We start from the raw sequence: 72,089 nt of genomic DNA, 5'->3' as shown, positions 1-72,089 counted from the left end.
AGCGCAATGATATTAAAGTTATCAGGCAATTTGACAGAACTTGTTTTCTAGGTGTAGATTATAAGTTATAACCTACACCTGCCAGCCAATCAGAATGGAGTATTCACACAGACCGTGGTGTAAGGGCCAGTAAGGGCCTGATAGGTAATGATTAATAATTTAGTTAAAACAGTTAAAAATTGATAATTTCATTATAGTTCATAAGGTGTACATTCGACTAAAATTCATAATTTAGCAATGTGTAGATACATGATAAAGTATTTTCTATGTTTTGTATTTTAGGTCGTGATGTAACTTTAATTTTGTGACTGTGGTTTGATGTAAGGAGAAGTTAAGTTTCACTTTCAGTTTGAGTCTGAAATCTGGAAGCAACTACAGTCTTTTGACCGGGCGTTGGACTTGTAATTTACTTTAATCTTTTAAAGTAAACCTTTAAAAGCCAAGGAAAGTTGTCATGTCTCATCGCTCGCGTCCAAAATAGTGTTTTTATGGACTGACTCAAAAGGTGGTACAAATAAGAGTGAACAGAGTGCCACTACACGTGGTATAATAATGATTGTCTCATGATAGTTATAAATAATTAATAAAGATGAAATTAATTATCAAAATGAATGAATCAAGACGAGGCACCACCTGACTCATCAGGAAATAATAACTAAACAGCAAAATCAGTCTGAAAGTAGCTGTTATTCTATACTTCCAGCCTCGTGCCAGGGGGGGCGCTATAGAGTAACAGTGAAGGAGTCTGAGCTCAGGCCTTTGCAACCAGCAAATGTAACAAATATGTATAAAATAAACACATAACACTTCTTTCATTCAAATCAATCAGAATGTATTTACACAAGTGTTAAAAGATGGTGAAACAACACTTGGGAAACGTTCTGATGCTAAACTACACATAAACTACAACTAACTAAACATTAAACACAAACTTCAGATTATATACGTGTGTGTGTGTGTGTGTGTGTGTGTGTGTGTGTGTGTGTGTGTGTGTGTGTGTGTGTGTGTGTGTGTGTGTGTGTGTGTGTGTGTGTGTGTGTGTGTGTGTGTGTGTGTGTGTGTGTGTGTGTGTGTCCGTCATCTCTGCTCCCGTCGTCCTGGTGCTGATGATGAAGATGAGGAAGAGGAAGAGGTCAGGGTCAGAGGGCGTCTCCATGGAAACACAGGAGAGTCCCGGAGCAGACACCTGAATCCTGAAGACACGGTTCCAGAGGTTGTGAGCATCAGATCTGGACTGAAAGACTGCTAAGCTTCCGAATGCCAAAGTAAGAGCCACGTTGGTTTAACTTCCATCCCACCAGCCACAGTTTACTGGCTCAAATTATTGATAGCCAGTAAACAGATATTGAGTGGACAAAAGTTTGGTCGTTACCACAAAGATTTTTTCTAACAAATAAAGTCAAAGAGATCTCTTTTATATTGATACACAGATTCTACCCTGCAAAACAATATTTATCAAAATTTTAGAATGATATAGATGTTAATTGTTCTTCTTGCCAAAGGCAGCCTGAGACAGAGGCTGCGTCCGAAATCACATACTTCCACCCTAATGAGTATGCAAAATGAGTATGCGAGATTTTTTAGTGCGTCCGAAACATTACAACGTACTCAGTAGTATGTACTATCCATACTCAATAGTATGTACTATATCCATACTCATTCTGGAGAATTTTTTTAGTGTGGATTGATGGACTACTAGCCGAACAGAAACTTCCCACAATGCAATACAGCGGTGTTTGGTTGCTAAGTGATACGTATATATGTCATAAATATAATATTAAGTATAATAATATTATTATATAATATTAATATTATAATATTCGTATTTAATAATATTATATAATGTCATCTTGTTTCCGCCAGAATAAACGGGAAAGAGCGGAGCTGCTACTGCTGCTGTGACAGGTTACCATGGTAACAACTCCCCCCCCTCCCTACGGCAGGAAGTGTCGTGTGTGCTCTTGATAGTACGTCCAAATTAATGCACACTACAGATATTTATTCAAAAGTGTGCTGAATTTAAGTATACTTTTTAGTATACACTGTTTAGTATGGCATTTCGGACGCACCGATATTCTCACTTATTCTGGTCGTGTGAATTCACTTATAAATTCTGGAGTATATTATTGCTGATTCTGTCTTTTCTGATTTTCATCTTTATTATAAGAATGTTATTTTTGGTTATCATAATTTTCAATAACACAGATAAGGACGCTTTCTTTTTTATAAATCTGTCTTTATTTTTAGTAAAGTTTCACATAGATTAGTGCAAATTCATCCACAGAAAGCCTGAACTCTTTATACTCAAAAAAGAACTTGAACAATATATGAGGACGATCTGCTCATCAAAAAACACAAAGGCACAAAAGAACCATCGGCATCTGTAAATCGCTGAATTTGTTAACATGAAACTTACTCTCGCACATTATGCTGTTTTTATTTTTATTTATCTTTTTAATTTACATTAAACTGTCTTGTCCTTTATATATATTCATTTGTTTATTTATTTTCAATTTGGTGCTGGAATCTCTGTATTTTTATGTTGCCTTCGATCTTAATTTTTCATTGTATTTCAAGATTTAAATAAAGAAAAGTATGAGTTCTGTGAGAAAGAGCCTGGTTCGTACGGGATTTTGGTCCCGTGTGAGCCGAAACTTATTTTGAGAGCTTGCGGACGGGGGGGCGAATAGGCCTCCCCCCCCCCCCCCCCTCTGCAAGGTGCTGAGGGAAAGGTATAAAGACGCGGTAGCCGGAAGTTCGGATTTAGAGTCTGCCGTGGGTCAGTGCAGGACGCCCGGCGCGTTTTTTTTCCTTGGCTTACTCTATCCGGACTGTCCCCGGCTCTACAGTCCAGTGTCGAGGTAAGAGTATGAGGCCTTAAAAAACCCTTTCTAGTTGTGTGTGAGGAATATTGCTCTGCCATTTGCTGGGGATAACTTGACACTTTATCCTAGCAAACGAGTAATTTTGTGGGCTCTGCCATTTGCGGGGGATAACTCGACAAATTATCCTAGAAAACTGGTGGTTTTGTGTGTACTGCTATTTGCGGGGGATAACTTGGCAAATTATCCTAGCAAACTGGTAGTTTTGTGGATGTCTTCTATGTAAATGCTTGCTTTTTGCTAATAGATGTATTCATATCTTATAGCAAAGGCGAGGTGTGTGTGTGATTCATTTTGGTACAGCCGACCACTCCTAGAACCTAATTGAGTTTTCTCCCAAAACACCCTGTCACGCCCAGAGTCCCCGTCACGCCAGCCAAGCCCCACACCAAGCCGTCCAGGCCCCGCGTCAAGACCCAGGCCTCGGGGACGTCCCCCGGAGCTGTCTCGCCGGTCGGCCCAGTCCCCAGGACGGCCCCCGGAACGTTGGCCTGGTGAGAGGACGGTGAGAGATGGGCGGATTCTGGCGATGTTCCGTAGTAATAAAATTGTATTGAATTTGTAAGATGCTTATACTCGTCTAAATGTTATTCTTGATGAATTAATTCATTAAGAATTATGATTATTATTGATTAATAAAGAAACATAAACCTGTTTATGGTTCATTTTCTCTCCATTGCTTCAGTGTTCAGATGAAGTTCAGCGGCTCAAACACACTCATTCTGGAAAACTTTGTAACGCTCAAAGAAAAGACTGGATTTACTTTTATTTTGAAGGAGTCTCTGTTTTGTCTAAATCTGTTATTATTCTGCATTTATTCATGATCAACTGAAAGTGTGGGGTTTTATACTTAGATGGGTTCCTTTAGAATGATTTATAGTACAACGCAGAAAAACACAATATTTAACCAAATTACCAAAATATACCTTTATTTTGAAAATGCATTAAAATCGGAACATTTCTGTCTCATAACAGGATAAAGATTTATTCATCAAAACAGACAGAACATGAACTGGTCAAAGTTTTAGGTTTTTCTTCCTGAGTAAAATAAATAAATAAAATAATATTCATCTTCTGTATTTAACTAATTTAAACAAATATTTCTACATTCTTTGTTTATTAATATTACTAATAAAAGTTTTACATTAGTCTGTTTGTTTAGAACTACTGAAGCCTGAACTTCCAGCATTATTCTACAATATTAGACATTTAGAAAAGGTATTTAGTCCGATCAGGTTAATTATATATAAATATTATTATAAAAGATTAAAGTTCTCCATGATGGCTAAATTAAGGCTGATTTATGGTTCCGCGTTACACCAACGCAGAACCATAATTCAGGCTGTTGAACGTTAGTTTTGATAAACGAACGCCGTTTCCACTTTTATTCTTCACATAAACACAACAGTGAACGATATTTCATTTATAACAGCAAAAGCGACATTTATAAACTTGATCTTACTTCAGTGTTTTACTTGTTAAACTTTCAGACGCCTATCCTCCTCCTCTCAGGAAACTCAGGTTTTCCGCTTTTTTTTTTTTTTTATTTAATAACTTTTTAAACAAGAAAAACACACTTTATACAAAACTGCTAGTAGAGGAAATATAATAAGAAAAAAGAACATCTTAGAGGTTTTTGAACAAGAGACATATAAACAAATCTAAGATAGACAAGTCAATACAAAGGAACAATAAGGCATTTTAAAGCAAATAACATCGACATTTCAGAAAGAGACTTAAAATAAAAGATATTTTTTGCAGAATTATTTGACTTAATATTTTTTTAAAGAAACAAAAAACTTTTGAAATCATTTATAAAAAAATGGAAAGAGGGCTTCATTTTTCTCCACTTACAACAATGTATGTGGTATTTAGCCAGTAAGAGAGTGACATTAACCAAGAAGACACTGATTTGTCAATAGTATTTATATAAAAAATAATGTTAACGATTTCTAAATTTGGAATGTCATTCATTTTTAAAGATAGCCAATTTCTTACTTCATGCCAAAAAAATTTTGAGACAGGACACAATAAAAACATGTGATCAAGTGATTCTTCCGATTCATTACAAAAAACACAGGGGTCAACTTCAAATTTAAACCTATGTCTCAAGAATTCAGCGGTTGGATACATTTTATTAATCAATTTAAAATGAGTTTCCTTGACTTTGGGGGGAATGGGCCATTTGATACAATTTGAGTGGGCTTTTTCTAATGTAGACAAACTTAAAGACTGTGAAGTGTCAGAATATAAACCTCTGTGATAGTCGTTAAACGATCTCGACTTAAAGACAGCACTTATAAACTTGTTGTTACATTTCTTATCCAATAACCCATAATAAAACGGGAAATGCTGTCTCAATATGTTTTCCGCTTTTGTGAAGCTTGTGTTGCGCTGAGGGTTCAGGGCGGGGACACTGTGCTCTGACAGGAAATCTCTTTTTTTATCTGACTTTTCTTTCACCTCTAAAAGAGGAACTAAGAACTCAGAAACAGACGATCGGGTTTTTACCAGCAGTATTATAAATATGTTTGTTTTCCAGCTGATGTCGGGGTTTCTGCTCCTCCACCTGGTGACGAGTTCAGGTAACAAATACTGCTGGAAACAGCTGTTTTTCTTTGTTTCTTTACCTTTTTTTTTTTTAGAAAACCAAAGGAGGATTATTCACAACACACCTGACTTTCTTCAACTTCTGATCTGAAAATTAGATGCCAATTACTAAATATATGATCATTAAGATCCAAGTCTTTATTAGTAAACAATCTAATTACAGAGGGCAGGAATGATATTTTTCTGTTTAACAGAAACAGCTGCAGGAGGAAGAGTTTCAGGGCCGAACTGGGAAACTTTTTCAGGCCAGGAGTCAGTCGTACGACGGAGTATTAAGGCCAAACTAAGACAAAAATCATTCGAAATGACCAGAATAAAGTCATAATAATATGAGAATAAAGTTGTAATATTATGAGAATAAAGTCTTAATATTACATTAGTATATTATTATATTATAATATTACAAGATGTGCCTCATCTGGACTCGTCTCCTCTCCGGGTCCCGTCGCCACACACACACACACACACACACACACACGCTGTATGTTTGGTTAATACAGACTGTTGGGGCGGGTGTTAATCGAAACAAACCAATCATCTTGCCCTCCTCACATGCTCCTGGCCTGAGTGGCCTCTGATTGGGCTGGCCTGACTCTCTGACTTGGAAAAAAAGTCAGATAGCCGGCTCACCAGCAGCCTGTAAAAAAAAAAGAGAGAGGGAGGGCCGCAGGCGGCAGGCCAGCAGGCCAGCAGGCACATCCTAGACCGGGGGATCGGGAATACTTCTAGTTCTCCCTATGGCCAGTCTGGGCCTGAAGAGTATGTTAGTTTAAATGAATCGACTCCGCCCGGTTACTTAAATCATCATGTTCCTCAAAGCACGGGCCGAGACAGAGGAGTCGTAACCAATTTATAACTCCAGTCTTCAAACACAATGTAAACCTAAATGCGATTATAATTTATTTGAAAGCCTCACACTTGGTCTAAAACTCCCGAACTGGCAATCAGAGAAGCCGGTTTTGTTAGTGGTAGTGTACCGGTATCCTGCTGGTGCCAGTTTTGTTAGTGGTAGTGTACCGGCCCCCTGCCCGTACCAGTTCTATTAGTGTAGTGTACCGGCCCCCTGCCTGTACCAGTTCTGTTAGTGGTAGTGTATCGGCCCCCTGCCTGTACCAGTTCTGTTAGTGGTAGTGTACCGGCCCCCTGCTGGTACCAGTTCTGTTAGTGGTAGTGTACCGGCCCCCTGCCTGTACCAGTTCTGTTAGTGGTAGAGTACCGGCCCCCTGCTGGTACCAGTTCTGTTAGTGGTAGTGTATCGGCCCTCTGCTAGTGCCAGTTCTGTTAGTGGTAGTGTACCGGCCCCCTGCTGGTACCAGTTCTGTTAGTGGTAGTGTATCGGCCCTCTGCTAGTGCCAGTTCTGTTAGTGGTAGTGTACCGGCCCCCTGCTGGTACCAGTTCTGTTAGTGTTAGTGTACCGGCCCCCTGCTGGTACCAGTTCTGTTAGTGTTAGTGTACCGGCCCCCTGCTGGTACCAGTTCTGTTAGTGGTAGTGTACTGGCCCCATGATCCTGGTCCTGGTCCAGGTTTCTTCCCTCCTAAATGGGAGTTTTTCTTGCCACTGTTTGGCTTAAGGTTTTTTTACCTGCTATTGTCTATGTTTATGTTTATGTAATAATGATGGGGGTCATGTTCTCGGTCTCTGGAAAGATCCTAGAGATAACTTTTGTTGTAATAGGTGCTATATAAATAAAATTTTAATGAATTGAGTTTAATTGAATTGAATTGATCTGATGATCACGTTGATCTTCATGCTGTGTCTTACCCATAATTCTCTGAATGTTTTAGGCTTTGGAAAGCACTCGATGTGGATGTTGGCCACCTACATTTCAGGACCAACCCAGTTCCCAGAGTTCTCCGGGGTTCTGATGCTGGATGACGTCCAGGTGGGGTACTATGACTCAGAGACCAACAGAGTGATGAAGGTTGGTGCTGGAGGTGAGAGAGGGGAGGAGCTTGACCTGGGACAGGTAGCCTTGGGTGTGGTGCTGCAGAGTATAATGGAGATGAAGAGGAGGTTGGGCATAGTCAAAAAACAGCTGAACCTGACCTCTCCAGGCGTCTACGTTCAACAGAGGATGGTGGCTTGTGAGGTCCAAGAAGACGGTCAGCATGATTTCATCACGTTCAGGGATGGAGCAAATGGTCATGATGCCGACAGCATCCTTTACAACACGACTCACTTCCTGTACGGCGGTGGTGACGGTTGGGATTTCCAGTTGGACACCATGAAGCAGAGTCAGATGCAGATGTTCTTCTCAGAGGTCTACCTGCCCTTCTGCGTCCAGATTCTGCGACGCCTGCTGGAGAGCAACAAGCACCTGGTGATGCGTCGTGTTCGACCTCGACTACGCCTCCTATCACAGCCGGGGGGGGGCGGGGCCCAGATCACCTGTCTGGCCACAGACTTCTACCCTCGCCACATCAACCTGACGCTGCTGCGGGACGGTGAACCCGTGGACGAGGACCAAATGACCGTTGGCTCGGTGCTGCCCAACGGCAACGGTCTCTACCAGCTGAGGAAGACGCTGATGGTGGATGAAGAGGAGCTGCAGAGGAAGCACAAGTACACCTGTGCAGCGTCTCACCTGAGTCTGGACAACCGGCTGGACGTGAGCTGGAGGGTGGAGTCTTTCCACTCATTCAGAGTCCACGTCATCTCCGCTCCCGTCGTTCTGCTGGTTGTCGTCATCCTGCTGCTGGTGCTGATGATGAAGATGAGGAAGAGGTCAGGGTCAGAGAGCATCTCCATGGAAACACAGGAGAGTCCCGGAGCCAGCACTGATGAGGGATCGGAGCCAGGGGTGGAGGACCGGGACGTGACGACCTAAACAAAGCAGATTTCATCCAAATAGTGCAACACTGCGATAACCTTGTGCAATATTTTCATAACAGATATTGTGGGGTACAGAAAACATTTATCACATTACATTATACTACTATTATATAACTATAGCATTCTGAGTCAATTATATATTGCAATTATCACTTTACTATTATACGATCTGTCTTTTTGGCTTTTGTATAACTTATATATTTAATTGTTATTAGGGTCGTCCCGATCAGAATTTTTTAGCTCCCGATCACTTGAGTTTGAGTTTCTGCCGATCCCGATTTTTCCCGATCCGATCACTTTTTTTTGGCAATGAATTAAGTAAAAAAGTAAAGTAAAAAAAAGTAAAGTAAATTAAGTAAAAAAATGTATTGTCCATTCTCTCCAACATGGTTATATATTTTTTTTTCACTGACTGCATCATTGGATCAAAACAAAGCTTATGCTGATGCCACAAACTGGTGCCACAAAATGTAGAAACATGAAATTGTAAACTAAAACAAAAAGTGCAGCATAGTGCAATAACAAAAATAAGTACATTTCACTTCAAAAGGAGGTAGTTTACCTACTAGGTTCAAAAGTTGAATGACAACCAGTCAAACTCACAATCAATAAGAAAATTAAAATACATTTGGCTTAACCTTGAGTGCAGAATTCTCAACAGCATAAATGAATAGCAGCAGCTTTTCATCTGTTATAGTTTTCTGTCACTGTGTTGTAATGTTACGTGGAGCACGTGTTCAGAGAAGGACCCCTTAGACCGTAATACCAGCCCGCCAAATAGCATGCTGAATCCCAATCTCCACCCTAAACCCTCAAACCCTGAAACCTCACATATTTTCAGTGACGTCAGCGTCACGTGATCAAGTGTGAGAGGGTGTGAGGGCTCCAAATGGTATAAATAGCCCCCAATCCCAAACTCCACCCTAAACCCTCAAGCCCTGAGCCCTCACAGACTTTCAGTGACGTCAGCGTCACGTGATCAAGTGTGCGAGGGTGTGAGGACTCCAAATGGTATAAATAAGAATGGGACAGCACTTAGCAGAAACCGGAAACACGTCAGATCAAAATGTTACGTACTGGTATTATACGTTTGGGAATGATCATCCTACGGATGTTTGAAAACAAAGTGGTAGCCTATATAAAGGAGCATAAAATTCAACAAAGAACACAATTTAAACATGCGCACAGTACAATATGTATTTAGTGCCACGGCTGCAGCAAGAGGCACTCCTCCTCCAAAGCTATGCAATAGCAAGGAGGAGGAATGCCTCTGGCGAAGCCAGAGGCACTAATGTTATCCTGCGGGTTTATTATTATTCATTTTCCGGACAGATTTCGGTTCGCTACTCCTCCTACAGCTTTGAGAAAACGCAAAAAGTAAAAACGTAGAAACGTGCGTATTAAGCGGGAATCGTGTGCTATGACTTTTATTAGCGATTGGCGTGCACGTTTTTGCGCAACGTGCACAAATGTGCGCTTTTAGCGCCATCCGGAATGCATTGGGAGAAATTTGGGGCATCACCACTCGCACACCGTTACTCGAACAATTCTGAACCGATTTAGAAAGTTGTAGGCCCTGAATTTAACTACAGTCCTGTGGATTTTCAGAGTGATTGCACAAATAGTTTTTGCACAAAGTGCAAAAACATTTCCAAATTTCCAAACTAATGGGGAACTCATTTCCCCATGTATTTCTATGGCGCCATTCAAAGCGGATGGGAGAAAAAAGACAAAATTCACCTTTTTTCTGAGTCACGTATCTTTCTCATACTTGCACGTAGAACTGTCATTCAAACTTCAAAACGAAGGAAAACTTCTCTTCTCTCTCCAAACCTGAAGCTGTTTTTTCCTAAAATGTACACTTTTCAAGATATGAGTGCTCAAGCGAGGACTGGAAATCACTTTTTTGTCAAATCTAGAGTGAAGTTCTAATTGTTTAGAGTGAGTGAACAGTCAAAAAATGACCATGTTTTTTATTTGTAACTCGAGCTCAAGGCCGAACCGTAAAAGCTGGACAAATAATTTTTGGTCAAAATGTAGACATAGGTGTTGGGATTCATAAAATGTGACTTTGACAGGCGTGGTATGAACAAAATTTAAACGGCGGGGCTAACAGCCACGCAAATTCCTGCCTCTGTCTCCATTGACTGCAATGTAAAAAAAAGTTTTCTTCAAAAAAATCTCATTTTTGTTTTCGAACTGCCGTTACTAACACATTTTAAGGAATATCTGAATAAAATTAAGTATGTCAGAATCTGCTGGGTTCTGTCGCTCTCACGATGTCTTTGTTTTTCTGCTAGGAGCTATGGTTTTCTCACAAATCAGAGTTATTTGAGGAAAGCTGGGGTTTTCTCACAGCCAGTCCGGAACCTTCCTCATTTCGAGGTTGTTGTTGCCCCTAGCAACAAGAGCTCAGCTGTTGACTGATTAGACTGACCCAGAACTGGTCACATGACCCAGTCAGTACAGACTTCATATACTATAACCTGGAAAATGGAGAAATCTGAACCCTGACCTTTTGACCTTAGATGATCCCCAGTCCTGCTGGGAACAGGTTCATGGGATATATATGTATATTATTATTATTATACATATAAATATTTACATTTGTATATTATATATACAAATTAGCCCCGCCCCTTCTTCTGATTGGCCGATATGTTATAGTCCAATATCTTTTGAATGGTTTGACATAGAGAGTCATGGGTGGTGTCATTGGACTCGGTATTGAGTCCTTGACCTTCATTTATGCAAATTAGCCCCGCCCCTTCTTCTGATTGGCCGATATGTGATCTTCAAATAACTTTTGAATGGTTTGACATAGAGAGTCATGGGTGGTGTCATTGGACTCGGTATTGAGTCCTTGACCTTCATTTATGCAAATTAGCCCCGCCCCTTCTTCTGATTGGCCGATATGTTATAGTCCAATATCTTTTGAATGGTTTGACATAGAGAGTCATGGGTGGTGTCATTGGACTCAGTTTCGTGTCCTTGACGTTCATTGGTGCAAATTAGCCCCGCCCCTTCTTCTGATTGGCCGATATGTTATAGTCCAATATCTTTTGAATGGTTTGACGTACAGAGTCATGGGTGGTGTCATTGGACTCTGTATTGAGTCCTTGACCTTCATTGGTGCAAATTAGCCCCGCCCTTCTTCTGATTGGCCGATATGTGAGTCCTTCACCTTTATTGCTTGCAAAATGCAATAATGTACACAAATGTGCAGCAGCCCACGTGGCACTCTCGAAATTTCTGCGAGGAAATTGTCTAGTTCCTTGTTAACATTGTCTTTCTTTCAATCTACCCATACCAGCGCATCCAGTATGCCAGGCTCAATCACCGAGTAATTTCATTTTTGTAAGCGCGTGTAAACTGATGGTATCCTGAGTTAAATATTCCAGCTGTGTTATGACCAATTAATATTACTTTCCATTTTTCAGCATGATGTCATTTCATTTTTGTAAGAGAGCGTATAAATTGATGGTAACCTGAGCTAAATATTACAGTTATATTATTACTATTTACTGCAACGTTTTTGTTCAACTTGCTGAAATTGTTTAAATTTTGTGGTCATAAATAAATGAATAACTAATTACTGCCTGACTTGTTTGTGTTGGATCTAAAACTATCTTGCTAGTATTTACATGTATGCATTTCTGTTAACAAATGGAATCTTAATTCAAACACTGTACTCAGATTAAAGAAAAGCAAGTCTTGTTTATTCAACACCAGCAGGTCAACTGAGGATTTGTCTAATATAAAATGAAAACAAATGAAATTGAACCTCAAATTATGAATAAAAAAATGATGAAGAAAACAACATTTTAGCTCCCTGTTTGTAAAGGAAATAATAGGGCCGTTGAATAATCCTCACAGGACAACAGTTTCTGAATTTAAATCACCAGTGGGATATGTATTTATACTTGCAGGTGAGTAATTCCCTTTCCAAAAGTCTGCGGAGATGCGGGAAGGGAGCAGTAAGGGCTCAAAATGTCTGCCGGGAGCCCTCGCGCACTTAACGATTTTAGGAATGGGACAGCTAATAAAGTGGCATATTAACAGCGCTACAGCTGAAATTAAAACAGCTTTTAGCTCTGGGCTTCCTGATATGATGTGACGTTTGTGCAAACGTAACTACGCAGTCGCTTACGTACCCGAACGTAAACCACGCAGTGACGTAGCAAGCAAAATTTAGGGGTGGTGCTGAAAAGTAGGGGTAGTGGGTGTATTGGGACAGGAACCTGGGAAGATTACAAGGGCCCTAAAATTTGTGGCTTGATTTTTAGGGCAGTATTTTTGGGTAGTGAGTTAGGGCTAGTGGTAGAAAGTAGGGGGTGTATTGGGATTGGCCCTTACCCTGAGATAGGAAACTCAGAGTATTTGGTTCCAGAACAGCGGATACAAGTTAGTTCAATCAACTCTGAGTATGTTCACCTTGAGTTAGGCTCTTATGGTTCTGCGTCAAAACGACGCCGTGCATACGGCGTGTGGTACGCGCAGGCCCGGGTCTACGAGGGTGCAAAAGCATGCATTGCACCCTTCAGCTTTGGAGACAACTAAGCAATTAATTTTGCGTTGGAAATTTTGTGTGTGCTTGATTTTAACACTTGTTTGAGCCTCGTTCCTCCTGCGACCCAGCACAGTGAGTGTATGTTAGTATGTAAGTGTTAGTGTGAATTAGTGTCTGTTGTCTTACCTGGGTTTGGTGCTCTTTGCTGTTGGGCTTGTCTGGGTAGCTCCTTGTTGGGGGGTTCTTGCGCTCCGTACCCGCCTCCGCTTCCCCCTGCTGCCCTTGCAGTTGGGCACGCCTTTGGCTGTGGAATTCCTGGTTCCATTGGGGCGGGTGCCGGCCCGCCGGCGTTGTCTGGTCGGGGTTGCCCCGTCTCGCCAGGCAGGCTGGCCTCTCGCCGGGTGGGGGTTGGAGGGTGTGGACCTCTTGGCCCCGTGATCGGCTATGCCGGGTGGCTGGTGCTCGGCTGGGTCCTGGTACATCACTGTGGGTTTCCTGGCTGCCTCCTCCCGTGGTCATGGGGGCTCCGCCCGGGGCTTCCCTCTGTCACCTGCTGGGAGGGGGCAGGGCTTGCTGGCCGGGAGGTTTCCTTCCGCCCTCTTCTGGTTCTCCATGGGTCTGCTGGTGGCCTGGGTTCGGGTTTCCTCCTTGTCGACTTCTGGTCTCTCGGGTGGCGTGGTTGTGTCCTCCCTCCTCCACTGTAGTTGCAGTTCAGGTAAAACCTTGTTTTCACTTTGCACACACAGAGTTACACAGACATACACACCTGCTCACTCACCTACATACTCACCCCACAGTTTTGGGGGACTGTTACGGCCGCTGCCTTTTTTTGTTGTGTTTTAATTTGTTTCCTCCCCCTGCCTCTGCCAAGCTGCAAAGCTCCTCCCTCGTTGGCCTGATTGGTGCGGCCTCCCGGCTCCTGGCAGTCCATCCCTCCGATCACCTGGGTCCCTGATTGGTGCGGCGTGTCTGGGGCTGGCCAATCCCAGCCGTCCAATCAGGAAGTGAACACCTGAAAAGCTCCTGCCAGGCTGTCAGTCTGGGCGGCTGATTGTGGGACAGCTCGCCTCTGTGTGTTGTGCAGAACTTTGTGCTAAAGCTAAACTTTGCCTAGGAGCTACTGTGTGGTCCTTTGCTGTTGTGTTTTTTGTTTGTTAAACCCTTGAAGTGTGGCCAGGGATTTAGTTTTGTGTTTAACCTTGTGACTGATTTTTGATGGTGACTTTATGTTAGAAACTCTAGGTGCAGGGGTGCTGTTTTGTTGTATTTTGGTTCTGTAGTAAGTGTAGACAGCCTTTGTTTTCCCTTTTTGTTTTGAGTTAGTTTGGTTGTAGCCATTTAGCTCTTAAAGAGTCCTCTTTTGGTTATATTTGGTTTTTGATTTAAACAGCACCCACCGGCCCTCTTCCTTGGTTTGTTTTCTTTTGTTAACCGGTATTCCGGCATTTTTGTCAACAATAAACTACCTTACCTTATACCAACTGGGTTTTGTGTTGCTTCCCTTTCCCCTGCGAGCCGGGTTGTAACCGGGACAGATAATTGCAGTAGCCTAGTCTTGATTTAGTTTTAGAGACCTGGAATGGTTTCTGTTTGTGTCTCTGCCTGTCCCTGTTTCTGTTTGTTTTTTTTTCTCTCTTGCAGATTCCAAAGGCTTGTGTGCCCGTTGTGTTTCCCTGTGTTTCTCTCATTTCAGACCTGCAGCTGATGCCCCCCCCCCCCCCCCAATACCCCTCATATACATTTATGAAAAAAAAAAAAGATTCATACAATGATGAGAAAACTGGCTTACAGGCTTCTGGCCAGTTATTGCTGCTACCTCTAAGTGTTAAAGGAAAAAAAAAACAGGATTAGGCAGAAACATTGAATCCATGTTGAATCCATGTTTAATCCTGGTCTGCGACAAACATAATACGTTGATTCAACATTGATTGCATGTTGGCATTGGATTTGTATGATTGATTGATGGTTGAACCCCCAAAAAACACGCCTTGTTTGTATAAAAAATACTTTTACAGACCTCTTGTGTTGCTTTTTAATACTGCGTCCACTACAGTGTTGTATCAGTCAAATGCTTTTACTTCACCTGGTGTTATCATTTGTAGTAGTATTTATTGAGGATTGCTTTACAATTGAATCCATGTTAATAATGAGTAATGATAATAATAATAATAATGACTTGGATTTATATAGCGCCCTTCTAGGCACCCAGAGCGCTTTACAGAGATCATTATTCATCCATACACATTCTCACCAGTGGTGGTAAACTACATTGTAGCCACAGCTGCCCTGGGGCAGACTGACGGAAGCGTGGCTGCCATATCGCGCCTAACGGCCCCTCCGACCACCACCAACATTCATACACATTCAAACACATACACACGGGGCAAGGTGGGTAAGGTGTCTTGCCCAAGGACACTACGACAGCAAATTTGGGACAGAGCGGGATTCGAACCGCCGACCTTCGGATCATTGGACGACCCGCTCTACCACCTGAGCTACTGCCGTCCCAAGTAGTTTTATTATGATTATATTCAAGGTGATTTTTTCTGATTTTTGTAGCGCCCCCTGGGGGCCACGGCGCCCCAAACATGTGCTTATACAGGCTAGCCGGATCTGGAAAAATAACACAAACACGTAAAAAGAAGGTTAATAGATATATACTTGATGATAATTCAACCAGGGCAGCACAGTGGCTTAGTGGTTAGCACTGTTGCCTCACAGCAAGAAGGTCCGTGGTTCGACTCCCAGGCCCAGCAGGGTGTTTCTGTGTGGAGTTTGCATGTTCTCCCCGTGCTTGCGTGGGTTTTCTCCGGGTACTCTGGCTTCCTCCCACAGTCCAAAAACATGCATGCTAGGTTAATTGGTGATTCTAAATTGCCCGTAAGTGTGAGTGTGAGTGTGCATGGTTTGTGTGTATCTATGTGGCCCTGCGATGGACTGGTGACCTGTCCAGGGTGTAACCCCTCTCACCTGAAATGAGCTGGGATAGGCTCCAGCAGACCCCCGTGACCCTGCCAAGGATAAAGCGGGTATAGATAATGGATGGATGGATAATTCAACCAGCTGCCTGAATGAGCCTCAGGAATTCCCCTGAACGCTTGACCTGCAGGAACGAACCTGACTGACGGGATGTACTTTGTTTCCTCATGCTGTGAGTTCAGGTAGGAGTATAACCTGTCTGACTGCAAACGCCTCCATGTTCTCCTTCATCCTGATTGGTTAAAACCCTTTAATCTGCCCTACTTCCTTCTAAAAAACAAGCAGTAAAGACACAGACACAGAAACAGACGATCGGGACTGATAAGCGTCTAATAAATATGTTTGTTCTCCAGCTGATGTCGGGGTCTCTGCTCCTCCACCTGGTGATGAGTTCAGGTAACAAATACTACTGGAAACAGCTGTGTTTCTTTATTTCTTTATTTCCAGAACACCAGAAGGAGGACTAATCAGAACACACCGGACTTCCCTGCAGCTTCTGATCTGACGATCACGTCGAGCTTTATGTTGTGTCTTACCCATAATTCTCTGTATTTTTTAGGCTCTGGGCACTCGTTGTCGGTGTTGTTCACCTACATCTCAGGACCAAACCAGTTCCCAGAGTTCTCCATGGTTCTGATGCTGGATGACATCCAGGTGGGGTACTTAGACGCAAACATACACCGACTGATAAAGGTTGGTGCTGGAGGTGAGAAAGGGGCGGAGCTTGACCTGGGACAGTTAGCTTTGTATGTGCTGCAGATCCAGATGATGAGTATGAGGAGGAGGTTGGACATAGTCAGAAAACAGCTGAACCTGACCTCTCCAGGCGTCTACGTTCACCAGAGGATGTTTATTTGTGACGTCCAGGAAGACGGTCAGCATATACTCATCATGGTCAGGGATGGAGCAAATGGTCATGATGCCGACAGCATCCTTTACAACACGACTCACTTCCTGTACGGCGGTGGTGACGGTTGGGATTTCCAGTGGGACACCATGGTGCAGATGTACGAGCAGATGCGTTTCTCAAACATCTACCAGCCCTTATGTGCCCGGACTCCCGGAGTATGCAATACATGCTGGAGAGCAACAAGCACCTGGTGATGCGTCGTGTTCGACCTCGACTACGCCTCCTATCACAGCCGGGGGGGGGCGGGGCCCAGATCACCTGTCTGGCCACAGACTTCTACCCTCGCCACATCAACCTGACGCTGCTGCGGGACGGTGAACCCGTGGACGAGGACCAAATGACCGTTGGCTCAGTGCTGCCCAACGGCAACGGTCTCTACCAGCTGAGGAAGACGCTGATGGTGGATGAAGAGGAGCTGCAGAGGAAGCACAAGTACACCTGTGCAGCGTCTCACCTGAGTCTGGACAACCGGCTGGACGTGAGCTGGAGGGCGGAGTCTTTCCACTCATTCAGACTCCACGTCATCTCTGCTCCCGTCGTCTTCCTGCTGGTTGTCGTCATCCTACTGCTGGTGCTGATGATGAAGATGAGGAAGAGGTCAGGGTCAGAGGGAATCTCCATGGAAACACAGGAGAGTCTCGGAGCAGACACCTGAATCTTGATGACACGGTTCCAGAAGTTTGCTGCTTCGTCCAGACACAGTTTTGTGATCTTCAGTCCTGCTTCCAAGTTCTTTCTGCTCAGTTGACTTTCCAGTAAATATTGAACTGACGACAAGTTTGGTGTTCAAATATCGGTACTGGATATTTACAGTAGTAATTATGTTCTACATCGTAGCCCAGTCATCATATCAGGTGTGAGTGTGGGGTTCAGTGTCCTGCTCAGACTCCTCAGACTGGGGTCAGTCCATGACCTTCAGGTTGGAGGACGACCTGCTCCACCCAACCAGATGTCCAGACGGCTGCAGCCTAGTTAAGATCATTATTATCACCCACTTTGAAATGCTAATACTAATGCTGAACGCATTGATATTTAGGATTATTATTATTTGTTGTGAGCGCTGCATCTGTTATTCTGGGAGATTTCATTCAGTAGAAAAACATTTTTGTAAATAAAGCAGCACCGTGGTAAACTGATCATTTGTGTTCATGAATCACCATCGTCCAATAGCGTAAGAAATGTTGTTTTATTTTGTACTTGGCAAGAGAAGCAAGATTTATTTGGAAAGAAGAAGCCAGTTTTAGTTTCAGTTTAGAAACCAGATTTTCAACATGTGGTTTAAATGACAGGTTTTGGTCGATCATAATCCCCAGACACCAAAACGAATGACCCTCTCTATTTCAGATCCTTGATTGGTAGTCAGCCTCACATCTGATGTTACATTTTTGCTATTGGTGAAAGCAAGAATTTAGACTTTTCTGCATTTAAAACCAATTTATGGTTAAAGAGACAAGATTGAACCACATCAAATGCAGACTGTAGATGCTCCATGGTCTGAGCAAAGGAAGGTGAGGAGCGATATAAAATCATATCATCAGCGTAAAAGTGAAAGTTAGTGTGTGAGAAAGCCCAACAAGAGAAAGATCTACTGATGAAACGTCAGTAGCACAGTCCGAACACCACAGGACATGTTCAGTCACACAGACAAGCAGCAGACTAGCTACTGAGCAGACTGAAGCTATTCAGACTTCCTGTGTGTGTTTCCCACATCCTGTGTGCGTTCTTGAGGAGATGTAAGTGATTTTTATCTCTTTAGTGAATATTATTGCAGTTAAGTTTGGAGGCCTGTGATGGCCTGAAGGGAGAAAAAATATGTTTTGTGTCCTGAAGATGTCCTGAATTCCCAAAACACAGTCTGCACCTGCTATCTAGTATTATTGTAAACTGTGAGAGAGACGCTTGGTTCACACGGGAAGCTAAGTACCGTGTGGGCCAGGCCTTAGCGTGAGAACTGGCAGGCGGGGGTTGAAGGGGCAACCCCTTCCGCGAGAAAGGTATAAAAGACAGAGAGCCGGAAGGTCCGGTGAGAGTCTGCTGTGGGTCGAAGTGCACGGACGCCCAGCCGGGGTTTCTGATGGCTGCCTCTGCCCGGACTGTTTTCGGCTCTCCCAGTCCTCTGTGTTAAGGTGAGAGTTTATCAAGGCCTAGCCCCTATGTGATTGTATGTTGCTCTGCCATTTGCGGGGGATAGCTTGGCACCTTATCCTAGCAAACGGGTAGTTTTGTGGATGTCTTCTATGTAAATGCTTGCTTTTTTGCTAATAAATGTATTCATATCTTATAGCAAAAGCGAGTGTGTGTCTGATTCATTTTTGCACAGCCGACCCCTGTAGAACCTAAGTGAGATTTCTCCCAAAACATGGCCCAATAATGAATGTTGAGTTGTAATACTAATATTCCAACTCAATTTATTGTTGTGATTGTTTGTGATTGAACTCAGTTCTTATAATCTGCTTGTCTATAGTTGGAATATTTAATAATTTAAGAATAATCATACCATAATTTCAAAGACATGATTTTACTTTCCTTTATGTGTTCGGACCACACACACACACACACACACACACACACACACACACACACACACACACACACACACACACACACACACACACACACACACACACACACACACACACACACACACACACACACACACACACACACACACACACACAAACTCAAGTCATGTTGAGTTGGATGTTAAACCCACCAACCTGCATTAAAGAAGACTAAAGGGATCTCTTTGTCCAATCAACTGATTCTTTAATTTGGATCATAGTGTCATGTGTGGGGGTAGAGGTGTGGACCCAAACGCAGGAGAGAGAGGGAGGCTGGAGGCAGGAGTTCTCAAAAAACAGAAGGATTTATTCCACAAAAAAGTCAAACTAAAATGCTGCAGAGCAGGATCAAAAAACTCAACATAACAGGGATCAAAACCTGGAGCCAAGACTAGATATACACAGGGGATAACGAGACACGACGAGACACAGGTGCAGACACAATCAGGGCAACTGGGAAACAGGAGGGACAGAACTGAAACTCAAACTGGGGGGAAGTGTCAAACCCTGACACATAGTCCATGATGTGCCTCCTCAATCAGCAATACTTGTTTTTGAGACGAGCCCCTCAAACATAGAGTATAAATAATATCACAAATTTTGTTACTATACAGGGTGAATAACAATGGTTCCGGTATCGAACCTTGGAGGACTTCTTTCTGCACTGACAGAACTGCAGAGGAAGGTCTAGCAACCCGGGCGGATTGTGTTCTTCCTGATATGTAGTTGGAAAACCAACCTACAGCTTGTTCAGAAAAAAACGTTAAGAGACTTTTTGCAAGGATACAATGATCTGCTGTATCAAAAACTTTTGATAAGTCAATAAAAATTGCTGCACGGTGCTTTTTATTGTCCAGTGCCTCAATAATGTCACTCACAACATTCATTGCTGCTGTCTTGGTACTGTACCAATTCCTAAAACCAGATTGATGTTTAGATAAAACATAGTTGTCCTTAAAAAGTCTTTCAACTGCTGGCTTGTACATTTTTCAAGAACACAACTTTGATATCTGCCTTTAGTTGTTTACCAGTGAGGGGTGTGCCACCTTTCAGCAGAGGAAGAAAATGCACTTTTCCAGATCAAGAGGCTCCGTGATCGGAGAGATCAACCCGGCTGTTGCACGCTGCAAGACCGTCTTTTCTTTTCAAAGTAGGAACAGGAGAGAGCCGAGCGGCTGCCCACTCCTGGAAGACCCCTGCAGGAACGAACTGCCGGTGGGACCCCTGCCGGACAGAAGAACCGAGCCGCATGGTAGAGCCGAACCGAAATGAAGGTTCTCCCACCACTGAAAAAGCCCGGCAGAAAACGTGGATCAGCACCTGAAAAGGCTTGCAGCCCCTCCAGACCCGGAGCCAAGGGAGACGTGAGGTTTATGGTTCTGGGTGATCAGTTTAATCTAGAGCGGTTCAGAGCTAATTTTGTGTTTAATGAAGTTACTGTACGCATATTACTGTGTAACACCGGCAACTACCGCCATTATTGTTGTTTGTTTATTTTGTGGCGCCATTTTCCGCCAGTTATTCACGTTTTAAACGCAGTGTTTTGTCATCCCGTCTGATTGCACGTGGCATGGCAAGGGCGCAGCCATCTTTAAATACCACATGGCGCAGCCATCTTTAAATGTCTTTGCCGGACACGTGTTGCTACGAAACATAGATGATCGTTTTGTACCACGTGTTTATTATTTTTGATTTATTCTCCTTATGCGGTTAACGTTTTATTGTTGTTGTTTTTCTTGATGGTTAATGTTTTATGTTTCATCATAGTGTGCCATCAGAATTTATTTGGGTATCGCTTTTACCATCTGCTTGGTACCTGGATGTAAATAAATTCTGATGGATTTTAATGAGAGAAGTTGTTTGTGTTGTTTGCACGTATTTCGTCACAATGGCTGTTTGACAGAGCTAGAGCCGAACTGGTAATTGCCTTCAACATTATTCACCAGAAATAATAGCCCTTACTGTTATTCTGGTGGAATAATCTTCGGGAAATTTCGGGAAAGGGTGGCGTGCCTTCTCCGGGTGGGTGGAGAAGTCCTGCCTCAGGTGGAGGAGTTCAAGTATATCGGGATCTTGTTCACGAGTGAGGGAACGACGGAGCGTGAGATTGACAGACGGCGTCTGCAGTAATGCGGTCGATGTACTGGACCGTCGTGGTGAAGAGGGAGCTGAGTCGAAAGGCGAAGCTCTCGATTTACCGGTCAATCTACGCACTAACCATCACCTATGGTCATGAACTTTGGGTAGTGACCGAAAGGACAAGATCGCGGATAAAAGCGGCCGAGATGAGTTTCCTCCTCAGGGTGACTGGACTCCCTTAGAGATGAGTTTCCTCCTCAGGGTGACTGGACTCCCTTAGAGATGAGTTTCCTCCTCAGGGTGACTGGACTCCCTTAGAGATAGGGTGAGGAGTTCGGTCACCCGGGAGGAGCTCGGAGTCGAGCCGCTGCTCCTTCACATTGAGAGGAGTCAGCTGAGGTGGCTTGGACATCTGTACCGGATGCCTCCTGGACGCCTCCCTAGGGAGGTGTTCCAGGCATGTCCCTCCTCCCTAGGGAGGTGTTCCAGGCATGTCCCACCGGGAGGAGACCCCGGGGAAGACCCAGGACACGCTGGAGAGACTATGTCTCTCGGCTGGCCTGGGAACGCCTCGGACTCCCCCCGGAAGAGCTGGAGGAAGAGCTGGAGGAAGTGTCTGAGGTGAAGGAAGTCTGGGCATCCCTGCTGAGGCTGCTGCCCCCGCGACCCGGGAACGGATAAAGCGGGAGAAGATGAGTGAGTGAGTGAGATAATAATAATAATAAAACTTTATTTGTATAGCACATTTCATACAAGAATTGTAGCTCAAAGTGCTTTACATCAATAATAAGGCAAGCAGCAAGTGCAGTTTAAATAAAGGGAAAGGTATAAAATAACAATCAACATCATATCAAATCCTAGCGTTCTAATAGGTTACTTGAATTACCATAATCTCATTACGGAGTATAAATAGTGACAGTTAAAAAAATGTAAAGTTTAAAAATATAAAAGTTTAGAAAAAATTAAACAGTAGTGCGTACAGTGCAGAGTAAGTTAAAAGTGCAAGTCGGTGCAGTAAGAATTGGAACAAGTATTTAGGGTATTTAATGATGAATCAAGGTGGGTCAAGGTGGTGATGAAGGTGATGAGGGTGGGTCAATCAAATGCTTTGGTGTACAGATATGTTTTAAGCTGCCTTTTGAATATCTCTAAGGTGTTTGCTTCCCTGATATTTGAGGGTAGTGCATTCCACAGTTTTGGGGCATAGTTAACAAAGGCTGCATCACCAATCTTTTCATGACTACTTCTGCTGATCTCTAATAGACCTGCATCAGATGATCGGAATGTTCTAGCTGGTGTGTAGTTTGTTAGGGAGTTTGCAATGTAGCTTGGTCCTTGTCCATTTAGGGCTTTGTATGTGAGAAGGAGGACCTTAAAATCAATTCTAAAAGTCACAGGTAGCCAATGTAGAGTAGCTAAGACTGGACTAATGTGTTCTCGCCTCTTGGTTTTGGTTAATAGTCTAGCTGCAGAGCTTTGAATAAGTTGGAGTCTTTCAGTGGTTTTCTTAGGGAGACCAGTGAAGAGTGCATTGCAGTAGTCCAGTCGGCTAGATATGAACGCATGAATTAGCTTCTCAGCATTATTTTGATTTATGAATGGACGAACCTTTGCTATGTTTCTGAGGTGGAAAAAAGCTGTTTTGGTCACTTTGTTTATGTGTGAGTTCAAGTCTGAGTCAAGGATGACGCCAAGACTAGTTACCTCAGGTTTAATCCAGGAAGTTAAGCTTCCTAGGTTTTTAGTTAGCATCTCTCTCTTTGATTTGGGACCAACTAGAAGAACTTCAGTTTTGTCTTCATTTAGTTTGAGGAAATTTGCATTCATCCATTTATTTATTGCCAACAAGCAGTTGGTAATGGATTTAATTGCTGTTGTATCGTTTGGTTCAGCGGATATGTACAATTGTGTGTCGTCTGCATAGCTATGGAAATCTACATTATATTCTCTAATGATGTCACCAAGTGGTAACATATAGAGATTGACTAGTCAGTTTATCTGTAGTGATTAGTCGGTTTTAGATTGGGCGGAGTGATACAGCACTAGGTGCTGTGTTGATGTTCTAAAATCCTACACTGTTGAGGGACATTAAAGTACAGTCCAAGTGTTTATCCTACTCACGACCCGAAAAAGGTTTAATTTAATAAGGTAAGGCTTAACTCTACACCAGACTTAAAAGTTCAGAGCTCAAAACCCCCCATGATCCAAGCCCCCCCGTGATCGGGACCGCAAAAAGGTACTACTTTCTTCTGAGCGTAGTAGGATTTTGGTCCGTGGGTTGAGGCACGGTCGCCACACGTGGTCGGATGCGCGTTTCTAGTCAACACAATAGATTAATATTAATAACCCAATATCGTGATACACCTTGTCACCTCCACGACACGTTTCGTGGCGTTTTTGTATCACGAAATTTCGTGGCACGATATATTGTTACACCCCTACCGGCTAGAGATAGTCGGGCTCACCTCCACACATAGCTTGGGCTCTGGAACCAGCTCCTTGAAAGGGGCTGGACCCTCCACTACTCTGGAGTTGCCCAGGGTGAGAGGCGGGCTGGTGTGGGCTTGCTAATAGCCCCCCAGCTCAGCCGCCATGTGTTGGAGTTCACCCCGGTGAACGAGAGGGTCGGTTCCCTGCGCCTTCGGGTCGGGAAACGGTCTCTCACTGTTGTTTGTGCCTACGGGCCGAACAGCAGTGCAGAGTACCCGGCCTTCTTGGAGTCCCTGGGAGGAGTACTTGATAGTGCTCCAACTGGGGACTCCATTGTTCTACTGGGGGACTTCAACGCTCACGTGGGTAATGACAGTGATACCTGGAGAGGCGTGATTGGGAGGAACGGCCTCCCCGATCTGAACCCGAACAGTGTTTTGTTGTTGGACTTCTGTGCGAGTCACAGTTTGTCCATAACGAACACCATGTTCAGGCATAAGGGTGTCCATCAGTGCGCGTGGCACCAGGACACCCTAGGCTGGAGGTCAATGATCGACTTTGTTGTCGTTTCATCTGACCTTCGGCCGCATGTCTTGGACACTCGGGTGAAGAGAGGGGCTGAGCTGTCAACTGATCACCACCTGGTGGTGAGTTGGATGCGCTGGCGGAGGGAGAGGTTGGACAGACCGGGCAGACCCAAACGGATTGTGAGGGTCTGTTGGGAACGTCTGGATGAGCCCTCTGTCAGGGACATCTTCAACTCCCACCTCCGGGAGAGCTTCTCTCGGATCCCGGGGGAGGCGGGGGACATTGAGTCCGAGTGGACCATGTTCTCTGCCTCCATTGTCAACGCGGCGGCTCGAAGCTGCGGACGCAAGGTCTCCGGTGCCTGTCGTGGCGGCAATCCTAGAACCCGGTGGTGGACACCGGAAGTACAGGATGCCGTCAGACTGAAGAAGGAGTCCTACCGGGCTATGTTGGCCGGTGGGACTCCTGACGCAGTAGATAGGTACCGGCAGGCCAAGCGAGCCGCGGCTCGGGCAGTCCTGGAGGCAAAAACTCGGGTCTGGGAGGAGTTCGGGGAGGCCATGGAGGAAGACTTTCGGTCGGCCTCGAGGAAATTCTGGAGGACCGTTCGGCGCCTCAGAAGGGGGAAGCAGTACTCTGCCGGCCCCGTTTACGGTGCGGGTGGGGAGCTGTTGACCTCGACTGGGGACATTGTCGGACGGTGGAAGGAATACTTCGAGGATCTCCTTAACCCGACTGACATGCCTTCCACTGAGGAAGCAGAGAGTGGGGACTCTGGGGCGTGTGCAGGAAGGCAGAAGCAGCAACAGCAGACATCCACGTAGGCAGGTGGAAGCAGCAACGGGATGACCGGGGATGGGGGGGGGGGGGGGTGCCGGGAACACAGGCCAGAACGCAGCTCCCGAGGCTCCAGCCTGCAAACATGCACAAAAGAGAAAAAAGGGGGGCCGGCACAAGAAACTACAGGTACGATGGACAAAAATGATAGCTATGAGATATTTATAATAGATAAAAATGGTAATGGAGAAGAGAGGCAGGGAAAAGGAGAGGAGAAGAAGGGTGAGAGGCACCGCCCAGCGGATCATGTCGGTGCCCCCCTGCAGCATAAGCCTATAGCAGCATATCTACCGCGAAGCTATATTTGAGACTAAATTATTATAGTCTTGTTCTATAGCTGCAGCTATGACTACTGACTCTAACACACTAAAGTTTACACTACCTAGAGATTTACCAACACCAGCTAGAGGTTTACTAAACACTAACTATAAGCTTTACTAAACAGAAAGGTTTTAAGTTTAGTTTTAAAGGTGGAGGTGGTGTCAGCCTCCTTAACCCAGATTGGAAGTTGGTTCCATAGTAATGGTGCCTGATAGCAGAACGCCCGCCCTCCAAATCTACATTTAGATACTCTAGGACCTACGAGTAAACCTGCACTCTGAGAGCGGAGAGCTCTGCCAGGAACATAAGGCACTATCAGGTCTTGTAAATACTGCGGAGCTAAGCCGTTTTGGGCTTTATATGCAAGTAATAAAATTTTAAATTGAATTCTGAATTTTACAGGTAGCCAATGGAGCGACGCTAACACTGGAGAGACGTGGTCTCTCCTGCTGATTCCTGTCAGCACTCGTGCTGCTGCATTCTGGATCAGCTGGAGCCTATTCAGCAAATTACTTGGACATCCTGCTAACAACACATTACAGTAATCTAGACTAGAAGATACAAACGCATGAACTAGTTTTTCTGCATCACTCTGCGAGAGGATTTTCCTAATCTTTGCAATATTACGGAGATGGAAAAACGCTATTTTACAAACCTGATTAACATATGGTTTAAACGACAAATCCTGATCGAAAACAACACCAAGGTTTCTCACAGTTGCACTGGAAGACATCGCAACACCATCTAATCCCTTCCTAAGATGCTCTGGACCAAGAATGATAACCTCTGTTTTATCTGAATTTAGAAGCAAGAAATTTCTGGACATCCAGTCCTTGATGTTCCCTTGACTGTTCTGAAGAAACCTCATGTACATGAACAAACTGGAACCGGTCAGATAGATATGATTTAAACCAACATAGAGCTGTCCCTTTAATCCCAACAACATGCTCTAACCTGTGCAGTAAAATGCCATGATCTACAGTGTCAAAAGCAGCACTGAGGTCCAGTAGAACCAGTATGGACACTAATCCCTTATCTGAGGTCCAGTAGAACCAGTATGGACACTAATCCCTTATCTGAGGCCATAAGAAGGTCATTCGTGACGCGAACCAGTGCTGTCTCTGTGCTATGATGCATTCTGAACCCTGACTGAAAGACTTCAAACAGATCATTTCTATACAAATGGTCACATAACTGGCTTGAAACTGCCTTTTCCAGAATTTTAGATACAAATGGAAGGTTGGAAATTGGCCTATAATTAGCTAAGGTGTCTGGGTCAAGAGAAGGTTTTTTAAGTAAAGGTTTAATTACTGCGACTTTGAAAACCTGTGGTACATATCCTAAGCTTAGGGATAGGTTAATTTGGTCCAGTATTGTCACACCAATAAGAGAAAAAACATTTTTGAATAGTCGAGTCGGGATGGGGTCTAACATACATGTGGTAGACTTACCACAAGTCTCTTCTTCGAGAAAAAAGTCTAAATGTTGAGACTAATGTTGAAATACAATTTCAAGAATAAAGTCGAACTTTCACCTTTTTTCTCAACATTTCAACTTTTTTCTTGACATTTCAACTTTATTCACGAAATTATACGCGGAAAAAGTTCCTGACTTCCGGGTTTTTTTCTGTACAGAAAGAGACTTTTCTTTGACTTTTCTGGCCGTTATAAAACATCTTTGACGGATATAAAGTCCATGCCTTAAAAATATAAAATACAAAAGCTGTGTCCCAATTCAGGGGCTGCGTCCTTCGAGGGCTGGATTTGAAGGCCGATTACGTAACAGCGGCGCGCCGAAGGCTGTCCCATTTCGAAGGCTCCTTCAAATGTAGCCCACAAATGCAGCCTTCTTTTCCCGCTGTTTGAAGGTGCCGGCGGACACGCCTCTCTTCCTCCTCCAACAAAATGAAAAACAAAAAAAACAAAAACAAAACTTCTGGCTCCATTTCTTTTTTTTATTTTGGTTCTTTCTTTCTTTACTATCGTGTTTTATTTCTTTCTTTCTACTTTGTTTAGTGACGTAGGACAAGGGCGGGAACAGCTGGTACAACCAGGAAATCCCCCACTAGACCGTCTCATTTCACCAGCGTCCGTCCAGCCTTCAGTACGGCCTTCGCGGTCTTGGAAGGCGTGGCCTACGAAGACCGCGTCCTCAGAAGGACCAGAACCTGAATTGGGACACAGCTAAAGATTCGTAATTGCCGGTGATTACAGCTGGAAGTTCCTGTGAACAGTTTTAGAGGCTTCTCTTTTACTATTGCGGCCTATGGGAAAAAAGCTTTCTGGGCCCCATGGGATTTGTTGCACTACCGCGGCTGGACACTGGAAAAAATCGACGTGCCTTCTGAGTGCGAGATTCGGGGGCTGAGTGAATGAGCTAACTGTAGCTAGTTGAAATCCACCATATCAAGAGACCACGACAACCGCATATCGTCAAACATATTATCAACAAGGAGTATATGAGAAGTTGGGTGCCGCTAAGGCAGAAACAGAAAAGGAACAACGCCGCTAACACTATCCATCCATCCGTCGGTCCATCCATCCTTTCTCTTCGGCTTATATCGGAACCGGATCGCGGGGGCAGCAGTCTGTGGATAGAGTTGGATGGAGAGTTGGTTAGTTAGTCCAGCTGGATAGAACCTGTGTAGAGACTAGAACCTGCAGAGACTAGAACTAGAACCTGCAGAGACTAGAACTAGAACCTGTAGAAACTAGAACCTGTAGAGACTAGAACTAGAACCTGAAGAAACTAGAACCTGTAGAGACTAGAACTAGAACCTGAAGAAACTAGAACCTGTAGAGACTAGAACTAGAACCTGAAGAAACTAGAACCTGTAGAGACTAGAACTAGAACCTGTAGAGACTAGAACTAGAACCTGTAGAGACTAGAACTAGAACCTGTAGAGACTAGAACTAGAACCTGTAGAGACTAGAACTAGAACCTGTAGAGACTAGAACTAGAACCTGCAGAGACTAGAACTAGAACCTGTGTAGAGACTAGAACTAGAACATGTAGAGACTAGAACTAGAACCTGTAGAGACTAGAACTAGAACCTGTAGAGACTAGAACTAGAACCTGCAGAGACTAGAACTAGAACCTGTAGAGACTAGAACTAGAACATGTAGAGACTAGAACTAGAACGTGTAGAGACTAGAACTAGAACCTGCAGAGACTAGAACTAGAACCTGTAGAGACTAGAACTAGAACCTGTAGAGACTAGAACTAGAACGTGTAGAGACTAGAACTAGAACCTGTAGAGACTAGAACTAGAACCTGTAGAGACTAGAACTAGAACCTGAAGAGACTAGAACTAGAACCTGTAGAGACTAGAACTAGAACCTGTAGAGACTAGAACTAGAACCTGAAGAGACTAGAACTAGAACCTGAAGAGACTAGAACTAGAACCTGTAGAGACTAGAACTAGAACCTGCAGAGACTAGAACTAGAACCTGTAGAGACTAGAACTAGAACCTGTGTAGAGACTAGAACTAGAACCTGTAGAGACTAGAACTAGAACCTGTAGAGACTAGAACTAGAACCTGTAGAGACTAGAACTAGAACCTGTAGAGACTAGAACTAGAACCTGTAGAGACTAGAACCTGTAGAGACTAGAACTAGAACCTGTAGAGACTAGAACTAGAACCTGTAGAGACTAGAACTAGAACCTGTAGAGACTAGAACTAGAACCTGTAGAGACTAGAACTAGAACCTGTAGAGACTAGAACTAGAACCTGAAGAAACTAGAACCTGTAGAGACTAGAACTAGAACCTGTAGAGACTAGAACTAGAACCTGTAGAGACTAGAACTAGAACCTGAAGAGACTAGAACTAGAACCTGTAGAGACTAGAACTAGAACCTGTAGAAACTAGAACCTGTAGAGACTAGAACTAGAACCTGCAGAGACTAGAACTAGAACCTGTAGAGACTAGAACTAGAACCTGTAGAGACTAGAACTAGAACCTGTAGAGACTAGAACTAGAACCTGTAGAGACTAGAACTAGAACCTGAAGAAACTAGAACCTGTAGAGACTAGAACTAGAACCTGTAGAGACTAGAACTAGAACCTGTAGAGACTAGAACTAGAACCTGTAGAGACTAGAACTAGAACCTGTAGAGACTAGAACTAGAACCTGTAGAGACTAGAACTAGAACCTGTAGAGACTAGAACTAGAACCTGTAGAGACTAGAACTAGAACCTGTAGAGACTAGAACTAGAACCTGTAGAGACTAGAACTAGAACCTGAAGAAACTAGAACCTGTAGAGACTAGAACTAGAACCTGTAGAGACTAGAACTAGAACCTGTAGAGACTAGAACTAGAACCTGAAGAGACTAGAACTAGAACCTGTGTAGAGAGTGACAGTTTTTTTTTACATCTAAAAACTGACAGACAGACTGGATTTGATGTGGTATCCAACAGTTTTAATCATCGTACCTTCTTCCTGGAGGTCCTGGTTCTTTCCTGAAGTTTGGAGGAGGATCATTGGACCGGTCACTCTCTGCAGACTCCTTGCTGAATGAGGAAGATATTGACCCGTCTTCAGATTTCTGATCCTCCATTAGGACTCTGAAGTGTAACCGGAGAAATTCAAATTAAAGCTCATAATGTTCATCATCCATCCATGATCCATCAATCATCCGTCATCCATCCATGATCCATCAATCATCCGTCATCCATCCATGATCCATCAATCATCCGTCATCCATCCATGATCCATCAATCATCCGTCATCCATCCATGATCCATCCATCAACCATCAATCATCCATGATCCATCATCCATCCATCATCCATTTCAGGATTTTCATGGGGGTCTGCTGGACTTGGCCCCAGCTTTACTAAACACTAACTAGAGGTTTACTAACACTAACTAGAGGTTTACTAAACACTAACTAGAGGTTTACTAAACAATAACTAAGGTTAACTAACACTAACTAGAGGTTTACTAACACTAACTAGAGGTTTACTAAACAATAACTAAGGTTAACTAACACTAACTAGAGGTTTACTAACATTGGCCCGGTTTCCCAGATCAGTTAAGTAGCTCTTAACAGTGAAAGACTTCTTTCAAACCTTCTTAAGGAGCCTGTGAAAGAAAATCGCGTTTCCCAGATTCTCTCTTAGCTTAAGAATCTCTTTCATTAAGAAGGAAATGAAAGAGGCTGCTGACCCAGTCTTTACAACCATCTTAGTGAACAAAGACTCACAGATCCAGCCGCGTCAGGCAAATCAATATCACACCAAGCAATGAGATATTAAAACAATGCACCCCGCACAAATTTTGATCTATTTTATACTTTAGATTTATATTGTTTAGCATTCATTGATGACAGCAAAGGGGGAAAAAAAAGAAAAATAAGGAATAACAAGTGTGTTCCTGTATATGCTTTATGCGCACAAATAAAACGATCATCATGAGTATCATTTATTTGATAATTTGGCTGCTATACAGCATATTCTCGCTGCAAATCAACCGCGTCACCGTGCGTGAAGCAGAACTGTTTTTATGAACGCATTCGTGCGTCAGCACTTCAGTCCCCTGGACGTGCTGTCGGACCGGGCTGTCCAGGCAGCCGTGACACCGATCCTCCTGCCCGAGCCCGAGCCCGAGCACTTATATGTGTGATGACAGGGAGTTAGTGCATTGAGGAGCAGTGCTGCGTCTCCACCAGTGTTGTGCTAGTTACTGAAAAATAGTAACTAGTTACGGTTACTAGTTACCTCATTAAAAAGTAACTCAGTTATTAACTCAGCTACTTAGACCAAAAAGTAATGCGTTTCTATGAAAAGTTACTTTTTAGTTACTTTAAATAAAAACATTATTTTAAATGCTCCCATTAATCCCCTCTAGCCTTCATTTCAGCAGGTACTGTATGGATTTGCATTGTGCATCATGTTCTGCATTTTAAACAGTCTCCCCACTTCTTCACTTCCTGTATCAATAACGTTGGTTGCTTAGCAACAAGCTGAGAACGGCCAATGAGCTTCAGCAGCAGCTGAAGAACGGGATCCTTTGATGAATCGTTCATTACAGTCCTCAAAATATAATCAATGGTGTCGGTTTATAAGAATGTTTTTGCCCAGAAGAAAAAAGAGCGAAGACAACGACCCATAACTATTTTCTTCTCTTGAAAAAACACACCTGCACCGCGGGGTTTAGGAGAAAAAGACGCTACAGCGCGAGTCGGGATGCAGCAGCATCAGAAGAGCAGTGAAATACGTGCGAGGCGGGGCTGATCTCTGCAATTTGAAGCCCTCTATAATTGAAAAAAGAATTTCACTTATCACGGGTTCTTTTTGGAACATAACCCCTGCCAAAAACCAGGGATTGCTGTAATTCCACGTTGCGAAACTCGCCTTCTCTTGGCTCGCCATGACCTGTCATGTTTTTGAATAAACATAAGTTTCCTCTGGTCTCCGCGTGTGGGGAAAAAAAGTAGGGATGTCCCGATCAGGTTTTTTTGCCCCCGAGTCCGAGTCCGAGTCCTTTGATTTTGAGGACTTGCCGATACCGAGTCCCGATCCGATACTTTTATAAAACAATAAAAAATGAAGAAGAGAAAAGAAAATTATGCAGGATGACCCTTTTATTATATTTTAACATGTGTACTGTAAACTGAGCACATAGGAGGTAGGCAGCTTGAACATTCTTAAGTCAGTATAAAAAAAATGTATTTTCTTTTTCTTTTTTTTTTTTAGCATAGGGCTGCTTCAGCTTCAAAACAAACAGGCGTGCTCTGCGCGCATGCGTTGTATGGCTGCCGCTCCGCTCCGAGCCCACTACTCCACGTGTGCGTTGATTTATGGTCCCGCGTCACACCAACGCAGAGCCTTCCGCGACGCGGAACCATAATGTCGGCGCCGCAGCTCCGCTTCAGTCCTGGGGCCTCATCTATAAAGCTTGCTTGCGCAGAAAAAGCGCCTGAAAGTTGCGGAAGCCACCATCTACGCAAAGCCTCGGATCTAAAAAGAAAAAACTAACCGATGGCTGCCGCTCCAAGCCCACTACTAGGGTGCGTCGCCGCGAACCCTACGCTGTAGACTCTGCGTCAGTGCGACGCGGAACCATAAATCAACGCACACGTGGATGTCGGCGCCAGTGAGTATTTTCACCGGATATTTTGACCGGAGAGATTATAAAATACCGGACTTCGGCATATTTTACCGGACAAAGTCCGGCAATTACCGGACAACAGAAACCCTGATATATATATATCCGATTCCTGATCGGCTCATAACGTCCGAGTCCGGATCGAGTCTGCAATCACGTGATCGGCCCCGATTTCCGATCACGTGATCGGATCGGGACAACTCTAAAAAAAAGCTTCACTGTATCCAGAAATAACGGAGTAACGCACCGTTTGGTAGCGGTAATTGCGTGACTGAATTTAAAAAGTAATGCGTTAGAGTATTAGTTACCGCAAAACTAACGGCGTTACTGTAACCCGCTACTAAATAACGTTAGTCCCAACACTGGTCTCCACACCCGCTGTGTCTCCAAACATCCACAAATACAACGTTGATAAATGCAATAGTGAAAACGGTCAAGCATCTAAATAAACTTCAGAATATTTTTTTGAGGTGAAGGATTCTGTTTTACTAGTCAGGAGGATACAATGTGGTCATATATGCTGAATGATTGTTAAGTTAATTTCTCCTTTCATCCATCTTTCACATTTAATAAAAACAATACATTTCCTCATTATTCTCTTATCAAGACTACTTCTTATTTAGTTGCAGTCTTGTTTTCATCATGAAAAAGGGTCATTGAATTATATTCATCATCTTAATTTTTCATTATAACGCACAGGCAGCAGGAATTAGTGCGTTAGGTAGCAGTGCTGCGTGTGAAAATGCGCTGATAGTGATCGGTGATCGATTTGCCTGGCATCGATTGATTTGGTTTCAGAACCGGACAGCTGCTCCAAAGAGCGTCTGAAAGAGCGAAACTAAAGGACGGTGTTAAGAAGTCATCTGGGAAACACCCGTATCTTAGGGAACCTTCTTAGTTGAAACCTTCTTTGAACCTCTCTTAAATCCTTAAGAGAGGTTGGATCTGGGAAACCCGGCCATTAACTAGAGGTTTACTTACACTAACTAGAGGTTTACTAAACAATAACTAGAGGTTTACTAACACAAACTAGAGGTTTACTAAACAATAACTAGAGGTTTACTAACACTAATTAGAGGTTTAATAACACTAACTAGAGGTTTACTAAACTAATTAGAGGTTTAATAACACTAACTAGAGGTTTACTAACACTAACTAGAGGTTTACTAAACAATAACTAGAGGTTTACTAACACTAACTAGAGGTTTACTAAACAATAACTAGAGGTTTACTAACACTAACTAGAGGTTTACTAAACAATAACTAGAGGTTTACTAACACTAATTAGAGATTTAATAACACTAACTAGAGGTTTACTAACACTAACTAGAGGTTTACTAAACTAATTAGAGGTTTAATAACACTAACTAGAGGTTTACTAACACTAACTAGAGGTTTACTAAACACTATCTAGAGGTTTACTAACACTAACTAGAGGTTTACTAAACACTAACTAGAGGTTTACTAACACTAACTAGAGGTTTACTAAACAATAACTAGAGGTTTACTAAACTAATTAGAGGTTTAATAACACTAACTAGAGGTTTATTAACACTAACTAGAGGTTTACTAACACTAACTAGATGTTTACTAAACACTATCTAGAGGTTTATTAACACTAACTAGAGGTTTACTAAACACTAACTAGAGGTTTACTAAACACTAACTAGAGGTTTACTAAACACTAACTAGAGGTTTACTAACACTAACTAGAGGTTTACTAACACTAAATAAAGGTTTACTAAACACTAACTAGAGGTTTACTAACACTAACTAGAGGTTTACTAAACTAACTAGAGGTTTATTAAATAACTAGAGGTTTACTAACACTAACTAGAGGTTTACTAAACACTAAATAGTGGTTTACTAACACTAAATAGAGGTTTACTAAACACTAACTAGAGGTTTACTAACACTAACTAGAGGTTTACTAAACTAACTAGAGGTTTATTAAATAACTAGAGGTTTACTAACACTAACTAGAGGTTTACTAAACTAACTAGAGGTTTATTACATAACTAGAGGTTTCCAACAACGTGGACTTCAGGTCAACCGGTGATTCTAAATCAAGTGTAAAAGTGTGCGGTTGTATCTCTGTGTGTCCCTGTGGTGGACTGATCACACTGACACTAACGTGGGGTTACGTTGTAACCCTGCTTCTCTGAGAATAGAGAATATCTCTCCACTACATATAGAGTATATGTTATGGGATTTACTGACAATCCCGCAGCTGACGTGAAAGCTTCTTTAAGACACACCACGCCTACCGTGGCTTCCCCTGCGCCCTATAAATGGGTCCACCTGCGCAGGGGTCAGCTGATTCACTCTGATTTGAAGACGCAAGGGCGGGGTGCAGGGAGAGGCCACTCAGGCGACCCGCACTCTGCTAGTCCACTGACTAGTATAGGGACATCACCCTGGCCAGGCCCTATGCCAACAGCCCAGGGGCAAGCAAATCAACTCCAGGAGACACGGCCCCCAGCACATGCTCCCTAAAGGAGGCGCTGGTGGCCACGCTCAGACTGTAAAATCTGGCAAAAGTGTTCGGTGTTGCCCCTGTCGCAGCCGCACACACATCTGAGAGGCGATACGAGGCCAAGGAGGTGGACACGCCCCATTTAGAGCGCGCTGTTACCCCCTCCGGCACCGGCTCACTGGCCTCGTCGTATGCCCGGTGGATCGCCTCGACGACTCAATGGGAAAGCCTAGCCTTAGACACTGGCTTCCCCCGGCGCTGAGGCTCAAAACAGACAGACAGCTGATCAGTTTTCCTGAAGCCGCTGTACGCTGGATATGGAGTTTAAGTGCCTTAACCGGACACGGCGCTGTCCATTGCCGACTCCTACCGGCCCCCTGGGAGGGTGTAAGGACCCGTGGTGCCACCGGCTGGTGCCAATGAAAATCAGTCAGCACCTTGGGCAAAACGCTGGGGCCCCCAACATCCGCTGGTCCCTCTGCCCTCAAGGACGGCCCCCCCAACCTGTGAGGGACGCGTCCCCGGAGACCACCTGACGGCACAGCACGGCCCAGCCTGCTGCCTCTCGCCAAGCTCTCTGGGTCCTTCCCCCACCTGGGGGCTGCGCACAACGCCCTGGTCACAGCAAAACGCCCTCAGATGCTTCTGCGGGCAGAGCCCCAGAGCCGGGTTCCTCTGAGCCGGTCGCATGTGCAGGAGAGCCAGTGGCACTACCTGCATGGCAGCAGCCATGAGACCCAAAGGCGAAGACACAGCTTCCCCGTGACCCTGGCCCCCAGGAAAAACGCTCCAGACAGTCCCAGAGGGAATCCTGTCTCGGCCTAAGTCTACGTTGCCGACCCAGTTCTGCCCAGGAACTGGGTAGTCTGAGACAGTTGCAGACTGCACTTCTCGTTGTTGGTGCACAGACCCAGCACTGGATGTGCACCAACAACTGCTGCACATGACGGCGACATTGCTCTTGTCCGAGCACAAATGCCGATCGTCCAGGCAATTCAGAAATTCTGAGGCCCTGCCGTCGCATAGACTCTAAGGCCGCATCCATGGGGGGGGGGGGCAGCGATATCCCAAAGGGGAGGACACGGAACTCGAAGGTTTTCCCCCTCGCCCTCCGTGTCCTTTCCTGCCGCGCCTGAGCCGCATTCGGCTGGACCCTCAGATCCGGCTGGGCCTGCCTGACCTGATACGGCTGTTGGTGCACCTGCGGTGGCCGACGCACTTCCCATCCCGTGGTCTCCCCTTGGGGATGGGGGGAGACCCGCTGTAGTTCCCCTGACAGCTGCCCCCCCACCCCACTCCTGTGAAGGCTGCTGGACTGGGTGCAGCTGATACAGGGACAATATGCTGTATCGGCCAGCTTCGTCTGACCTGCCATAGCCCCAGCCATCCATCGCGGCGCAGTTCTTGCTACGGCTCTTCCCTTACCCAAGAACTGACTTCGAGGGTGCCACCATAGCTGCAACGCTGCGCCCACAGATGTCGGCCCACGACCGATCCTCTCTGGAGCTTGAACTGCTGTCATGGCCCGACAGCCCGGACCCCGTGGCGTCTGAAATTGCTTCCTGACCACCTCCTCGAAGTCTGAGGAGAGGGGCACCAAGAAGTGCATAGAAGGCTGAGCCCCCCCATATCATCGTCAAACCGTGACGGGAAGAGCCCTCGTGTGGGCGGCATCTCTATCCCCAGAGCAGACGCTGCCCTAGTAATGAGACCATGCGGGAGGGGAGACAGCTTGACATCAAGCTCCCTCCTCCTGCTGACCCATAGGCAGCATGTCCTCCCCTCTGAAGGCAGCACATGTGGGGGGCCCGGAGGTGAATGCTCCACCGAGGCTGGGCCAGACCCGGGCACAGACCTGACACCCCTCCTTGAGCACATAGTAAATGGGCCGGGAGCAGACGCCATGGCCACATGCCCTGCCTCTGCAGCTGCGGGCTTAGACCGCTTGGTAGCCCGTAGGCTTACACCAGGGGCGCCTTGTCTCTGAGACACCCGCCAACGTGCGTCCCGTTGCCTTGCCAATAGGCAAACCCAGCTCATGCATGCAGCAGGATCCTCCCATGCTGGCCATGCATGCTCCTCCCCCAAACAACACACGCCCCTCCCGGCTCGTCGTCGCGGTGACGTCGTCGCCTCGCAACCCGGAAAGTTTGTTGTTGTCTGCTAAGTGTATTAGCCTGTTTTATGGCTGTGATTTTGTTTCGAACAGCACAACACGGCAATGGGGAGATGGTGGACGCCGTCGCCGCTTCCGCCGTTTGGGGGTGGTGGTTCCTGCGAGGGTGCAGAGGACCCGAGTGAGTCCCGCACACCGGCAGCAGTTTGAGGTAGTGAGAATAAGAAAAAAATATGACCTATTTACAATTCCTACAGACAAGAATTATGCAAAAATACAAGATAAAAAATTAAAAATTGTACAAAAGAAATAAAAAAAAGTGAGAGGTGCAGTGTGTTTGGTTACTCTGAGACTTTGTTATTTGTGAGAGTTCATCAGAGCAACCGCTTGCGGGAAGAAACTGTCTCTGTGTCTGGAGGTTCTGGCGCACAGAGCTCTGTAGCGCCGTCCAGAGGGGAGGAGTTGGAACAGGCTGTGTCCCGGGTGTGAGGGGTCGGCAGAGATTCGACCTGCCCGTTTCCTGGTCCTGGACCGGTACAGGTCGTCGATAGATGGGAGGTTAGTCCCAACTATCCTCTCTGCAGTCCTGATAGTCCGTTGCAGTCTGTGCCTGTCCAGTTTGGTGGCTGATCCAAACCAGACAGTGATGGAAGAGCAGAGAACAGACTGGATGATGGCAGAGTAAAAAGTGATCAGCAGCTGCTGTGGCAGGTTGAACTTCCTGAGCTGCCGCAGGAAGTACAACCTCTGCTGAGCCTTCTTCCTGACAGAACTGATGTGGGTGGTCCACTTCAGGTCCCGAGAGATGGTGGACCCCAGGAACTTGAAGGAGTCTGTGGAGGAGACGGTGCTGTTGAGGATGGTGAGGGGGGGGAGTGGCGGTGGGTTTTTCCTGAAGTCCACTGTCATCTCCACTCCAATCTCCACTCAGGAAGCTGGTAATCCACTGACAGGTGGAAGCAGGCACGGTGAGCTGGGTGAGCTCCTGGTGGAGGATTGCGGGTACGATCGTGTTGAACGCCGAGCTGAAGTCCACGAACAGGATCCTCGCGTAGGTCCCTGAGGTGTCGAGGTGACGCAGGATGTGGTGCAGTCCTATGTTGACTGCATCATCCACCGACCTGTTTGCCCGGTAAGCAAACTGCAGGGGGTCGAGCAGGGAGCCTGTGATGTCTTTCAGGTGGCTCAACACCAGCCGCTCAAAGGTCTTCATGACCACAGACGTCAGGGCGACGGGTCTGTAGTCATTTAGACCTGTGATGGTGGGTTTCTTCGGGACTGGGATGATGGTGGAGCGTTTGAGGCATGAGGGCACCTCACACAGCTCCAGGGACCGGTTGAAGATCCTTGTGAAGGTGGGGGCCAGCTGCTCGGCGCAGGCTCCCAGGCAGGAAGGGGACACGTCGTCCGGGCCCAGGATGGCCCAGGAAGAGCGTGCTGGCCGGCCAGCTGTACCAATTTTTGCGGTACAATTCACTCAATGGACAACTTCCCACCCCGTTGAAACAAGAAAAGAAAGAATGAAAAGGAGATATGAGAGGGGACGCCGGCTGCACCCACGACGCTGTCGCTTCCTCAGCCAACTGTACTTTTAGTACCCCCAGCTCAACTCTGCCTTCCCAGATACAAGGGAGCCAAAGGCGACTTTCCACCCTGAGAGGAGTCAACCCAGACCAGCTCTCTACCCGTAGGTAAGTGGATGCACGAAAGCCACCGCTCAACTCCCGACAGAACTGCGTCTCGTTCGCTCTCACGTCCGACTCTGCAGTGAAAATCAGAGGATCAGCTGACCCCTGCGCAGGTGGACCCATTTATAGGGCGCAGGGGAAGCCACGGTAGGCGTGGTGTGTCTTAAAGAAGCTTTCACGTCAGCTGATTGTCAGTAAATCCCATAACATATATTGTATATGTAGTAGAGAGATATTTTCATACGATAGAGAACTAACACTAAACCAGTGGTTCTCAAACTTTTTTCGTCATTCCCCACTTTGTATGCAAGCCCCACTTGCCCCCGTCGCCCAAACAAAAACCTTGACGAATTACTTCAAATTATTTTAAATGTATTGAAATTACTACCACCAAGTATATCAGTCATATTTGATACTGAATCAAAATCAAAAACAACAAATAACACAAAGTTCAAAAAGAGAAAATAAAAGTGCAGTTGTGCTATCATAACTTAATTTGCAAAAACTTAAACAAGTGAACTTTCCCTGCATTACTAGTGGCTGCAGTGTTGCCTGTTTTGCACTGAACATCCTTTCAAAATGGGGTTGCAGGCTGGAAACTGCCACTCTCAAATCATGCTCAATGTTGAGCTGGGATCTGTACTTAGTTTTTAGAGAAGCAACAGCTGAAAAGCTTCTCGCAGAGTTATGAATTGGCAAAGGGAAGAATGATGTTTAAAGCTTTTTGTCCGATGCTGCAAATATTGTCCCGCTGCAATTAACAGTCCAATGTCAATTAGTTCCAGGGTACATTTTTCTCCAGTCCCCTAATGCTTTTTACCGTATTTTGCCCAATGACGCAATGCACCCATAGTATTATTATAAAGACTGATTTATGGTTCCGCGTTACACCGACGGAGAGCCTGGAGCGGACGGAGTGACTACCGAGAAGCAGATGCTGCTCCCGGGGGAGCTGCGCCGCAGAGACGGGCCCGAAGACCGGAGGAACCACCGCCCGAGCGGGAGCCGATGCGTCGGCTGCCGCTCGGGCGGTGGGCTCCGTCGTTTACTGTCGAAGGATTGTTAAAGAATAGATGCGCGGGCTGACGTGTCTGCTGGGTTGGACTGTTGTTCGGGCTTTTGCAAAAGCCAGCATCATTTCCGAGGGGCCGTACGGCAGGAAAATGACTCTGCTATCAGCGTGGCCAGAGAGCTGCGGGCTCTGGCCGTCTCAGCTGATCAGTTCTCCCGGTCTCATCGATCCGGCTCGGATGAATGCAGAAACGGAGGATGGAGATTTCGATGGGTTTGATTAATGTAATAACTTAAATAAAGCACAATCAAACTAAGTTTTGCTCCCGCTCTATTTTTAAATATCACACTTGTATGCTTGTGTGTGTGTGTGTGTGTGTGTGTGTGGTTGTAAGGCGGCGCTCCGTGTGTGTAGGCGGCACCTTTTTGTTCAGGCGTGTGTGTGTTTTAAATCCAGAAATGACACACAAAACTGAGGGTTTCCACACGGCGTGCCGAATGGTCGCGAAAATACGGTTTAGCTATTAATTATTGCTATGTTTGTGTGTGTGTTTTGTTTAGTGAATTATCTTTATTGTCAATAGCATTTATAGTAAAATAGGCAGTTTGTCGCACCCCACCTGACATGTCTCCGTTCCCCACCAGTGGGGCGCGGCCCACACTTTGAGAAGCACTGCACTAAACTAACACTAACTAAAACTAATACTAAACTAACACTAACTAACACTAACTAACACTAAACTAACAATAACTAAAACTAATACTAAACTAACACTAACTAATAGTTAACATTAACACTAAATTAACACACTAGGCCTCTAGTTAGTGTTTAATAAACCTCTAGTTAGTGCTTAGTAAACCTTTAGTTAGTGTTTAGTTTACCTTTAGTTAGTGCATAGTAAACCTCTAGTTAGTGTCAGTAAACATCTAGTTAGTGTTTAGTAAACCATTAGTTAGTGTTAGTAAACTAGAACTAGAACGTGTAGAGACTAGAACTAGAACCTGTAGAGACTAGAACCAGAACCTGTAGAAACTAGAACCTGTAGAGACTAGAACTAGAACCTGTGTAGAGACTAGAACTAGAACCTGTAAAGACTAGAACTAGAACCTGTAGAGACTAGAACTAGAACCTGTGTAGAGACTAGAACTAGAACCTGTGTAGAGACTAGAACTAGAACCTGTAGAGACTAGAACTAGAACCTGTGTAGAGACTAGAACTAGAACCTGTGTAGAGACTAGAACTAGAACCTGTGTAGAGACTAGAACTAGAACCTGTAGAGACTAGAACTAGAACCTGTAGAGACTAGAACTAGAATGTGTAGAGACTAGAACTAGAACCTGTAGAGACTAGAACCAGAACCTGTAGAAACTAGAACCTGTAGAGACTAGAACTAGAACCTGTGTAGAGACTAGAACTAGAACCTGTAAAGACTAGAACTAGAACCTGTAGAGACTAGAACTAGAACCTGTGTAGAGACTAGAACTAGAACCTGTGTAGAGACTAGAACTAGAACCTGTAGAGACTAGAACTAGAACCTGAAGAGACTAGAACTAGAACCTGAAGAGACTAGAACTAGAACCTGTGTAGAGAGTGACAGTTTTTTTTTTACATCTAAAAACTGACAGACAGACTGGATTTGATGTGGTATCCAACAGTTTTAATCATCGTACCTTCTTCCTGGAGGTCCTGGTTCTTTCCTGAAGTTTGGAGCAGGATCATTGGACCAGTTAGTCCATACAGAGTTCTGGTAGGGTGAATAATAACGATCTGGCACCATGAAGACTCCACATTGGCAATCCTCCAATTTGACTCTGAAGTGTATCAGGAGAAATTCAAATTAAAGTCCATGATGTTACAGAACTACATCCATCCATCATCCATCAATCATCCATCCATGATCCATCCATCATCCATCAATCATCCATGATCCATCCATGATCCATCAATCATCCATCAATCATCCATCCATGATCCATCCATGATCCATCAATCATCCATCCATGATCCATCAATCATCCATCCATGATCCATCATCCATCCATGATCCATCAATCATCCATCCATGATCCATCATCCATCCATGATCCATCAATCATCCATCCATGATCCATCCATCATCCATTGAACATTGTGTTCAGGATCATTGGGGTCTGTTGGACTCGGTCCCGGCTTTACTAAACACTAACTAGGGGTTTACTAAAACTAACTAGAGGTTTACTAACACTAACTAGGGGTTTACAAACAATAACTAGAGGTTTACTGAGACTAACTAGAGCTTTACTAAACACTAACTAGAGGTTTACTAACACTAACTAGAGGTTTCCTAAACACTAACTAGAGTTTTACTGACACTAACTAGAGGTTTACTAATCACTAACTAGAGGTTTACTGAACACTAACTAGAGGTTTACTAATACTAACTAGACGTTTACTAACACTAACTAGAGCTTTACTAACACTAACTAGAAGCTTACTAACAGTAACTAGAGGTTTATTAACACTAACTAGATGTTTAGAAAACATTAACTAGATGTTTATTAACACTAACTAGAAGTTTACTAAACTAACTAAATGTTTATTAAATAACTAGAGGTTTACTAAACAATGACTAGAGGTTTACTAAACTAACTAGAGGTTTACTAACACTACCTAGATCTTTACTAACACTAACTAGAGGTTTATTAAATAACTAGAGGATTACTAAACAATGACTAGAGGTTTACTAAACTAACTAGAGGTTTACTAAACTAACTAGAGGTTTACTAAACAATGACTAGAGGTTTACTAAACTAACTAGTGGTTTACTAAACTAACTAGAGGTTTATTAAATAACTAAAGGTTTACTAAACAATGAGTAAAGGTTTACTAAACTAACTAGAGGTGTATTAACACTAACTAGAGGTTTACTAAACTAACTAGAGGTTTATTAAATAACTAGAGGTTTACTAAACTAACTAGCGGTTTACTAACACTAACTAGAGGTTTACTAAACTAACTAGAGGTTTATTAAATAACTAGAGGTTTATTAAATAACTAGAGGTTTACTAAACACTAACTAGAGGTTTACTAAACTAACTAGAGGTTTATTAAATAACTAGAGGTTTACTAAACTAACTAGAGGTTTATTAAATAACTAGAGGTTTATTAAATAACTAGAGGTTTACTAAACTAACTAGAGGTTTATTAAATAACTAGAGGTTTCCAACAACGTGGACTTCAGGTCAACCGGTGATTCTGAATCAAGTGTAAAAGTGTGCGGTTGTATCTCTGTGTGTCCCTGTGGTGGACTGATCACACTAACACTACCTAACACTAACTAACACTAACTAAAACTAATACTAAACTAACACTAACTAACACTAAACTAATACTATCTAACACTAAACTAACACTAACTAAAACTAATACTAAACTAACGCTAACTAATACTTAAAACTAACACTAAACTAAAACTAATACTAAACTAAGACTAACTAATGTTAAACTAACACTAACTAACACTAACTAAAACTAATACTAAACTAACACTAACTAACACTAAACTAACACTAAACTAACAGTAACTAAAACTAATACTAAACTAACACTAACTAAAACTAATACTAAATTAACATTATCTAACACCAAACTAACACTAACTAACACTAAACTAACATTAACTAAAACTAATACTAAATTAACATTAACTCACACTAAGCTAACGCTAACTAAAACTAATACTAAACTAACACTAATACTTAACACTAACACTACACTAACACACTATGCCTCTAGTTAGTGCTTAATAAACCTCTAGTTAGTGTTTAGTAAACCTCTAGTTAGTTTAGTAAACATCTAGTTAGTGTTAGTACACCTCTAGTTAGTGTTAGTAAACCTCTAGTTAGTGTTAGTAAACCTCTAGTTAGTGTTAGTAAACCTCTAGTTAGTGTTTAGTAAACCTCTAGTTAATGTTTAGTAAACTAGAACTAGAACCTGTATAGAGACTAGAACTAGCACCTGTAGAGACTAGAACTAGAACCTGCGGAGACTAGAACTAGAACCTGTGTAGAGACTAGAACTAGAACCTGCGGAGACTAGAACTAGAGCCTGTGTAGAAACTAGAACTAGAACCTGTGTAGAGACTAGAACTAGAACCTGTAGAGACTAGAACTAGAACCTGTGTAGAGACTAGAACTAGAACCTGAAGAGACTAGAACTAGAACCTGTAGAGACTAGAACTAGAACCTGCGGAGACTAGAACTAGAACCTGTGTAGAGACTAGAACTAGAACCTGAAGAGACTAGAACTAGAACCTGTGTAGAGAGTGACAGTTTTTTTTTACATCTAAAAACTGACAGACAGACTGGATTTGATGTGGTATCCAACAGTTTTAATCATCGTACCTTCTTCCTGGAGGTCCTGATTCTTTCCTGAAGTTTGGAGCAGGATCATTGGACCAGTTACTCCATACAGAGTTCTGGTAGGGTGAATAATAACGATCTGGCACCATGAAGACTCCACATTGGCAATCCTCCAATTTGACTCTGAAGTGTATCAGGAGAAATTCAAATTAAAGTCCATGATGTTACAGAACTACATCCATCCATCATCCATCAATCATCCATCCATGATCCATCCATCATCCATCAATCATCCATGATCCATCCATGATCCATCAATCATCCATGATCCATCCATGATCCATCAATCATCCATCAATCATCCATCAATCATCCATGATCCATCCATGATCCATCAATCATCCATCAATCATCCATGATCCATCAATCATCCATCAATCATCCATCCATGATCCATCCATGATCCATCAATCATCCATCCATGATCCATCAATCATCCATCATACATCAATGAATCCATCATGCATCATCCATCCATCCATCCATGATCCATCCATCAATCATCCATCATCCATCAATCATCCATCAATCATCCATCATCCATCCATCATCCATCCATCCATCATCCATCCATCCATCATCCATCATCCATCCATCATCCATCCATCCATCATCCATCCATCATCCATCATCCATCCATCATCCATCATCCATCCATCATCCATCATCCATACATCCATCCATCATCCATCCATAATCAATCAATCCATCCATCCATCATCCATCCATCCATCATCCATCCATCCATCATCCATCAATCATCCATCATCCATCCATCATCCATCGAACATCAAGTTCAGGATCATTGGGGTCTGCTGGACTCGGTCCCGGCTTTACTAAACACTAAATAGAGGTTTACTAACACTAACTAGAGGTTTACTAAACACTAAATAGAGGTTTACTAACACTAACTAGAGGTTTACTAACCACTAACTAGAGGTTTATTAAAAGGGGTGGAAAATTTGCAAAGGGGTGGAAAATTTCCGGTAAATTTCCGGAAACTTTCCGGAAACTTTCCATGGGAAGTTAAGCTGGGGAATTTTGGAAATATTCCAAATTGGAAACTTTCCATGGGAATTTATGGGAATTATGGGAATTTATGGGAATTATTGGGAATTGACTGGAAATTGGGGGTAATTTAAACAAACTCTATCATATCCAAACATAAATGTAAATATTTATTTTGTCAATTGATGTATAAATTCTTGAATGGTTACAGAAAACCGTCTTGCTGGAGTCAGAAAAAACAGCAATTTGAAGTAGCTACCACCATAATAAGCTAGCCTCTTAAATGGTCAATGAAATGAAAAATAGCTTTCATTTAGCACCTAACTTACAAGCTAGCTAGCTACTGTGTTAATACATTTTTATTTAATATTTGCAAGTTAAACATTAATACCATTATAGATCAAATATATTTACCCCATAATATTATCAAAACTTACTTGACTTTATATAGTCCGTGGGCTCAAATGTGTGGCTTCAATAGTCTTGTGCTTTGAGCTCAAATGTGTGGCCTCCAGGCTTCAAGAAATCACCTGTGCATGTGATGGAGGAATGCACAGTGCCTGTAGGGGGCGTGGCCTCAATAGCCCTGCAGTAAGCAATGTGCTGTGTGCATGTGATTGAGGAGTGTACTTGCATTAAATCTGGTTGTTTTAGCCAAGACTATGCTACAATATATTTCCCCCAACTATATTTAAGTTCCCTGTTAAGGGCCAACCTTCAATTCTGTAAATTTCTTATTTATTCCCGTTAATTCCCATATATTCCTGTTAATTCCCATATATTCCCGTTAATTCCCATGGAAAGTTTCCAACTTTGAAAATTCCCGGAATTTTGCAACCCTAATTAACACTAACTAGAGGTTTACTAAACACTAAGTAGAGGTTTACTAACACTAACTCGAGGTTTATTAAACACTAACTAGAGGTTTACTAACACTAACTAGAGGTTTACTAAACACTAACTAGAGGTTTACTAACACTAACTAGAGGTTTACTAAACACTAACTAGAGGTTTACTAACACTAACTAGAGGTTTACTAAACACTAACTAGAGGTTTACTAACACTAACTAGAGGTTTACTAAACACTAACTAGAGGTTTACTAACACTAACTAGAGGTTTACTAAACACTAACTAGAGGTTTACTAACACTAACTAGAGGTTTACTAAACACTAACTAGAGGTTTGCTAACACTAACTAGAGGTTTACTAAACTAACTAGAGGTTTATTAAATAACTAGAGGTTTACTAACACTAACTAGAGGTACACTAAACGCTAACTAGAGGTTTACTAACACTAACTAGAGGTTTACTAACACTAACTAGAGGTTTACTAAACTAACTAGAGGTTTATTAAATAACTAGAGGTTTACTAAACTAACTACAGGTTTATTAAATAACTACAGGTTTACTAAACAATAACTAGAGGTTTACTAAACTAACTAGTGGTTTACTAACACTAACTAGAAGTTTACTAAACTAACTAGAGGTTTATTAAATAGCTAGAGGTTTATTAAATAACTAGAGGTTTACTAAACTAATTAGAGGTTTATTAAATAACTAGAGGTTTACTAAACTAAATAGTGGTTTACTAACACTAACTAGAGGTTTACTAAACTAACTAGAGGTTTATTAAATAACTAGAGGTTTCCAACAACGTGGACTTCAGGTCAACCGGTGATTCTGAATCAAGTGTAAAAGTGTGCGGTTGTATCTCTGTGTGTCCCTGTGGTGGACTGATCACACTAACACTACCTAACACTAACTAACACTAACTAACACTAACTAAAACTAATACTAAACTAACACTAACTAACACTAAACTAATACTATCTAACACTAAACTAACACTAACTAAAACTAATACTAAACTAACGCTAACTAATACTTAAAACTAACACTAACTAAAACTAACACTAAACTAACACTAACTAAAACTAATACTAAACTAACGCTAACTAATACTTAACACTAAACTAACACTAACTAATACTTAACACTAACACTAAACTAACACTAACTATAACTAGTACTAAACTAACACCAACTAATACTTAACACTAACACTAAACTAACACTAACAAAAACTAATACTAAACTAACACTAACTAACACTAAACTAACACTATCTAACACTAAACTAACACTAACTATAACTAGTACTAAACTAACGCTAACTAATACTTAACACTAACACTAAACTAACACTAACTAAAACTAATACTAAACTAACACTAACTAACACTAAACTAACACTATCTAACACTAAACTAACACTAACTAAAACTAATACTAAACTAACACTAACTAAAACTAACACTAAACTAACGCTAACTAATACTTAACACTAACACTAAACTAACACTAACTAAAACGAATACTAAACTAACACTAACTAACACTAAACTAACACTAACTAAAACTAGTACTAAACTAACGCTAACTAATACTTAACACTAACACTAAACTAACACACTAGGCCTCTAGTTAGTGTTTAATAAACCTCTAGTTAGTGTTAGTAAACCTCTAGTTAGTGTTAGTAAACCTCTAGTTAGTGTTTAGCAAATATCTAGTTACTGTTAGTAAACCTCCCAGTTAGTGTTTAGTAAACCTCTAGTTAGTGTTTAGTAAACCTCTAGTTAGTGTTTAGTAAACCTCTAGTTAGTGTTAGTAAACCTCTAGTTATTGTTTAGTAAACCTCTAGTTAGTTTAGTAAACATCTAGTTAGTGTTAGTAAACCTCTAGTTAGTGTTCAATAAACCTCTAGTTAGTGCTTAGTAAACCTCTAGTTAGTGTTTAGTAACCCTCTAGTTAGTGCTTAGTAAACCTCTAGTTACTGTTAGTAAACCTCCCAGTTAGTGTTTAGTAAACCTCTAGTTAGTGTTTAGTAAACCTCCCAGTTAGTGTTTAGTAAACCTCTAGTTAGTGTTTAGTAAACCTCTAGTTAGTGCTTAGTAAACTTCTAGTTACTGTTAGTAAACCTCCCGGTTAATGTTTAATAAACCTCTAGTTAGTGTTAGTAAACCTCTAGTTAGTGTTTAATAAACCTCTAGTTAGTGTTTAGTAAACCTCTAGTTAATGTTTAGTAAACTAGAACTAGAACCTGTAGAGACTAGAACTAGAACCTGTAGAGACTAGAAATAGAACCTGTAGAGACTAGAACTAGAACCTGTAGAGACTAGAACTAGAACCTGTGTAGAGACTAGAACTAGAACATGTAGAGACTAGAACTAGAACCTGTAGAGACTAGAACTAGAACCTGTGTAGAGACTAGAACTAGAACCTGTAGAGACTAGAACTAGAACCTGTGTAGAGACTAGAACTAGAACCTGTAGAGACTAGAACTAGAACCTGTAGAGACTAGAACTAGAACCTGTAGAGACTAGAACTAGAACCTGTAGAGACTAGAACTAGAACCTGTAGAGACTAGAACTAGAACCTGAAGAAACTAGAACCTGTAGAGACTAGAACTAGAACCTGTAGAGACTAGAACTAGAACCTGCGGAGACTAGAACTAGAACCTGAAGAGACTAGAACTAGAACCTGTGTAGAGAGTGACAGTTTTTTTTTACATCTAAAAACTGACAGACAGACTGGATTTGATGTGGTATCCAACAGTTTTAATCATCGTACCTTCTTCCTGGAGGTCCTGATTCTTTCCTGAAGTTTGGAGCAGGATCATTGGACCAGTTACTCCATACAGAGTTCTGGTAGGGTGAATAATAACGATCTGGCACCATGAAGACTCCACATTGGCAATCCTCCAATTTGACTCTGAAGTGTATCAGGAGAAATTCAAATTAAAGTCCATGATGTTACAGAACTACATCCATCCATCATCCATCAATCATCCATCCATGATCCATCCATCATCCATCAATCATCCATGATCCATCCATGATCCATCAATCATCCATGATCCATCCATGATCCATCCATGATCCATCAATCATCCATCAATCATCCATGATCCATCCATGATCCATCAATCATCCATCAATCATCCATCCATGATCCATCCATCATCCATCAATCATCCATCCATGATCCATCAATCATCCATCCATGATCCATCATCCATCCATGATCCATCAATCATCCATCAATCATCCATCATACATCAATGAATCCATCATGCATCATCCATCCATCCATCAATCATCAATCATCCATCATCCATCAATCATCCATCAATCATCCATCATCAATCCATCATCCATCCATCATCCATCAATCCATGATCCATCCATCCATCATCCATCCATCCATCCATCATCCATCCATCATCCATCCATCCATCATCCATCCATCCATCCATCCATCCATCATCCATCATCCATCCATCATCCATCATCCATCCATCATCCATCATCCATCCATCATCCATCAATCCATGATCCATCCATCCATCATCCATCCATCATCCATCATCCATCAATCTATCCATCCATCATCCATCCATCCATCATCCATCAATCATCCATCATCCATCCATCATCCATCGAACATCAAGTTCAGGATCATTGGGGTCTGCTGGACTCGGTCCCGGCTTTACTAAACACTAAATAGAGGTTTACTAACACTAACTAGAGGTTTACTAAACACTAAATAGAGGTTTACTAACACTAACTAGAGGTTTACTAACACTAACTAGAGGTTTACTAAACACTAAATAGAGGTTTACTAACACTAACTAGAGGTTTACTAAACACTAACTAGAGGTTTATTAAACACTAACTAGAGGTTTACTAACACTAACTAGAGGTTAAACACTAACTAGAGTTTTACTAACACTAACTAGAGGTTTACTAAACACTAAATAGAGGTTTACTAACACTAACTAGAGGTTTACTAACACTAACTAGAGGTTTACTAAACACTAAATAGAGGTTTACTAACACTAACTAGAGGTTTACTAACCACTAACTAGAGGTTTATTAACACTAACTAGAGGTTTACTAAACACTAACTAGAGGTTTATTAAACACTAACTAGAGGTTTACTAACACTAACTAGAGGTTAAACACTAACTAGAGTTTTACTAAACACTAACTAGAGGTTTACTGAACACTAACTAGAGGTTTACTAACACTACCTAGAGGTTTACTAACACTAACTAGAGGTTTACTAACCACTAACTAGAGGTTTATTAACACTAACTAGAGGTTTACTTAACACTAACTAGAGGTTTACTAAACACTAACTAGAGGTTTATTAACACTAGGGTTGCAAAGGGGTGGAAAATTTCCGGTAAATTTCCGGAAACTTTCCATGGGAAGTTAAGCTGGGGAATTTTGGAAATATTCCAAATTGGAAACTTTCCATGGGAATTTATGGGAATTATGGGAATTTATGGGAATTATTGGGAATTAACTGGAAATTGGGGGTAATTTAAACAAACTCTATCATATCCAAACATAAATGTAAATATTTATTTTGTCAATTGATGTATAAATTCTTGAATGGTTACAGAAAACCGTCTTGCTGGAGTCAGAAAAAACAGCATCAATTTGAGGTAGCTACCACCATAATAAGCTAGCCTCTTAAATGGTCAATGAAATGAAAAATAGCTTTCATTTAGCACCTAACTTACCAGCTAGCTAGCTACTGTGTTAATACATTTTTATTTAATATTTGCAAGTTAAACATTAATACCATTATAGATCAAATATATTTACCCCATAATATTATCAAAACTTACTTGACTTTATAAGGTCCGTGGGCTCAAATGTGTGGCTTCAATAGTCTTGTGCTTTGAGCTCAAATGTGTGGCCTCCAGGCTTCAAGAAATCACCTGTGCATGTGATGGAGGAATGCACAGTGCCTGTAGGGGGCGTGGCCTCAATAGCCCTGCAGTAAGCAATGTGCTGTGTGCATGTGATTGAGGAGTGTACTTGCATTAAATCTGGTTGTTTTAGCCAAGACTATGCTACAATATATTTCCCCCAACTATATTTAAGTTCCCTGTTAAGGGCCAACCTTCAATTCTGTAAATTTCTTATTTATTCCCGTTAATTCCCGTTAATTCCCATATATTCCTGTTAATTCCCATATATTCCCGTTAATTCCCATGGAAAGTTTCCAACTTTGAAAATTCCCGGAATTTTGCAACCCTAATTAACACTAACTAGAGGTTTACTAAACACTAAGTAGAGGTTTACTAACACTAACTCGAGGTTTACTAACCAATAACTAGAGGTTTACTGACACTAACTAGAGGTTTACTAAAACTAACTAGAGGTTTACTAACACTAACTAGAGGTTTACTAAACACTAACTAGAGGTTTACTAACACTAACTAGAGGTTTACTAAACACTAACTAGAGGTTTACTAATACTAACTAGAGGTTTACTAAACACTAACTAGAGGTTTGCTAACACTAACTAGAGATTTACTAAACACTAACTAGAGGTTTACTAACATTAACTAGAGGTTTACTAAACTAACTAGAGGTTTATTAAATAACTAGAGGTTTACTAACACTAACTAGAGGTATACTAAACGCTAACTAGAGGTTTACTAACACTAACTAGAGGTTTACTAACACTAACTAGAGGTTTATTAAATAACTAGAGGTTTATTAAATCACTAGAGGTTTACTAAACTAACTAGAGGTTTATTAAATAGCTAGAGGTTTATTAAATAACTAGAGGTTTACTAAACTAATTAGAGGTTTATTAAATAACTAGAGGTTTACTAAACTAAATAGTGGTTTACTAACACTAACTAGAGGTTTACTAAACTAACTAGAGGTTTATTAAATAACTAGAGGTTTCCAACAACGTGGACTTCAGGTCAACCGGTGATTCTGAATCAAGTGTAAAAGTGTGCGGTTGTATCTCTGTGTGTCCCTGTGGTGGACTGATCACACTGACTCTACCTAACACTAACTAACACTAACTAAAACTAATACTAAACTAACACTAACTAACACTAAACTAAAACTATCTAACACTAAACTAACACTAACTAAAACTAATACTAAACTAACGCTAACTAATACTTAAAACTAACAGTAACTAAGACTAATACTAAACTAACACTAACTAACACTAAACTAACACTATCTAACACTAAACTAACACTAACTAAAACTAATACTAAACTAACACTAACTAACACTAAACTAACACTATCTAACACTAAACTAACGCTAACTAAAACTAATACTAAACTAACGCTAACTAATACTTAACACTAAACTAACACTAACTAATACTTAACACTAACACTAAACTAACACTAACTATAACTAGTACTAAACTAACACTAACTAATACTTAACACTAACACTAAACTAACACTAACTAAAACTAATACTAAACTAACACTAACTAACACTAAACTAACACTATCTAACACTAAACTAACACTAACTATAACTAGTACTAAACTAACGCTAACTAATACTTAACACTAACACTAAACTAACACTAACTAAAACTAATACTAAACTAACACTAAACTAACACTATCTAACACTAAACTAACACTAACTAAAACTAATACTAAACTAACGCTAACTAATACTTAACACTAACACTAAACTAACACTAACTAAAACGAATACTAAACTAACACTAAACTAACACTAACTAAAACTAGTACTAAACTAACGCTAACTAATACTTAACACTAACACTAAACTAACACACTAGGCCTCTAGTTAGTGTTTAATAAACCTCTAGTTAGTGTTAGTAAACCTCTAGTTAGTGTTAGTAAACCTCTAGTTAGTGTTTAGCAAAAATCTAGTTAGGTTTACTAACACTAACTAGAGATTTACTAAACACTAACTAGAGGTTTACCAAACACTAATTAGAGGTTTACTAAACAGTAACTAGAGGTTTACTAACACTAACTAGAGGTTTACTAAACACTAACTAGAGGTTTACTACAAACTGACTAGAGGTTTACTGACAATAACTTTGTTTTAGTTTAGTAAAACCTCTAGTTAGTGTAACTAGTTTGGGTCAGTAGTCGTAGCTGCAGCTGCAGGTTCAGACTCGAGCAGCTTGTCTGAAATAGATGTTCATCCTAAATACACCTGTTACAGAGCTACCGAGCTGCTACAGAGCTGCTACAGAGCTACGCTGCTATAGAGCTACGCTGCTACAGAGTTACGCTGCTATAGAGTTACGCTGCTATAGAGCTACACTGCTATAGAGCTACGCTGCTATAGAGTTACGCTGCTATAGTTACGCTGCTACAGAGTTACGCTGCTATAGTTACGCTGCTATAGAGCTACGCTGCTATAGTTACGCTGGTATAGAGCTACGCTGCTATAGAGCTACGCTGCTATAGTTACGCTGCTATAGAGCTACGCTGCTATAGAGCTACGCTGCTATAGTTACGCTGCTATAGTTACGCTGCTACAGAGCTACGCTGCTATACAGTTACGCTGCTATAGAGTTACACTGCTATAGAGCTACGCTGCTATAGTTACGCTGCTATAGAGTTACGCTGCTACAGAGTTATGCTGCTATAGAGTTACGCTGTTATAGAGCTACACTGCTATAGTTACGCTGCTATAGTTACGCTGCTATAGTTACGCTGCTACAGAGTTACGCCGCTATAGAGTAACGCTGCTATAGAGCTACACTGCTATAGTTACGCTGCTATAGTTACGCTGCTATAGAGCTACGCTGCTATAGTTACGCTGCTATAGAGCTACGCTGCTATAGTTACGCTGCAATAGAGCTACGCTGCTATAGTTACGCTGCTATAGAGTTACGCTGCTATAGAGCTACGCTGCTACAGAGCTACGCTGCTACAGAGTTACGCTGCTATAGTTACGCTGCTATAGAGCTACGCTGCTATAGAGTTACGCTGCTATAGAGCTACGCTGCTATAGTTACGCTGCTATAGAGCTACGCTGCTATAGTTACGCTGCTATAGAGTTACGCTGCTATAGAGTTACGCTGCTATAGAGCTACGCTGCTATAGTTACGCTGCAATAGAGTTACGCTGCTATAGTTATGCTGCTATAGAGCTACGCTGCTATAGAGTTACGCTGCTATAGAACTACGCTGCTACAGAGTTACGCTGCTATAGTTACGCTGCTATAGTTACGCTGCTATAGTTACGCTGCTATAGAGTTACGCTGCTATAGAGTTTTTCAATTCAATTTTATTTATATAGCGTCTAATACAACAGATGTTGTCTCTAGACGCTTTCCAGAGATCCAGAACATGAACATAAACATAAACATAAACATAAACATAAACATAAACCCCCGAGCAATTATTATATAAACAATGGCAGGTAAAAACTCCCTTAGTGGGAGAAAAGCCTTAAGCCAAACAGTGGCAAGGAAAAACTCCCCTTTAGGAGGGAAGAAACCTTGAGCAGGACCAGGCTCATAAGGGGGGACCCTCCTGCCGAAGGCCAGACTGGGGGAGTCAGGGACGTCGACAGCACACAGCAGGCAGGTGGAAGCAGCAGCGGGATGACCAGAGGTGGGGGGGGGGGGGGCGTCAGCAGCACACAACAGTCATGTGGAAGCAGAAGCGGGATGACCAGAGGGGGGGGGGGGCATCAGCAGCACACAACAGTCATGTGGAAGCAGCAGCGGGATGACCAGAGGGGGGGGGGGTGCAGGCAGGCGGAAGCAGCAACAGCAGACATCCACGTAGGCAGGTGGAAGAAGCAATGGGATGACCAGAGGGGGGGGAGGGCCGGGAACACAGGCCAGAACGCAGCTCCTGAGGCTCCGGCCTGCAAACATACACAAAAGAGAAAAAAGGGGGGCCGGCACAAGAAACTACAGGAACAATGGACAAAAATGATAGCTATGAGATATTTATAATAAATAAAAATGGTAATGGAGAAGAGAGGCAGGGAAAAGGAGAGGAGAAGAAGGGTGAGAGGCACCGCCCAGCGGATCATGTCGGTGCCCCCCTGCAGCATAAGCCTATAGCAGCATATCTACCGCGAAGCTATATTTGAGACTAACTATTATAGTTTTGTTCTATAGCTGCGACAATGACTACTGACTCTAACACACTAAAGTTTACACTACCTAGAGATTTACCAACACCAGCTAGAGGTTTACTTAACACTAACTATAAGCTTTACTAAACAGAAAGGTTTTAAGTTTAGTTTTAAAGGTGGAGGTGGTGTCAGCCTCCTTAACCCAGATTGGAAGTTGGTTCCAAAGTAATGGTGCCTGATAGCAGAACGCCCGCCCTCCAAATCTACATTTAGATACTCTAGGAACTACGAGTAAACCTGCACCCTGGGAGCGGAGAGCTCGGCCAGGAACATAAGGCACTATCAAATCTTGTAAATACTGCGGAGCTAAGCCGTTTTGGGCTTTATATGCAAGTAATAAAATTTTAAATTGAATTCTGAATTTTACAGGTAGCCAATGGAGCGACGCTAACACTGGAGAGACGTGGTCTCTCCTGCGAATTCCTGTCAGTACTCGTGCTGCTGCATTTTGGATCAGCTGGAGCCTATTCAGCAAATTACTTGGACATCCTGCTAACAACACATTACAGTAATCCAGTCTAGAAGATACAAACGCATGAACTAGTTTCTCTGCATCCCTCTGCGAGAGGATTTTCCTAATTTTTGCAATATTACGGAGATGGAAAAACGCTATTTTACAAACCTGATTAACATATGGTTTAAACGACAAATCCTGATCGAAAACAACACCAAGGTTTCTCACAGTTGCACTGGAAGCCATCGCAACACCATCTAATCCCTTCCTAAGATGCTCTGGACCAAGAATGATAACCTCTGTTTTATCTGAATTTAGAAGCAAGAAATTTCTGGACATCCAGTCCTTGATGTCCCTAAGACATGCCTGAAGTTTAACTAACGGTTCTGTTTCATCCGGCTTCATAGACAAGTAGAGCTGCGTATCATCAGCATAACAATGAAAGTGTATGCCGTGATTCTGGATTATACTTCCCAACGGCTGCATGTATAAACTGAACAAGACTGGCCCTAGCACTGAACCCTGCGGAACACCATAACAGACCCTCGACTGTTCTGAAGAAACCTCATGTACATGAACAAACTGGAACCTGTCAGATAGATATGATTTAAACCAACGTAGAGCTGTCCCTTTAATCCCAACAACATGCTCTAACCTGTGCAGTAAAATGCCATGGTCAACAGTGTCAAAAGCAGCACTGAGGTCCAGTAAAACCAATATGGACACTAATCCCTTATCTGAGGCCATAAGAAGGTCATTCGTAACTCGAACCAGTGCTGTCTCTGTGCTATGATGCATTCTGAACCCTGACTGAAAGACTTCAAACAGATCATTTCTATACAAATAGTCACATAACTGGCTTGAAACTGCCTTTTCCAGAATTTTAGATACAAATGGAAGGTTAGAAATTGGCCTATAATTAGCTAAGGTGTCTGGGTCAAGGGAAGGTTTTTTAAGTAAAGGTTTAATTACTGCCACTTTGAAAACCTGTGGTACATATCCTAAGCTTAGGGATAGGTTGATTTGGTCCAGTATTGTCACACCAATAAGAGAAAAAACATTTTTGAATAGTCGAGTCGGGATGGGGTCTAACATACATGTGGTAGACTTAGCTCTATTAACGAGTGAGGTCAGCTCAGGGAGGTCTATAGGATCAAAACAGTCTAGAGACAAGTCAGAGCCTAGGGAAGTCGCTAAAGCTGAAGAAACGCCCACAACCGGCTGGTTGATTTCTTCTCTAATTCTCGTGATTTTACTGTTAAAGAAGCTCATAAAGTCCTCACTACTGAGAGCTGCAGGAATACACGGCTCAACAGAGTTGTGACTCTTTGTCAGCCTGGCTACAGTGCTGAACAGAAAACGTGGGTTACTTTTGTTATCCTCTATCAACGTTGAATAATAAGCTGTTCTTGCTTTGCGAATGGCTTTTTTATATACTATTAGAATATCTTTCCATTCACGATAAGAGTCTACAGACCTACAAGAGTACCACTTCCTTTCCATTTTACGCACGCTTTGTTTCAACATGCGAATATCTGAATTGTACCAGGGAGTTAAGCTCCTGTGGCTAGAAACCCTCCTTTTCAAAGGAGCAACTTCATCTAAAGCTGAGTGCAACAGATCAGCAGTGTTACTAACAAGAGAATCAACATCAGAGGTAGAACCCAGGTCACTGGCCTCTATTGCTTCAGTAGAGGCTTCACTATTTTCCACTGTCGCAAGACGAGCAACGGTCTCCTTAAATTTAGCAATAGCTTCATCAGACAAACATCTGCTAAAATAATACCTCCTGCCCTGCACTTCAACATCAACAACATTCAATTCCAACGTTATTAAATAATGGTCGGATAAAAGGGAGTTAACAGGTGACACCAACAGACCATCAGTTTCAACACCATAGGTGAGAACGAGATCGAGAGTATGACCAAAACAATGCGTCGGCCCGTCCACTTTTTGTGAGATACCCATTGATTCTAGAAGAGAATTGAAAGCTAATTTAAGATTATCGCTTTCAACATCCATATGAATATTAAAATCACCCACTATGATGAATTTATCTGTACTGATCAATAATCCAGAAAGGAAATCTGAAAATTCAGACAAAAACTCTAGATAAGCGCCAGCAGGGGGCCGATACACTACCACTAACACAACTGGCTTCTCTGATTTCCAGCTCGGAAATTTCAGACTAAGCGTGAGGCTTTCAAACGTATTATGATTGCACTTAGGTTCAATTTTTGTTTGGAGACTGGAGTTATAAATTGCTGCGACTCCTCCGCCCCGGCCCGTGTTTCTAGGAATGTGATGATTAAAGTAGCCGGGCGGAGTTGATTCATTCAAACTAACATACTCTTCATCCTGTAACCATGTTTCTGTTAAGCAGAAAACATCACTCCTGCTCTCTGTGATTATATCGTTTACTAACAGAGACTTGGAGCTTAATGATCGTATATTTAGTAGTCCGCATCTAATTTTTCGGTCTCTTATTGGTACCAAATGTGCATTGGTTTTAATTTTTACAAGATTATTTTGGTTAACGCCTCTATAACGCCGCACCTGGTGAACTAGTGGAGGGCGGGGAACTGCAACTACTTCTATTTTGCTAGGCACCTGGTTAGAGTTACCAGTTACATCATGTAATCTTATAGTTTTGTTAGAGCTACACTGCTATAGAGCTACGCTGCTATAGAGCTACGCTGCTATAGAGTTACGCTGCTATAGAGCTACGCTGCTATAGAGTTACGCTGCTATAGAGTTACGCTGCTATGGTTACGCTGCTATAGAGCTACGCTGCTATAGAGCTACGCTGCTATAGTTACGCTGCTATAGAGTTACGCTCCTATAGTTACGCTGCTATAGAGTTACGCTGCTATACTTACGCTGCTATAGAGCTACGCTGCTATAAAGCTACGCTGCTACAGAGTTAAGCTGCTATAGAGCTACGCTGCTATAGAGTTACGCTGCTATAGAGTTACGCTGCTATAGAGTTACGCTGCTATAGAGCTACGCTTCTATAGAGTTACGTTGCTATAGAGCTACGCTGCTATAGAGTTACGCTGCTATAGAGCTACGCTGCTATAGAGTTACGCTGCTATAGAGTTACGTTGCTATAGAGCTACGCTGCTACAGAGTTACGCTGCTATAGAGCTACGCTTCTATAGAGTTACGTTGCTATAGAGCTACGCTGCTATAGAGTTACGCTGCTATAGAGTTACGCTGCTATAGTTACGCTGCTATAGAGCTACGCTGCTATAGAGTTACGCTGCTATAGAGCTACGCTGCTACAGAGTTACGCTGCTATAGAGCTACGCTTCTATAGAGTTACGCTGCTATAGAGCTACGCTGCTATAGAGTTACGCTGCTATAGAGCTACGCTGCTATAGAGTTACGCTGCTATAGAGCTACACTGCTATAGAGTTACGCTGCTATAGAGCTACACTGCTATAGAGCTACGCTGCTATAGAGTTACGCTGCTATAGAGCTACGCTGCTATAGAGTTACGCTGCTATAGAGCTACGCTGCTATAGAGTTACGCTGCTATAGAGCTACGCTGCTATAGAGTTACGCTGCTATAGAGCTACGCTGCTATAGAGCTACGCTGCTACAGAGTTACGCTGCTATAGTTACGCTGCTATAGAGCTATGCTGCTATAGAGCTACGCTGCTATAGAGCTACGCTGCATTTCATTGTTTTATAATCGTGTGTGTGGATATTGGATTTAGTTTCATTTAGTATTTCAATATTTTCTATCTTCTATCATCTGTATTGTAAGTAATATATGTCTATAAATATTAAAAAACTAAGCTGAACAATAAGGGCAGTAGAACATCCAGAAGTGGAACCACACACAGGTTTTCAAAGTTGCAGTAATTAAACCTTTACTTAAAAAACCTTCTCTTGACCCAGACACCTTAGCTAATTATAGACCAAATTCCAACCTTCCATTTGTATCTAAAATTCTGGAAAAGGCAGTTTCAAGCCAGTTATGTGACTATTTGTATAGAAATGATCTGTTTGAAGTCTTTCAGTCAGGGTTCAGAATGCATCATAGCACAGAGACAGCACTGGTTCGAGTCACGGATGACCTTCTTATGTTCTCAGATAAGGGATTAGTGTCCAAACTGGTTCTACTGGACCTCAGATAAGGGATTAGTGTCCATACTGGTTCTACTGGACCTCAGATAAGGGATTAGTGTCCATACTGGTTCTACTGGACCTCAGATAAGGGATTAGTGTCCATACTGGTTCTACTAGACCTCAGATAAGGGATTAGTGTCCATACTGGTTCTACTGGACCTCAGATAAGGGATTAGTGTCCATACTGGTTCTACTGGATCTCAGATAAGGGATTAGTTTCCATACTGGTTCTACTGGACCTCAGTGCTGCTTTTGACACTATAGATCATGGCATTTTACTGCACAGGTTAGAGCATGTTGTTGGGATTAAAGGGACAGCTCTACGTTGGTTTAAATCATATCTATCTGACAGGTTCCAGTTTGTTCATGTACATGAGGTTTCTTCAGAACAGTCAAAGGTCTGCTATGGTGTTCCGCAGGGTTCAGTGCTAGGGCCAATCTTGTTCAGTTTATACATGCAGCCATTGGGAAGTATAATCCAGAATCACGGCATACACTTTCATTGTTATGCTGGATGATACGCAGCTCTACTTGTCTATGAAGCCGGATGAAACAGAACCGTTAGTTAAACTTCAGGCATGTCTTAGGGACATCAAGGACTGGATGTCCAGAAATTTCTTGCTTCTAAATTCAGATAAAACAGAGGTTATCATTCTTGGTCCAGAGCATCTTAGGAAGGGACTAGATGGTGTTGCGATGGCTTCCAGTGCAACTGTGAGAAACCTTGGTGTTGTTTTCGATCAGGATTTGTCGTTTAAACCATATGTTAATCAGGTTTGTAAAATAGCATTTTTCCATCTCCGTAATATTGCAAAGATTAGGAAAATCCTCTCGCAGAGTGAGGCAGAAAAACTAGTTCATGCGTTTGTATCTTCTAGACTAGATTACTGTAATGTGTTGTTAGCAGGATGTCCAAGTAATTTGCTGAATAGGCTCCAGCTGATCCAAAATGCAGCAGCGCGAGTACTGACAGGAATTAGCAGGAGAGACCACGTCTCTCCAGTGTTAACGTTGCTCCATTGGTTACCCGTAAAATTCAGAATCCAATTTAAAATTGTATTACTTGCGTATAAAGCCCAAAACGGCTTAGCTCCGCAGTATTTACAAGATTTGATAGAGCCTTATGTTCCTGGCAGAGCTCTCCGTTCTCAGAGTGCAGGTTTACTCGTAGTTCCTAGAGTATCTAAATGTAGATTTAGAGGGCGGGCGTTCTGCTATCAGGCACCATTACTATGGAACCAACTTCCAATCTGGGTTAAGGAGGCTGACACCACCTCCACCTTTAAAACTAAACTTAAAACCTTTCTGTTTAGTAAAGCCTATAGTTAGTGTTTAGTAAACCTCTAGCTGGTGTTGGTAAATCTCTAGTTAGTGTCAACTCTAGTGTGTTAAGAGTCAGTAGTCATAGTTGCAGCTATAGAACAAGACTATAATAATTAGTCTCAAATATAGCTCCGTGGTAGATATGCTGCCATAGGCCTATGCTGCAGGGGGGCAAGGTTTTTCTCCCACTAGGGGAGTTTTTACCTGCCATTGATTATGTAATAACTGCTCGGGGGTTCATGTTCATGTTCTGGGTCTTTGGAAAGCGTCTAGAGACAACTTGTTGTATTAGACGCTATATAAATAAAATTGAATTGAATTGAATTGAAGTGTGTTAGATAAAAGTACAGTAAAAGTACAGTAAAGTGAAAGTGAGTCTGCTTGTAGGTTTTGTAGTCCCGGAGAAATGTATGTGGGTTATTAGGTGAAATTATGGAAAATAATATTTTTACAGTCTCTGCAACACAGTACCTGTAGCTGAGTGAAATGTTTGCATATTCTTACACTATTGTTAAAATAAATATAAAAATTATGGTGCAAGAGTGGCTGTAATAAAGGTAGTGAAGGAAACACATCTTCATTACCTCAAACATTTTTCTCTTTTTAAATAAACAATTTTTGTCAGTTTATTTTTACTTGAAATATTATTTACAACAGCAGTACCTTCCGAACCTGGACCGATGTTCTTTGAGCCCATGGCATAGCATCACGTGTCCAGGATGTTCCAGAATTTTCCAGGATGTTCCGGGGGGGGCCGAGTGTCCATGGTTTCGCACGATGTTCCAGGATATTCCAGGACGTTCCATGGTGTCCATGGTTTCCCGGGTGTTCCAGGGGGGGCCGGGATGCGCCGGTACCACCTACAAATACAGCTGCCACACCCAAAAATTTGATGCATTATTTTTTGTTATAGTCTTACTAACATGTTTTATTCTAAATCTAGGCTATTAGTATGTAATCATGATGTTCAAAATAATTCAAAGTAAAACATCTTATTTTTGCATGTAAAAGTTTCCGTCAGGGGACGTGTCATGGCTCCTGCAACCGATCCTGAGACTGTGTTTAGGAAACGCATCACGACACATGTCCTCTCAAACATGGATTTGTTTTATTTCTGATGAGACACGTGTGGATATGTTCTGTACTGTTAGTAATGTGGGATTTACATGCTTTTGAATGTTTGTGGAGATGGAGTGTCCAGTTTTGTTGAAAGGAAATGTGGCACACCCAAAAGCTCTTTTCTGGCTTTAAGCCACTGCTGAGAGGAAGCAGATCAGTTCCTGAAGTTTCCTTCTGGCCTCAGAAACAAGGCATGTTTCTCCTTTGAGAACAGAAGGAGACTGGTCTCTGTAACATTTTTACCAATTTTGGATTATGGTGATCTATTGTACATGAATGCTCCTGCCCAGTTCTTGCATATGTTAGACACTGCGTATCATAGTGACTGAGATTTGTAACAAAGTGTAAACCTCTAACCATTGCATTCTGTACTCCAAGGATGGCTTACCTTAACTGACATTAGGAGCTTTTAGTCATTGGTAATTGTTCATTTACAAGGCTATATTAGGTAAACTTCCATTTTACATTTGTTCTCTGATCAAGTTGAAAGCCATCAGTAGTTCCAGCCTGAGATAAATGATGCTATAATCCTGCTGTCCAGATCAAGGACCGATCTAGGGAAGATTCAACTGTTCTGCCCCACTTGCTTGGAAAAGCCTCCAAAAACACCTGAAGCTAAACACATTAGTGTCATTGTCTGATTTTAAAGCTCTTACAAATGCATTTGTGACTCTGCTGGTACTTGTCACTGTCCTTAAGTATTGTAACTGGCACTGTTTTGTTATGTATTTTGTGGATGTTGTTTTGTCTGTAACTTTTAAAGCTGCCAATTTTGGTCAGGTCTCCCTTGAAAAAGAGATCCTAGATCCCAATGGAACTAACCTGTTAAAATAAAGGTAAAATAAAATAAAAAAATAAATAAATAAAAGATAACGGATGGAACCATTTTGAGGCATCGGTTGGGGCTGTTATACCTTGTTGTTAAATATTACGTTTAAAACAGTGGCGGTGGGCTAAACTGCACTAAACTGCACCAAACTTCACTAAACTTCACTAAACTGCACTAAACTGCACTAAACTGCACTAAACTGCACTAAACTGCACTAAACTTCACTAAACTGCACTAAACTTCACTAAACTGCACTAAACTGCACTAAACTTCACTAAACTGCACTAAACTTCACTAAACTGCACCAAACTTCACTAAACTTCACTAAACTGCACTAAACTGCACTAAACTGCACTAAAGCTTCATCAATGAATATGAATTCAATGGCAAATTGCTGATTGCATATCTCACAACAGCCTTTGGAGTTTAGAAATGTGATTGACTGTGTGTTCTGTGTGAACAGCAAGAGAGGGAATTCAGGAAGAGTGTGCAGGATATTGGGAATTGTGTGTAGTGTTGTGAGAAATGTGTGGTATGGAATGGGAATTTGAGTCTAGAGCAGTAAATGTGCTTGGAGTTCAGCAGGATTGGTTCAGCCACCTGAAACATGAGTTTCAGGTTGTGCACATTGTGTCTGATGTTCCAATAAATGTGTTTAAACAATTGTGAAAAACTGTAAAATGATCTTTAAAAAATAAATAAAAAAAAAACTTCAAACAACGATGTGAAAACTGTCTTAAAAGAAAAGTTCTATTAAATGAGTCCCAAAAGAATTTGAAGCTTCAACAAGGTTACAGTTTTATATCAGAGAGACTCTAACAAGACAAGACAAACTTCGCAGTAGCGACACAATAAACAATAAACAACAAACATCAAACAACAAACAACAAAAAAGTCTGTTTTCCTGTCAGGACGTGACGTCACGGCCTCCTGCGACCAGCTGGACCAACCACACAGCTTAATTTACTTACTCTGCAGGAGGGAAAGATGTTTTTGTTCCATTTTTCAGTATATTTCCAACACAATATACTGATATACCAGCTCCAACACAAAGCAGTCTATTCCTAAGTGTACAGTAGTAGTAGTAGTAGATGTTGACACCGCAGCAGAACCTCTGGTCCTCCTGACACCGCAGCAGAACCTCTGGTCCTCCTGACACCGCAGCAGAACCGTGGTCTGTCTATCCCTGGCACCCGCTCACGTCAAACTTACCGAAGCATTTCCAACGCAGCAGGCCCAGTATTTGGGCCTCTGCCGGTAAGTTTTGATACAACTTTTACTTCTCCCGTGTACACCGCAACTGTCTTCTCTCCGCTGCGGGCTCCTCTTGGAGCCCTCGCGAGTAAGTTTTGCTCTGAACCACCGGCTAAAGCAACTAGCTAGCTGCTCGCTACTCTGCCATTACTCGTTACTGGTCACCGCTGTTTTCCGTCCTCAGCCACCACCATCTCCACCTCAACAAGCTTACCTGCTGGATGTAGCATGCTGTGGCTAATCCTGTGGATATTCCTGGGGTTCTCGTCGCTCCTCTACACCCGGACCCTCGGCTCCTCGACGCTAGCTCTCGTTAGCTTCCAGCTACCGCTCTCGACCGGGACCATGCCGCCGCTCCACTCCGCCGCGGCCCACCACCCGCGCCCGACACCTGGTCCACTCTGGCAAAACCATCCTCCACACAGCCGCTCAGGACGCATGTTTTCCTACAACTTCACGTCGCCAAACTCCATTCCTTCCTTCTGGTCCTCCTGCCGTCCTGCAACTTCGTTACGTCATCACAACAAACAGAATCTGTCCAATCTCCGTCCACTTCCTCAGTCCTCTCAGCCAATCACCAAGCAACACCACCTGAAACTGGCTCTGTTCAACACCCGCTCACTCAACAACAAAAGCCTGCTGCTGAATGAATTTATAATGGACAATAATCTGGATTTCCTCTGTTTAACAGAAACCTGGCACAAACCCCTGGACTATTTCTCACTAAATCAGGCCACTCCCCCCAACTTCACCTACATGGAACAAGCTCGCGCTGAGGGGCGGGGGGGCGGTGTTGCAGCAATATACAAAAAGGACATTAAAGCAACCTCCATCCCCATTCCTGTCATTCCTTCATTCGAACACACTGCCTTCAAACTACCTGGCCCCACTCCTCTTGTCACCGCCGTCATTTATCGCCCCCCCAAACCAAACCCCTCCTTTCTCTCAGATCTCTCGGATTTTCTGACCCAGCTCTGCTCCATCTCTCCCTCTGTTCTCCTCCTGGGTGATTTCAACTTCCACATCAACGATCTTAACTGTAAACCTGCTGCTGAATTCCTGGACCTGCTACACTGCCTCAACTTCACTCAACACGTCGACTTCCCCACTCACGCCCGCGGCCACACCCTCGATCTCGTCTGCTCCACCGGCCTCACAATAAATCAGCTCTCCAGCCTCAACCTCCACGTGTCTGATCACCTGGCAATCATCATGGACATCAACATCCCCATCCCCACTCCCAAAGAAGCACGCAAAATATCCTTCCGCAACATCAGATCCATCTCCCGCTCTGCCCTCTCAGCCTCTCTCGCCACTCAGATGTCCGCCTCCCCTCCCCCGTCACCCGACAACCCCTCGGACCTCGTGGATTACTACAATCATACACTCTCCTCCTGTCTTGATCAACTGGCTCCCATCAAAACCAAAACAGTCTCTTTCGCACGCTCAGCACCCTGGTACACCCCTGAACTCCGCAAACTGAAATCCCGTAAACGTCAACTCGAGCGACTCTGCAAGAAATCTGGATTAACTGTTCACCAACTCGCCTACACTGATCATCTCCACCAATACAAGGATGCCCTCAACTCAGCTCGCTCCACCTACTTCTCCAACATCATCCATTCCGACTCCTCCAACCCAAAGGCTCTCTTCTCCACAATCAACAAACTTCTCAAACCCAGTGACAACATCTCCAACTCCTTCACAGTCTCTAAGTGCAACGACTTCCTCTCATTTTTTCAATCCAAAATCCAGACCATCTACAGTAACCTGACCACCTCCTCCACCCCCTCCACCTCCCCACCTGTTTACCCCCCCTCCACCACTCAGCCCCTGTCTCACTTCTCTCCCATGTCTTCAGCGTCTCTTTCCACTGTCATGATGGGCATGAAAACATCTTCCTGTGCTCTGGACCCCATCCCATCCACATTTATAAAAAACTGTCTCCCAGCCATCTCCCCACTCATCATCAACATCGTCAACTCCTCCTTCAGCTCTGGATCAGTCCCGGACACCCTCAAACTGGCAGCTGTCACCCCCATCCTCAAAAAACCTGGACTCAACCCTGACACCATGAACAACTTCCGGCCCATTTCCAACCTCCCTTTCCTGTCAAAAATTCTGGAACGCGCCGTCGCCACTCAGCTCAAGACCCACCTCACCTCCAATGATCTGTTTGAAACATTTCAATCTGGTTTCCGCTCACGTCACAGCACAGAAACAGCCCTCATCAAAGTCACCAATGATCTCCTTCTCTCCTCCGACTCCGGCAACCTCAGCATTCTCCTTCTCCTGGACCTCACAGCAGCCTTCGACACCATCAGCCACACCATCCTCCTTTCCCGCCTGGAATCATCTCTCAACATCACCGGATCCGCCCTCTCCTGGTTAAAATCCTATCTCACCAACAGACATCAATTCATCAGCATCAACAACTGCTCCTCCTCCACTGCCCCTCTGTCACAAGGCGTCCCCCAGGGTTCGGTGCTTGGTCCTCTACTCTTCATCCTCTACATGCTCCCCCTTGGCAACATCATCCGCCGCCACCGCCTCCACTTCCACTGCTACGCCGACGACGTTCAACTATACATCTCCACCAAATCCCTCACCTCTGCAACCCACTCTACCCTGACCAACTGCCTCGCTGAAATCAAGTCATGGATGCACTCGAACTTCCTCCAACTGAACTACAACAAATCGGACATGCTCATCATCGGCCCAAAATCCCTCACCAAAACCGCTCACAACTTCACCCTCACCATGGACAACTCCATTCTGTCTCCCTCCACTCACATCCGCAACCTCGGAGTTATCCTGGACAGTAACCTCTCCTTCCAACACCATGTCAACCATATCACAAGGACTGCTTTCTTCCACCTGAAAAATATTGCCCGTCTCCGTCCATCACTCTCCTTCTCTACCGCTGAAACCTTGATCCACGCCTTCATCACCTCAAGACTCGACTACTGCAATAGCATCCTCTACGGTTCAACTTCCAAGGTCCTCAATAAACTCCAATATATTCAAAACTCGGCCGCCCGCCTGCTCACCCACACCCGCTCCAGAGACCACATCACCCCAGTCCTCCAGAAGCTCCACTGGCTCCCCATCCCTCAACGGATCCATTTCAAAATCCTTCTCCTCACCCACAAAGCCCTCCACAACCAGGCCCCCTGCTACCTCACCAACCTGCTCCACCGCTACACTCCCTCCCGCAGCCTCCGCTCCTCTGACGCCAACCTCCTGTCCCTTCCAGTCAGAACCAAGCACCGGACCTGGGGCGACAGGGCCTTCTCCATCGCTGCACCCACCCTCTGGAACTCCCTCCCCAAAAACATCCGTGACTGTACAGACCTCCCAGCATTCAAATCCCATCTCAAAACTCACCTTTACAGAACTGCTTTTAATGTGTGATTAATGTCCTGTCTCATGTTGTGTCCTTTTGTACTGTCCTGTGTAATTGTAATTTGTACTATGTGTTTTGTTTTAATGTAAAGCGTCTTTGAGTGCCCAGAAAAGCGCTATATAAATAAAATGTATTATTATTATTATTATATTTGTCATTTTAGTTCGTTATTATGGATTTGATATCAACGAAATAAATGATAAAAACATATTAAACGTGAAAGAAAAGTTTTCACTCACTAAAACAACTGCGTCAGCGCCCACTGCTGCATCTCAGAGTATTAAAAATAGATAACCAATCACAGGACGCCTAAAGCCTTAACTGATACAACTTGTGATCTGATTGGCTGTCGCAGCTGTCAATCAACTACTTATATTACCTACAGAGACGCACTGGAGTCAGAGGGCAGATTTCTGCCTGGAAACATAAAATAGGAGAAAACTGACCTAAAAACAGCAGCACTGGAAGGAGCATGAAAGAATATGATTAAATATGAAAGAACATGAATACTTTTAGATATTTAGGGAAAGTAAATTAAAAATTACATTCAGACATTCAGAAAAAAATGAATAAATTCCCCTAAAACAGGCTGGAAACGCCCCATTTAATCCCGTTTCAACTTTTAACCGTGTTTCTTTCTGTTTGAGTTTTTACAAAAACGTTTACTAACTCCAATACGTTTCAGTCTGCTGCTCCATATTTTCAATCAAGGTGAATAAACAACAACATTTGCAGCTGTTTGCAGATCTGGGGGTTTCCGGGTCCGGATCAGCTCTCAGTAAAGAAATAAATCCCTAAATAAACTCCTACCTGCAGGTGAAGTGCGTCTGTAACTTCAGGCGAGACGATGTTTATGTAAAGTCCAGAAAAACACTTTTCCTTTTTCTGACGCACTTTCTAACTTTCTGGGCGTGGCCTAACTCGCGTATGGACGTGGCGTGACTCAAGTGTGGTCTGACTAAACCTGAAACTGAAAGAAAAAGTTTTGAAAGCTTGAAAGTCAGTGTTTAAAACATTTAAAACATGAAAAAAAGTTTGGAATATTTGCAGACATAATTGTGTGCATTTTTATTTTACGCAAGTGCAACAGTTTCAGAGGTTAAACTGTGTTATTTTCAGAGTTTCAGACATGGCGCTGGTCTCCCACCACGTTATGTTTGTAAAAACAACTTAAACTTGGTAAAAGATCAGCGGCCTCATTTATAAAAGAGTGTGTAGGATTCATACTAAAACTGCACGTAAACCCAAAAGCCGAAAATGCACAAAAAAATCTGGATTTATAAAACCGGGTGCACGCACACTTGCATGCAATGTTCGCTTTATAAATCACAGTCCAGCTGGAAGGTTGCACAGGTTAATTCTCCTCAATATCCCGCCCTCTACACGCCCACTTCATACCATAAATGGACAATGCAAAGTGGTTCATGACTGTATTTGCATATGAATGAGCCTGCTGAGCATGCGCAGCGGCTTCCTGCAGCCTGTTTGTGCTGCGTCAGGATGAATGACACGTGTCGAGCCACCGTGGCACTACATTTCACGGAGACTCAGATGGAGATGCGTGTGGATGAGGTGGAGGCAGGAAAACCACATTATTTGGTGGTAGCAGTAGTGGCATCACTAACAAAAAGAAAGCGAGTGAGTGGCAGCACATCGTTGCTGGTGTAAACGCCGTGAGTGGCACGGACAGATCTGTGGCAGAAATAAAAAATAAAAAGAAATAAAAAAGCGATTTGAAGGTGGAGGCCAAGAGGTACGGAGCCCCTAAAGGGACACGGATTTTTTTTATATATATAATGAGTTTTACGTGCAAGCGTGAAACCTTTAAGGCTGATTTATGGTTCTGCGTCACACCAACGCAGAGCCTACGGCGTAGGTGTGCATCGCCGGGCCCCTACGGCATAGGCTCTGCGTAGTTTTAACGCGGAACCATGAATTAGGCTTACGCGCGCGTAAAGGTTTCACGCGCGTGTAAAACTCATATATTTTTAAAAAAAGAGTCCCTTTAGGGGCTCCGTAGAGTGGCCCGGGACTCATTTGTTCTGTCCTCAGTCACTCTACAGTTGTCGCGGTGGGTGAAAAGGAGGTTCCCGGCGTGCCCGGGACCGCGGCTGCAGCTGCAGCACCACGATCAGCGCTATTATATTATAAGTCTGATATGTGATGACATTAAGAGTATGACATGAATCTGGCTTCATTTCACCACCTCACCGTCTGCGTCACCAGTTCCCCATATCTTCAAAATGTCCGTGCGCGAGGGTCAGGGTTTTGCGTCAAGATACGCACATTTTTCCGTTAGTTTTTTCTTTTTAAATCCCAACCTTTGCGTAGAAGGTGGCGTGGGCATCTTTCAAGCCCTGTTTTGTGCGCAAGCAAGCTTTATAAATGAGGCCCCAGATCATTTACACATGTTGTTTGTTGACCATCAGCTCATACTAATGACACAATGGCTGCATTAGGGTCTACCCTACGATTCAAAAAGGAATCATCGTGAAGTCTGGCATTCTAGACATCTTACCCCAAGATCAAGCAGTTCCAAGTTGTACAGTGATATACAAATGTAGAACAAACCAGGCAGGTTGGCCACGCCTTCATCATAAAAATAGCTGATAAGGACGTTGTCACTTTCCAACACGTGACACTTTGAGGAAGGCGGGAGAACCGCCGAAACTGTCAGTTTGAAGGTAAGAAGTCGGAACTTTGTCTGGAAAAAAGAAACTTTAGGATATACAGTATATCTGAAGACATAATGAACACAATAGAACTACAAATGTAAAAGATGTGTAGTGTATGGAAGCCTTTACCTTTCTAACATCTACGTACATCTTACCTGTGTGCAGCAGAAGGTCGGTCTCTTTTAAATTCAATAATAATCTCCTTTCCAATTCAATTCAATTCAATTTTATTTATATAGCGTCTAATACAACAAAAGTTGTCTCTAGACGCTTTCCAGAGACCCATACCCAGAACATGACCCCCGAGCAATTATTACATAAACAATGGCTGGTAAAAACTCCCCTATTGGGAGAAAAACCTTAAGCCAAACAGTGTCAAGAAAAACTCCCCTTTAGGAGGGAAGAAACCTTGAGCAGGACCAGGCTCATAAGGGGGGACCTGTAATGGAAAATTTTGGTATAACACTGTCTGTTGCCTGTTTTCAAGTGAACATTCCTATGCCGAGGTCATGTTCCTTTGACACAGAGCCTGGCACAGTTGCCAGGGTGATGGGTGATGTTTTGTCTAGTTTCCCAGCTTCCCAACTATAAGATAACTTTTCTTTAAACACATTCAGCTCACTCAGGACTGACGGTTCATGTGACCGGTTGGACTGTGTGGCTCCATTCAATTGAATGTTTTTCCTCTTTCCAATAAATCTTCAGAAAGACAGCTGAGGTGTCCTGACATTCTTTTTGAACAACCCTTTTTGCCACCACAATTTGGCGACCACGAAGGGACTCCATCTGTGAGCGGATTTTTCCTTCTCTCCTCCGGAATCGAAGGTGTTTTAAGCATGCAACAACCTCGTACTCCCCCATCAAGTGAAGGTCGAGAAGAGGGCCTCTCGTCCGGAGGGGGTTGGGAAGGTCCCCGCACCGACTGGGGTCGAGCGAACCCGGTGGCTTCAGAAACGCCTCGCTGTTCTTTCGGGTGAGTTTTGGAAAGAAAACGGACGAAATAAGCTGCGCGCTAACGTCTCCTCTCTGCCTAATCAGCTGATGTTGCCAGGAGTGCTTGGAGCCGGAGAGGGCTGGTCCAGCCGGGGTCTGAGTACCTGGGCTGTTTATTACTGACCTAGGAGTTAGTGAAGTGCGACATCAGCTGTGGGTCGTCAGACGTGACGGATCACGAGTGCTTCTGTAGACGGTGTTTGAGAGTGGTAGACTACCTCAGGTTCAAGTCCTGAGGTGAGGTGAAGCTCCCCCAGGTTCGAGGCCTGGGGTGAAGTTCCCTCAGGTTCAAGTCCTGAGGTTCAATTCAATTCAATTCAATTCAATTCAATTCAATTCAATTCAATTCAATTCAATTCAATTCAATTCAATTTTATTTATATAGCGTCTAATACAACAGAGTTGTCTCTAGACGCTTTCCAGAGATCCATACCCAGAACATGACCCCCGAGCAGTTATTACATAAACAATGGCAGGTAAAAACTCCCCTAGTGGGAGAAATACCTTAAGCCAAACAGTGGCAAGAAAAACTCCCCTTTAGGAGGGAAGAAACCTTGAGCAGGACCAGGCTCGTAAGGGGGGACCCTCCTGCCGAGGGCCAGACTGGTGGGTCAGGG

General features: G+C 43.0%; 2 protein-coding genes and 1 pseudogene across 4 annotated transcripts; 2 read left to right on the top strand and 1 right to left on the bottom strand.

Annotated features, from left to right (window-relative positions):
- The first annotated feature begins 5,380 nt into the window (after nucleotides 1-5,380).
- On the top strand, nucleotides 5,381-8,577 carry LOC133440500 (hereditary hemochromatosis protein homolog). Its single transcript, XM_061717772.1, has 2 exons — nucleotides 5,381-5,467; nucleotides 7,279-8,577. The coding sequence occupies exons 1-2, from the start codon at nucleotides 5,410-5,412 to the stop codon at nucleotides 8,319-8,321; spliced, it is 1,101 nt and encodes a 366-aa protein (XP_061573756.1). The 5' UTR covers nucleotides 5,381-5,409; the 3' UTR covers nucleotides 8,322-8,577.
- A 6,688-nt stretch (nucleotides 8,578-15,265) lies between these two features.
- On the top strand, nucleotides 15,266-18,971 carry LOC133440507 (hereditary hemochromatosis protein homolog; annotated as a pseudogene).
- Nucleotides 18,972-21,968: 2,997 nt separating this feature from the next.
- Nucleotides 21,969-68,678, bottom strand: LOC133440508 (uncharacterized). 3 transcript variants are annotated; one of them, XM_061717778.1, is made up of 7 exons: nucleotides 68,615-68,678; nucleotides 61,860-62,068; nucleotides 48,925-49,065; nucleotides 44,267-44,407; nucleotides 41,555-41,695; nucleotides 29,917-30,048; nucleotides 21,969-28,068 (listed from the first exon to the last, which is right to left on the bottom strand). In XM_061717778.1, exon 7 carries the CDS (start codon nucleotides 25,427-25,429, stop codon nucleotides 24,422-24,424), a length of 1,008 nt encoding a protein of 335 aa, XP_061573762.1. In that variant the 5' UTR covers nucleotides 25,430-28,068; nucleotides 29,917-30,048; nucleotides 41,555-41,695; nucleotides 44,267-44,407; nucleotides 48,925-49,065; nucleotides 61,860-62,068; nucleotides 68,615-68,678; the 3' UTR covers nucleotides 21,969-24,421. The 3 variants fall into 3 exon arrangements, with proteins under 3 accessions (XP_061573762.1, XP_061573763.1, XP_061573764.1); XM_061717779.1 differs by having other exon boundaries at nucleotides 61,869-62,068; XM_061717780.1 differs by lacking the exons at nucleotides 29,917-30,048; nucleotides 41,555-41,695; nucleotides 48,925-49,065; nucleotides 61,860-62,068; nucleotides 68,615-68,678 and having other exon boundaries at nucleotides 44,267-44,286.
- Nucleotides 68,679-72,089: the final 3,411 nt, after the last annotated feature.

Source organism: Cololabis saira, chromosome 3 (genome assembly GCF_033807715.1).
Source record: "Cololabis saira isolate AMF1-May2022 chromosome 3, fColSai1.1, whole genome shotgun sequence".
Classification (NCBI taxonomy): domain Eukaryota; kingdom Metazoa; phylum Chordata; class Actinopteri; order Beloniformes; family Belonidae; genus Cololabis; species Cololabis saira.
The sequence above is the reverse complement of the archived record's forward strand: the minus strand, read 5'-3'. Positions and strand labels throughout refer to the sequence as shown.

Coding starts and splice junctions, on each gene's coding strand:
- LOC133440500 (XM_061717772.1), top strand. CDS start 5,410: ATGTTTGTTTTCCAGCTGATGTCGGGGTTTCTGCTCCTCCACCTGGTG. Junction 5,468..7,278: donor CCACCTGGTGACGAGTTCAG/GTAACAAATACT, acceptor TGAATGTTTTAG/GCTTTGGAAAGCACTCGATG.
- LOC133440508 (XM_061717778.1), bottom strand. CDS start 25,429: ATGCTGCAGGGGGGCACCGACATGATCCGCTGGGCGGTGCCTCTCACC.